The sequence below is a fragment of the Magnolia sinica genome, chromosome 13, assembly GCF_029962835.1.
Source record: "Magnolia sinica isolate HGM2019 chromosome 13, MsV1, whole genome shotgun sequence".
Classification (NCBI taxonomy): domain Eukaryota; kingdom Viridiplantae; phylum Streptophyta; class Magnoliopsida; order Magnoliales; family Magnoliaceae; genus Magnolia; species Magnolia sinica.
In genome coordinates this window covers 38,523,951-38,596,039 of record NC_080585.1, presented here as the reverse complement: position 1 = coordinate 38,596,039, position 72,089 = coordinate 38,523,951, and the positions used below count along the sequence as shown (strand labels likewise).

The 72,089-nt window shown below is 39.9% G+C and overlaps 2 protein-coding genes across 3 annotated transcripts; both read right to left on the bottom strand.

Annotated features, from left to right (window-relative positions):
* Positions 1-28,338: 28,338 nt before the first annotated feature.
* LOC131224105 (endoglucanase 12-like) lies at positions 28,339-35,642 on the bottom strand. The gene is made up of 6 exons (XM_058219659.1): positions 35,448-35,642; positions 32,917-33,330; positions 31,690-31,776; positions 31,404-31,556; positions 29,485-29,766; positions 28,339-28,809 (listed from the first exon to the last, which is right to left on the bottom strand). The coding sequence occupies exons 1-6, from the start codon at positions 35,640-35,642 to the stop codon at positions 28,492-28,494; spliced, it is 1,449 nt and encodes a 482-aa protein (XP_058075642.1). The 3' UTR covers positions 28,339-28,491.
* A 4,933-nt stretch (positions 35,643-40,575) lies between these two features.
* LOC131223620 (uncharacterized) lies at positions 40,576-62,002 on the bottom strand. 2 transcript variants are annotated; one of them, XM_058219069.1, is made up of 4 exons: positions 61,852-62,002; positions 56,480-56,716; positions 52,908-52,990; positions 40,576-40,828 (listed from the first exon to the last, which is right to left on the bottom strand). In XM_058219069.1, exons 2-3 carry the CDS (start codon positions 56,633-56,635, stop codon positions 52,934-52,936), a joined length of 213 nt encoding a protein of 70 aa, XP_058075052.1. In that variant the 5' UTR covers positions 56,636-56,716; positions 61,852-62,002; the 3' UTR covers positions 40,576-40,828; positions 52,908-52,933. The 2 variants fall into 2 exon arrangements, with proteins under 2 accessions (XP_058075052.1, XP_058075053.1); XM_058219070.1 differs by lacking the exon at positions 61,852-62,002 and adding an exon at positions 56,889-57,028.
* Positions 62,003-72,089: the final 10,087 nt, after the last annotated feature.

Sequence of the window (72,089 nt, the reverse complement as noted above, 5' to 3'; positions counted from 1 at the left end):
AGAGAGATGGGAGATGTGATGTAAAGAGAGAGAGAGAGAGAGAGAGAGGGATGGGTGAGAGAGTGATGGGTGATGGGGAGAGTTGACTTTGGGGAGGGTTGTTGTACTTGGGGATGGGGGTGAGTATGGGGGTGATGGGGTGTGTACTTGATATTTGATGGGACATTTTCTTGGGGTTTGCAACGTGCGGTGTTTTCCTCGAACTGAACGCGGGCCCACATCTCCTAGCCAAGGTATCGCCTCGGCGTGAGAGACGTGACATCGAAACCGTGGCGACGATGCGGTTGCACTGTTACAAGTCTCGGGTTGAGTCGACTCAGATATGTAAGACTTGACTTAGGATCATGCGCAAACATTGGTTACAGGTTGCAAGTTGCCGAAATTCGACCGGGAGAACTGTATGAGTATACGGAATGGTACGGTCTAAGATACGGGCCTTACAACAGCTTCTCTAAGGGTGTAAGAAGAGGAAGACTTCGGCATCCTATCTACAATAATGACATCTCAATCAGGTACGCCATGTATTTAGATTTCTAGATCTCCCCAATGCACAGAAAATCCTTTGGCTATTCCGCATTATTACATTAAACAATTGGTATTAGAGCTACTGTGCATTAGATATAGATGATGTAATCCAGTGATTGGGATTTGATTTTTAATCCCCATATATATCAGCAGCAGTTGGGGAAATTTGTGATTTTTGGATCCCCAAATTAGATCATCTGGGATTTGAATCCCAGATCCAGAATCGATTAGGGGTTAGATTCACAATATCGAATTGGGATTTCAGGAACTAATCCCCAATTCTAGACATTTATTAAGGATTTCGAAACCCAATCCCTAAATTGGGATTTTAGATCCAAGTTCCCAAATCCAAAATCAATTGGGAATTTCAATCCCAAATCAGAATTGGGTATTTCCTATTATAAACTAAAATCAGTGGGATTTTTTATTCTAATTCACAAATGAGCAGAAATTAGGGATTCTCACCAGGATCGAATGTTAGGGTCCATCTTCATCCTAGATAGTTCAGTTGAAAGCCCAAATCAATTGAATTGATAAGTTTGCCTGATATTTGTTTTTATTCATGAATTGTTTTATGTAAAATAATTTGCTAATTTGAGTATATTTTGCAACCAGTTAAAATCCTAACTCAAATGCATCAAATTCTCATCCTAAGTAGGTCTAATTATGTTCAACAGATAGAGGCCATAAAGACAGTCCTAGGATGCTTATATTTGAAGATTACTCTAGAAAATTCTAAACCGTCAAAATCCTTTAAAAACAGTTAAAATATTGATCTTGTAACCTCAGAACATGTATCTGGACATAATGAAAACAGAAAAAGAAAATATGGTTCTAACGAAGGATCCTCGAGACATCACAGTCCTTTAAGTTCTCCAGTTAAAAACCGACCTGAGAATGGATAGAGCCGTGAGGGACTAAAGGTAATAATTGCTTCTTTTGTAAGAAGTTGGGCTATCAAAAGAAAAATTACGTAAAGTATAAGTAATAGCTCATAAAGAAAGGCAATCATTCTGTTCTAATCTGTTTTGAATCTAATCTAACTGATGTATTGGTGAATTCTTAGTGAATAGATTCAGGAACTACTATTCACATATGTACTTCTATACAGGACTTACCACAAACCAAGCCACCAACTGGTGTAGGACGATCAATATACGTGGGCAATGGTGTTAAAGTCAATGTAGAGGCAATTAGAGTCTATAGGCTTAGGTTAGAGTCTAGTTAAACAGTGGATTTGGTATATACATTTTGTGTGCCTTCTATAAGGTGCAATCTTGTCTCTATTTCTCGTTTAGATAAATTAGGATATTCATTACAATTTGAGAATAAAGGATTCAGTATTTAGCTTAATTCGATTAAAGTTGGCACCGGCTCTATGGTGAACAACCTATACCAGCTAAACTTAATTGCCTCACACGTCTATAATGTTAATGGCTTGTATAGAAATAAAACAGGATCTAAACGTAAACTAGACTGAGAATTTCTCCATGTTGTAGCATAGATGATTGTGTCATATATCTCGTAAGAGATTAGACAAGCTTGTGGGAGAGGGGATTCTTCATTCTCTAGACTTTTCCTACTATAAAACGTGTATTGATTACATAAAAGGAAAACAGACCAGAACTATAAAGAAAGGTGCAACAAGGAGTGTAAAACTCTTAAAGGTGATAAAAATGGACATTCGTGGATCATTCCCTACGACATCGTAGAGTGGACACAAATATTTTATTACCTTCATAGGTGATTATTCTTATTTCGGATACCTTTATTTTATCAATGAAAAATCAGATGCCCTAGATGCTTTTAAAATTTATAAGGCCAAAATTGAAAATCAACTCGACAAAAGGATTAAACTTGTCAGATCTGACTGTGGTAGCGAATACTATGATAGATATGACGAATCAGGTCGCAATCCAGGGTCATTCACTACATACCTAAAAGATTATGGCATTGTCGCCCAATACACCATGCTTGGTACTCCAGAGCAGAATGGTGTAGTTAAAAGGCGTAATCGCACCCTTATAGATATGGTGTGAAGCATGGTTAACAAATTGACGTTACCGGAATCTCTATGGGGTGATGCGATCAAAACTGCAGTTCATATCTTTAACAAGGTCCCTAGCAAAGCAATAAATAAAACACATTTTGAGCTGTGAAATGGGAGAAAACCAAGTCTCCGATATCTACATGTTTGGGGATGTCCTACTGAGGCTAAAATTTATAACCCACATGAAAGGCAGCTCGATCGTAAAACCATAAGTTGTTTCTTTATTGGACATACAAAAAGGTCAAAAGGCTATCAATTCTACTATCCTTCTCACTCTATCAGGATTGGTGAGACTGGGAATGCCAGATTTATTGAGGACACTGAAAACAGTGGGATCACAAACATTAGAAACTTTGTATTAATTAACGAACAAATGACTATGACTTCCATCATATTCACTCAAGATCGTATGGATATAAATGTTGTAGTCAACCCTGCAATCACTGCAGAACACCACGTTAAACCTCATGTATAACTGTAACACCCCGTACTTCCCAGTACTCGAGTGTTACCATGTACTCTAATTTAATATAAATACAAGCATGGCTTAAGTGAACACTCACGTTCATTCTAGCCTAAATCCAATCGTTAAGAACAACCCCCCATCCATGTACCAAACCATCCATCCGTTGTCGTGCGAGAAGGGTCACCACATCGTTAGGAGGACTCTTAGGATTCTAATTCCATTAACAGAAAGATCTAACTGACCATCTTAGATTTAGAACCTTTGATCATCGTGATGCCTGAATATGGGCTAGGACGACCCACAATACATCAATAAGGTTTGAAATCAATCCACCTTGGGATGAGCCTTGATTTATTATAATGGGTTTGTGTCTCGTATAACTATCCAACTTTGCAATCTAAGTTAGCCATCGGGTTATAAATGTAATTGTCAAAAGTTCCCTAAACTAGTACAGGAAACATTAGGTGCGCTTAGGATCATTTGTAGAATTATCTAATCATTAGATTGACCGTCCAATTCAGGATATGTAATATATAATAATTATCTAATATACATAACCTATCACATATATATACATGTTACGTAATCTAACTATTTAATAATCATTATAATAAGTGAAATATTATGACATAAATACATACACCATGAAATGTTATTTATATACCTTGTAAAGATTTAAAATTTCATATTAAGATGACAAGTAACTATAACTCATGTTATATGTATACACTTACGATATCATTAGTATAAATTATAAAGTTTATATAATACATGAAAATAAAATATACTAGAAAATTTTATAATAAATAACATATTTCAAACAATTTAACTACTTATATTAAATTAAAACATAACACATATGTAACCCTACGAACAATGTACAAATAATATATACGTTAATATTTGCTTGCTAATATTCGTACAATTTATATGTTAACAACCTGTGATAATATAAAATATATATAAGTGATAGTAATAATAGTAATAATAATAATAATAATAAATAACATTATTAAGAGTAGTGTAACATGATATTTAGTGTTATAAATACATAACAGGTCATATATCCATAATCTAACTAGTGATTTCTAGCTTGAGTGGTCCCTTGGACCCTTTTAACCATTGACATTCAATTTCAGGAAGATCTAGCCATTAGATCGATGGAAATTTACCATCAGAACTAGAAATCAATCTGCATGGTCCACTTGGGCTTGGGATCTATCGGATCTTTGGCTAAAGTCTCTTATAAGGCCCACCAAGTGGAAGGAACAGAGTGGATGGGACAACACATCGCTATGGACCCCACAATGAACTGGCTGTGCACCACCGTGATTGTGCACTTGTAGTGCACTGAGCTGAGAAGCTCAGTCAGACTGTATTGACACGAAATTTCTCTAAAAAGAGATCTCTCCCTCTCTCTCCTTAGTTGCACCAGCAGACGGACGCACGTCGGGTTCCTTGATCGGTGGCCCACTTACACCGGCCGTTAGAATAATCTGAACCATCCATCTAAAAGGGGGTCCACATTTGAATAAACCCTAGGTGGTTTCACCTGATGGATTGCAGTTACAGGCACACAAGAACCGATGCAAACCGGCCCTATAAACACAAGTTTTTGAAAATAGAAACTGTTTGCACAACTAGCTCAACAATCTGTGTGCCCTTCTATCCTCCCATCTCAACCATCCCTTGCAGGATTATCTTCACTATCCATTCCGTTTTCAAAGGCTAGGGCTTTGGGTAGAAAGCCAGCAACCAAAAAACAGCTCTCTCTTAGCTGTTTCCTTCTTCCCTCAAACTCACCACCCAAAACTCCTTCAACCTCCAAAATCTTCTTTCCACAAGCATCATTGCATCTATCCTAAACGTCCATAATGGCCAGATTGAAGGAAAAATGTACGGGCCAGATTCCACCATTGGCGGCCATGCCGTCTTCTTCAAACCGCTGACTTGCTCGAACTCAATTAATCTAGGTCTTAAGCTTGTCAGACATGGCAAAAGGGAGAGATAAAGCTGAAGAAAGAAGATTGAGGAGCAGAGAAGACATAGAGAGTGAGGACTCAGTTAATCTAGGTCTTGAGCTTGTCAGACATGGCAAAAGGGAGAGATAGAGGTGAAGATAGAAGATTGAGGAGCAGAGAAGACAGAGAGAGTGAGGACGAAGTCCTCCTTGCTGCCCACTGTCGCACCAAGATGGAGCTCAGTTTGTCTGAGTTGGGCTCGAGTTCGGGCTAAGTCCAGCTCTATTCTAGGTAGATGGTGAGGCAAGGAAGGAGAAAGAATACAGTAGAAGAGAGTGAGGGAAAAGAAAGAGTAAAGGAGAAAGAGGAGAGGGTACGGATGTTGCACCGCACCACTCGACCCGACTCGATCGAGCTTGAGTCAGGCCAGGCCTGACATCTAATTGCTAGATGTTTAGTTGGAAGGAAAGGGAGTGGAAGGAGGAAAGAAGAAGAAAGAAACAAGAAGAATGAAGATAAGAAAGAAAGGGAAGAGAAAGAAGGAAGTTTGAGTCGAGTTTGTTGGTTGCTGAGTTAACTTGGTTGGAATTGGGTCCAGCCTAGTCAAGTTGAGTTTGGTCTGTCTAAACTCATTACTGGACATCCCAGTAGGAAAGAAAAGAAACAGAAAGGAGAAGAAGAAAGAGAGAGAAGGAAAGAGAGAATGTAGAGGAAATCCAGACTGATGCATACGAGAACTTGAGAATTTATAAAGACAGAATGAAGGTGTTTCATGACTAACACTGTAACGCCCTGAATTTCGAGGGTCGAGCAAAGCTCTACTCCCGAGATCCAGCACATCACCTATGCAACATGGATAATGATGTTCAGATTTTATCCATATTAATGAGTTAAATATGAGTAGGATTATACCAAAATAGCATATTATACTCCAGATATAATTTAATTAAGTAAGCGAAAGACTGAAATATATATATTTGAACATGTAAGTGTTTCGCAGCCTCCAGAGTATGATTATGCAACTGGGCTGAATATATACATGTGTTGTTTTGAAATAGACAAAATATCAAAATGTAAAGTGTATAACTAATCCATATGTCCCTGTAATCTCGTCGAATCAACACGAGGTCTACATAGACTTGCCTGAGAGCTGAACGTAAGAGAATTCTTTCTCCTTGTCTATGAAGTCCAACTCCACTACATAGACATCATCAATGCCTGCATCTAAACCAGAGTCTAGTTGGTATTTTAAAACACCATCCCAGGTGGGAGTGAGTGATCAACTCAGTGGTACTATAAGGCAAAGGTTAATATGTTATCAATTCAATCAAGCAGTAATGATAAAGCAGTACAACAATCATTCCCTAACTACTCTTGTTAATACAGGGATGGTATGCAATAATGATGTATGCCCTCACACAAAGCTCCCTCACAAGTGACTCCGACAACCAAATTCGCGCATGACAACCTCCCTAAAGTGCACCTTCCTCGCCAAAACACATGCAATGTGGTGCATGGTTGTGTTAGCTAAGTAATTAATTTAGGCTTATTCATACAGCAGATTTAGAAAGCTATGATACATCCCTTTATATCATTGACCTAAACCGAAGGATCCATCTAGGGTCGTCAATCCTAGTTAACCATATACGATAGACAAATTGTAGGGCATCACCATTAATGGAAAGCAGTCGATAAACAAATTCAAAAGTTTATACTCGCGGTCACTACGGGGAGGCTCGTCACCTCAACGTAAGCCGACAACTCGAACACGATGTCCCATACCACCATGCCCGGCTCACAAGTTTGAATTACTCACTGGTCACTATGGGGAGGCTCGTCACCCCAGCGTAGGCCGAGAGCTCGACCACGGTGTCCCATACCATCATGACTGGCTCATGAGTCTTAGTGGATCATGGTACCATGGTTGAAACGGGCTTTTACATTGGCAAGTGGTATCTTAGATTTAAGCAGTGATGTCCATACATGATAAACATATAATAGGCCAATCGGTTTGTTTGGCAAGTTCAATTGGTATGAGCACATATAGACTTGATTGACATGGAGCGCATAAGCACCCCTTGTGGCCTAACCACTGTCGACAATCGTCGTGCGACACGGATTCGTCTAATTACCCAATGTGGCGAGACTAATTCAGCCACCTATACATGTATTGTTACCGATTGCCTGGGCTACGTTATAGCCCCAATCTTACTCAGATGCAATAGATGGACACATGTGATAATCATATCAGCATTTAACAAACATTCTAAATAAATCTCTCATTTGGGCATTTCATCAAGCACATTGAACACGTTACCAAACATTTGCGTTTCATCCATAAATCGCGTAAACGAAATTAAGATTACATGAAGGAAACTATACATATAGATAAGGTAATTGAGGATCCTATCTCAATACCCTTATTAAATATAATTCTTTAACAATTTCTCATTCAGACATTTTACCAAACACTTAGACTACACATTACTAAATACATAGACTAGATTAGTGACGACATGAACTATTGCAATTCCTTACACAAAGAGATCGTCATACATACGACAAACATGAATCCTAAGTTTACAGTCATGACAAGTACGAATCACAATTTCATGTTCATTTAAACATTTCAACAAACACATGGAATACATCTTGTATTCAACATAGTTCACACATGCATAATATATCGAAAACGTCGTAACTAAGATCATATGATAGCAATCAAGTCAGACATAAATCATTAGCTAACATTGAAAGCATTGAAAACCATAACTTAAATGTTTATAGTCTGCACCTTCCGTCGGAATACTTGATTCGAACTCGGTTCAAACACTACATTCCCGAATACAGAACAACGGGTACCTAAACCATAAAATAGGTTAGCTAGTTTATCAATTACTGAATCAGGATTTCTAAATCAAGATTAGGGTTAGGATTTCTTACCCAAATCGTAACCGAAAATGATTGTGTAACGAAGTGGGGAGGTAAATCCGCATGTGGAGTTGTGGGAAAGAATCCCAACAACGATCTCTAAGAATCCTTCTTCCTTCTTCCCTCTTTTCTCTCTTTCTCTCTCTCTCTCTCTCTCTCTCTCTCTCCCTTAGGGTTTTTAGAAAATTCGTATGAGGGAGAGATGGAGTGGTTTAAGGGCTTTATATAGGCCCAAAACTGATGTAAATGGCCCTAGGGCCATGGTATACTTAGTTTATAACCAAAGGGAGCCTGTTTCTGACAAACAGGGCTCATCTGGAAGTCCACTACTCACTTACATCGTGGGGCAAGTTTCCTAATAATGGATCTATGCCAGGATGTGATTTCAACGTGATTGGATAAGCCGATTGGCCGAGGAGGACCCGTGTCAGATCAATGGTAGTACTTGCTCGATCGGGGCCAGCAGTATACAGATATGTACAGGAAAATTTTCTTTTCCCATGGGTGAAGTTTGATCAGAAACTAATGGCCCAAAATCTCCAATTTCGCGTGTGAGCAAATGGCCCAATTCACTTAAGTTTCATTACATTTTCTAAAGATATTCGTGTTTCTCACACACTTCACTCAGGGCTCAAGTTGTACATTTATGAACACTATCTAGGCTCGATTCCCGAGATGGTTGTCAAGCCCATACGATGGACATAATCCTATAGTTTCACAGTCATCGGACTCTCGACGTGCGGTCTAGGTCCGATACGGAGTTTCAATGTACTCCTGAGAGCGATAGGCTCTTAAAATTTTTCCTAGGTCTTTGAGTGATGTTGAGTCAATGGTATTAATGGCTTTAGGCCTTCTCATTTGTGAAAATGGTGGCCCGAGCTTAATCCATCGATTATTTAGTTTAGTACTCAACTAAATTTCGCCTAAATTATACTACAGGATGTGGTCTTCGGGTAATTCTATATTTTTTGGCACTTATAGTTAGTATATTATTTTAATTATTTTTTCAGTAGTTCATCATCAAGTCTACTTTATCTCCACTAAATTTCATTAAATTTTATGTTCTAAAAAATTTCTAAAAATTCTGGAAGTAGCAATTGTCCGAACTAATAATTTTTGGACTGTTGTCACATCATCCCAGGTTTAACTATATTAAAAAATTTATTTTATTTTTTATTTATTTTTATATGAAACTAAACTTATCAACTTCAATATAACTATTGAATCGCCTAAATCGGAGTTATATTGAGGGAGATATGACTTTTTGAAGTCGGCCTGAAAACACAGAAAATTTCAGCGAGGGTCCACCGAAATTCAGTGCACCACCCACCGGGCGGTGCCGCTGCGGCCGTCTGGTGGTCCTGGTGGTGGTTCTGCCACTCGATTTTTAAAACAAGTGTATCTTGTAAACCGGAATGAGTTATTCGACGTGCAATATATGATTTTGTGTAGGAGAAGCTAATCTATCCAAATAACCTATTTATTTTATGAGATTCCAAAAGGTTAATGGTCAAAAACTTATTTTATTTATATATTTATTATTTATAGTAAATTTTAGTTTAATTATAGTTCTTCATCCTTTGAGCTTTAGGATTTGTGTCTAATATAAAAGTACTTAGAAAAATTTAAAAAATAAGGTGGTATAAGGTCAGATTTTTGAAGAAGATGGGTTGAAAGGGGGATTTGAGACTTTGGGATTGACTTTTGAGAGCTTGAGAAGAGAATGGAGTGATGAATTGAGAGTGAAAAGGGTATAACGGACTAGAAATGGGGTATAAGTGAAGTAGAAATGGCCCTAAGTGAAGCCCCTAGGGCTTTTATGTGATTCATAAGAGCAAAGAGGGATCGCTTCTATAGTTAAACCCCAGGCTAAGACTTTAGTGTTTAAAATAGCTAGATGGCTTGATCCTAGGGTCCTTTAACGTCGCTAAGTTTGATCGCTCCCTTCTAAGTCGATAAGGTGCTATGATAAACCCATTGTCCAAGGATGTTTAACTCTAAGTTGGCAAAAATCTGGGACGTTACAAACACATTCTTCAAAAATCATTCACACCAAGTCAGAAGGTCCTTTTATACAATTCTCGATTACATTTCTTTCCAGGTAAACTCAGATATCGTTGGGGCGGCCTTTTCACTATTACTAATGTTTATCCTCATGGGGTCGTCGAGATTTGGAATCCAAATAATGGCAATAATTTCAAAGTGAATAGACACCGTTTAAAGTCATTTGTTGAAAAATTTGATTCAGATGACATGTCCATACCTCTGAATGATTATGTTTACTAGGATTGACCTCCTAGTCTGATGGAGGTGTAATTAGGTTTAATGATTTTTGCTATTTAGGATAGTTTACTTTCCGCTTTTTTAGTATAATTTGCTTATTATCTATTCAAGTCCTTTGTACTAACCCATCTTCATATTGAGATCATTGAAAAAGCCTTAAAATTCCTTCTTTAGGTACTATCTTTCCATCACTTCCATTTTTTTTTATTGTCTCTCTTACATTACATGTTTATTTCTTTTACATTGAGGACAATGTAGATTTTAGGTTGGGGTGGGGGATTAGGTTACCTAATCAGTTGTTCTCGTAGTCTTTGAGCAAAATTTGCTAAAAAAAAGGTGCAGAAAATTGAAAAAGTTTTGAAAAATAGAAGTTTATGATGCTTAATGTTGATGATTTATATCTCTTGGATTTAGTTACCTGGAGATTTCAAAGTTAAGTTTGAATTATTAATCCATGAATAGAAGTTTTAAACATTAATCGAGTCATAATTTCACATTCCACATTTAGCAGTCACATTAAAGTTTCAGTTAACATTGAATTGTTAACTTGGTGATTATTTAGCATGAAAGGAACTAACCTATTCGATGAGAAGAATTGAAAAAAAAATGCCCAGTTAAAAAAATAGTTGTTGTCGAAAAGGGTTACCTATTAAAGATCTTTAAAAAGGGTGATATAGTATGAAAGCCATCAATGGAAAAATCAAAAGCTAGAGGAATAAAAGAGGGAACTAAAAGATGAACTGTAAGGCAAGTTTCGGTTTAGGTTTTGGTTGTCCTGAATGCTCTTTTAATTATTAATGTTAACATAAAAGTGATGAATTGAACCTTTGATTGTGATAAGTTTAGACTTCATTATATACCCATGGCACTCAATGTTTGGAATTATTCTAATTGGAAGATTAATGCTTTAAACTTGATTATGAAACTTACCAGGTGCTAAAGTTTAGGAGAAGGTAATGCACAACATTGATGTATTTTAGAAATTTATTATCTGGATTATTTTTTTAAAACCACTTGAGCTTATAAAAATTATCTTGTAGTTCTCGAAATATTTTTCACATACTTTGCTCAAGATTAGAAAATTGCTGGTTGGCGATTGTGTTGAGGGTCAAATATTGCATATTATCCCCCATTTATATCTTGGTTTTATGTACATGATAGTGCTTAATATTCTATTTTACTCATGTTTATGTTGCAAGGTGAATTTAAGAGCTTGGATTAAAAGGGTGCTAAAAGCATGGATTTGATGCTCAAGAATCACCAAGGCAAGGGATAGATTTTAGGAGACCAAGATTGAAGAATTCACATGCCAAAGATCCAAGAAAACCAAGTGATGAATGAAGAGAATCAAAGATTTGAAGTGAAGAAAAGAAATCCTGAAATCGTCCTGAAAAAGTATATTCTGAAACTCTATATCATTTTGTGAAATTGGGCAGATTAAAGTCTATTTTGAAAAACTGCACAGAGTGAAGTCTATTTTAGCAAACTATATAAATTTAAGACAGTTTCTAGAGTTTTCCAACTAGGTGCGAAAGTTGAAACTCCATAACTATAAATAGGACTCCTTAGGATGTTCTTAGGCATTTTCTAGGATTTAAGGAGTTGAGAAAAAGGGTGGAGAAGCCATCGTCAAGAGTTTTTCTTCTTCTTCCTTAGTTGTTTTCATATTTTTCTTAAGAGACTTTGGTCTAATCATGTCTATGGTTGGCTAAACCTCTTAGATAGGGTTAAGAGGTGAAGCTTGTAGAGTGATGGGATCTTTTTCTTGCTTTAATTCATGTTTATGTTGACCCTTCTTTGATTTTAATTTGATTTTAAAAAAATACTTTTAGTTTTTAATGATTTATTGTGACTTAAATTACAGTAGATTTGCAATAGCTTTGAGTATCTTCTTTTCCTTACTTTGAGATTGTGGGATTGGTAAATCCTGTTGTCGATCATCGTCCCATGGGCATGGTTTGGTGATGGAATTCCTTCCAAGTATCACAATTCTCCTCATTTGAGAGTTAAATCAATGAAAGTTTAGATTTAGTTTTATTGATATATCTTCAAATTTGATAGGATAGGATTCCAATTCCAATTGTGTTACTTGAATCAAGTAAGAGGGCTCCCTGATCACTACAAGTGGATTCTTGGCACCCTAGTTCCCACCTTTAAATTCTTAGTTTTAATTACTCTATTCACAATTACTTTCTCAAATACTTTAGAATTAGTTTCACATTTTCTTCTAGTTTTACTTCTAGTTAATTTCAGAAACGTATAAGTTTCAGTCCATGTGGATTTGACCTTGGTCTTACCAAGATTATTACTACATCGCGACCTTACACTTGGGGTTGTGAACATGAGGGCATTGACTTTAAGGAGATTTTCTCACCAGTATCTAAAAAAATCTCATTCAGGATCATAATGGCTCTTGTAGTTCATATGGACTTTGAGTTACATCAGATAGATGTAAAGAAAACATTTTTCAATGGGGATCTGAATGAGAATATATATATGTTACAACCTGAAGGTTTTGTAGCTAATGGCTCAGAACATGTAGTTTGTAAACTAAAGAAATCTATCTATGGGTTGAAACAGGCATCACGACAGTGGTACCTAAAGTTTTATGAAGTAATTTCCTCATATGGCTTTGTAGAAAACACTGCAGATGAATGTATCTACATTAAAATCAGTGGGAGTAATAACAAAAATAGTCTTTTATTAATTTGATGGGGAGAGTATATAGCAAAAAAAAAAAACAGAATGTAAGACTCGACCGAAGGGGGCTGCTCGGGAGGTAAGTCCTCAGTTGAGGGAGCAGAGTCTTCGGAAGGATTAACCTCAAAGGCAATGAGGTCGAGCTCAGGATGTGCCCCTTTGATGTCTTCTAGGCACTTCTCGTACCCAAGACCATAAAGACCATCCTTGTCCTCCTCAAGCTCCTTGGAGTTCTTAAACTCCATCGTAGCTACCCGAGCTGTTTGAACAACTTGCTTAATTGCACTTCAACTCGCCCAGATCAGACTTCCACTAGTCACCCCTGTCCAGAGCTTCGACAAGGAGCTTCTTGGATGCCTCTAACTCGGTCATTGCTACCTACACCTGGGTCTTCAATGCCGTATTCGCCCCCTTCACCTGAGCCTTCATAGCGGAGTTTTCGGAGTGAAGTTGCTTGGTTTCAATGCCCTCCTGCAATAGCGTAACCTCACCCTCCTTATATTATGCTTTGCCGCGCAATATCTCGCAATGAACGTTGAGGAGAGAAGTGGTGAACAGAAACAAAACTTATGTCAAAATTTTTTTAAAAAACAATTAAGTAACCAAAGAAAATTTTAAAAGAAAACTCACCTTGAGAAGGAGCTTCGCCAACTACCCCATGAGCTCGTATGGAGGCATATCCATCATCCTGGTGAATTCGGCATCTGGAATATGTCGTTCTACCCAGGGCAGAAGACCTTCTATCGAGGCACGAATTGATCTGGGAGATGCTCGACCTTCATCAATGTAACACCCTGGTCCTCATGACCCAAGGATAGTCACTCGTATATGAGAACCCAGGTATTATGTTATGAAGTGAACTACTATTCATTTAACTAATAACAAATCTCATAACACAAGATAAGGCAACTACCATGCAATCTAAAATATCATGAGCATTATCAAGGAAAATTTATGAAAGCAAAATTAAATCCCACAGCGGGGGAGGGCTTCAACCGGTCGAAGGACCCCTTCGACCGGTCAAGCTTGACCCTCAACTGGTTGAGCGTCCCGGACATAAAAAAACTTTACTCGCTGGACTTCGAGTCAAATAGGCTTCGACTAGTCGAAGGGATCTTCGACCGGTCGAGCAGACCAAAAAACTTAAGGCAGCAATTATGACAACAATCTCTACCATGTCTTCAATATTCAAACGTGTAGCTTCTTGACCTCTTCTCTTATCTTTGCATCACATCATAGCTTCAATCAACACTTCTCGTGCACACTCCATCCTTCTTTTACGCCATCACCAAGCCTAGAGAAGTTGCACAGAATTTGAACTTTCTGTAGGAACGACCTTAGTGAGCATATCTTCTGGATTCACACTAGTGTGAATCTTCTCAAGTGTTACGCTACCTTCCCCAAGCACCTGTCGGATAAAATGGTGATGAATATTAATGTGTTTAGTACGTGAGTGATAAAGAGAATTTTTAGCCAAATTAATAGCGCTCTCACTATCACAGTTAACCGGCACAGCCTCCTGCTGAAGTCTCAACTGATTTATCATGACTCTAAGCCAAACACCTTCTTTAAATGCTTCCATCACTACCATATATTCTGCTTCAGTTGTGAAAAGAGTCACTACGGAGTGAAGATTTGACATCCAACTGATTACTCCACCTGCTAGTACAAACAAGTATCGTGAAGTAAACTTTCTAGAATCCACACTGTCAGCATAGTCAGAATCCACATACCCTACTAATTTTATTCGTCTTCTTAAAAGTTAAGACGTAGTCTTTCGTACCTCGAATGTATCGAAGTAGTCATTTCACTGCTTTCCAATGTTGCTTGCCGAGGTTTAACATGTATCTACTCACAACACCGACTGCCTATGAAATATCTGGTCTCGTATAGACCATGACATACATTAAACTGTCAACCGCATTCAAATAAGGCACATGAGACATAATCTGTTTTTTCTCATTTGATTTACGACATTGTTCTGATGAAAGCTTGAAGTGAGTCACATGAGGAACGCTCACTGACTTTACTTGTTATCCCATATTTGATCAACACATTTTTAAGGTATTCTACCTATGATAGCCAAAGCCTGCTCTTCTTCATGTCTCTATGAATATCTATGCCGAGAACCCTCTGTCACGCCCCAAACTCAAAAACCGGTCTCACAAAATTTTCGATCGCCGAATCCAGCGCCAACAGCCTCCGTAGAACCCCATTCTCGGCTCCCAGCGCCCATTCGCCAGGTTCCGATCCTGGGATGCTATAAGGAGGATTTTCAACATCAGTTTGATTCGTAATAAGCATAACGAAAGGCATAATCCACAAACAACAACCAAAAACTCCATCACATTTCCACTATGATAAAAAAACTTTGCAAGTACAATGAGCATAAAGGAAAATACAATGAAGATGAACAAAAACTCCAAAAAAGATCTGCTACGAGCTCAAGCCTCAGCGCTGCTGCGATCCAACGTCACCTGCACGCAACAGTCGTACATAAGCTTATAGAAAGCTTAGAGGGTAGTAAAAGTGTATGCTCAAGGTGGTAATGCAGTTATGCAGTATCAGAGTAATGCGGAACATGCTGATGAATGCCAAGAATACCATAGCCGTACCAAGGCCATGCGGTGCAAAGGATGATGTCGGCCATACCAAGGTCATGCAATGCGAAATGCAACTCAAGCATACAAATCCTCATCCAAGTCCACATATTGGTACAGCTCAAAATCTAAAATATCACCGGGGTCTAGTACACTCTAAGCCAGATTACCGCCCCATCACGCGCAATAAGGTGAGTGAAAAAGACCTCACTATTCGCCTGCCAAAATCGGGCTCGGTTCGTCAATAGCGGACCCATTCCTCGAGCTGGTCAGACTCAGCCTAGCATTGCCCCCTACTCTCCGGCGGGTAAGGCCGCATCCCCTTCCAACCGACCACGACACAGTGGAAAGCGCAACCGTCTGGTAATCAGCACTCAGCGCTCATGCACCCACTCGGTCTAGACATTGGAGCAACCTCTTGGTACCATAAGGGTTTAGGGACTTTCACCTAGGGATATCTATCGCACCCCATGTAGAACAGTATTTCCAATATCCAATCCTGCCAACCACGATACGTCTGTGGAGGCTACGGCCTTGATGTCGCTAGGGCGTACAGTAACCATATCACACAATGCGAATGCATGAATCATACTATCCAGTCATACAACAATCCTGCGCGTATCGTGCGCTCATGTAGGGCAACACTCCCTGTACGAGAGCCCCTAAACAATCTGCCCGAAGGCATATGCTATGATCAGTCATTTCTCATATCAAGCATACGTATGATGCATATGATCATGAATCATGGAATTAAACATGTTATATGGGATGGATGATGTTCATAATGAAGATGGGCCTAGAGGGCCTACACATTACACGTATGGGCCCAAGGGAAAGTCATAATGCGGACATTTAACCAACACTATACTTGCAATGGGGACGTCAAACCGCCATTGCTCCCAAGGTACTGCCCGTCGTAAACACCATTACATAAATCATGTTGGGATTGCACATTGCAATGGACCCTAGGTATATCCCATTGGGCCTTCAATACATCAAATGGGCCGTATCATATGGGCCTCATATTCATCAAGTGGGCCACGTCAATGGGCCGCACCAATGGGCCTTATGTGCATTGCAATGGGCCATAACCCGTGTGCCTTAGAATGCATCAAATGGGCCTAATCTTTTGGGCCTTATGTGTATCAAATGGGCCACATCAATTGGGCCCCATATGTACATCAAATGGGCCTCAACCGATAGCCCCAATACATCTTAATGGGCCATAACCCATGGGCCCCTAATACATCAATGGGCCTCGACCCATGGGCCTTACATATAAATCAAAGTGGGCCTCAACCCATGGGCCACAAGTAAACTGAGATGGGCCTTAAATACATATCAAAGTGGGCCTCGACCACGGGCCACAAGTAAATTGAGATGGGCCTCCCATCACCAGTAGATTATATATAATATAATATAATATATATATATATATATATATATAATACATACAATATTATATATAATATTATATTATATATATATATACACACACATACACACCCACACACGCACGCACAAGGACACACAAACATCATAGTGGGCTCCACCGCTCAAATACCACAGTGGGCTCCACCGTCCAGGCGGACGGTGGAAATGAAACCCATACATCCTTGTGGGCTCCATGTGGGGCCCACCATAATGTTGATATGCCATCCAACCCGTTGATAAGGCCACGTGGGCCTAGATGAAGGGTGAGAACAAATTTCACCTTGATTCAAAACTTCTGTGGACCCAAAAAGGGTTTCAAAGGTAGAGGTTCAATCCCACTGTTTCCTACGGTGTGGGCCACCTGAGTCTTGGATCAGGCTGATTTTTGGAGTGGGCCCACGTCAGGGAGTGGCCCACACATAAACATCAAGGTGGGGCCCACGGCTACAGCCGTGGGTGGCTGCCCGACCGCCCGTCCGCCCGGACGCTGGTGCGCAGGCAGCGCCTGCTGCTCTCTGACACAGCAGCGGCAGCTGCTGTGTTGCTAATATATATATTTTTTTATTTTTAGTTTTTCCCTGGTTTTCACAGGTGGGGTCCACATCTAGACAATCCATTCGTCCAACGGCCCTCCATGGCTCCAGACAAGCAAAACAAGCCCAATATTGGGCATATTTCGACGTATAAAAGGGTTAGGGAAGGTTTCAATGGTGCAAACTACCATTTGCTACGGTATGGCCCGCCAAGACCTCCGGTTGACACCATATTTTGGTTCAACGCCTAACCTGAGGTTGGGAACGGAATGGACGGCGTGGATTGAAGACATTCATCAAAGTGGGGCCCAAATTAAGTGGGCCTCCTCCATTGGCTTGGAACCAAGCCAATATTTGTTTTTTTCCAGCAAAATGTCCAGCGTCCTGGACGCTGGACTGTCTGTCCGTGTAAGGTGGGCCTGCTCAGGTGGGCCACCACTGATGGATGGTGTGGGTACTACACATATGAGTGGGTCCCACTTACTTAAACAAAATACATACTTCATAGTGGGGTCCATTCAAGTGGGCCACAGAACCTCATTATTATCACACATAAAAAAAGAAATAGAGAGGGAGAGAGATAGAGAGTGGGACCCGCGTGATGGAGGGACCCCGGCACTATGGGTCCTCCCTTGCACTAAATCATACATCAAGTGGGTCCCATTACATGTGGGTCCATGAAATCGAAATCCAACGGTGGAGATCCCTCCTCCACTAAAATAGACGGTCTAGATGACCCTAAGTATACAAGGAAAAATAAACATCATGATGGGGTCCATGGAGAATGGCCCCATCATGGAATAATCATGATCCATCAGCCACATCTTAGGGTCCCAAGTGAGATCCAAGCCATTGATCGGTTGGCCTCACTTGGCCCATCTTAAAAACATTAAAATCTACCCTACCAAAACACCCACCGTTTGATCTTCTTGCTCCCTTGGCTTCCTTAGCTCCTTGTGCTTCTCTTTGATGGAGGAAGATGAAAAATGGATGGCTAGGATGAGAGATCTAGGGATGGAAAGGTGGGCCACACTTGCATTTTCTCACCATGGGAGGGCTTGGACGTGAGGCTCTCTTGCTTGGATTGGATTTGAAAAAATGAAGGAGAGAGAGTTGTAAAGGGAAAGAGAGAGGGAGTGATGGGTGATGGAGTGATGGATGTGGTGGTGATGGGTGTAAGAAGCTTTTTGACTTTTGTGGCAAAAGTTGTAAGAGAAGGTATGGGTTGTAAGATACTTTTTGACTTTGGGGCTTGCTTGGGAAAGGGTGAAAGGTGATGTGTACTTGACATGATGGGATTGATGGGATTGATTGATTGATGTAACACCTTATAGAGATTCTCTCGAAATTTACACGCGCGGCATTTTTCTCACACCGAACACTGGCCCACATCTCCCAACCAGGGTATCGCCTCGGCGCGCCAGTTGTGGCATCGGAACCGCGGCAACGACGCGGTTGCTAAGGTACAAGTCCTGAGTTGAGTCGACTCGGGCTGACGGCATGAGAATCAGGATCGCGCGCAAATACCGATTAAGGGTCGAAGGTTGCCGGAATTCGACCGGAAAGACCGTGGAAGCCTATAGAACGGTACGGTCTAGGATACGGGGCTTACACCCTCTTTGCAATCCCCAGATCTTTCATCTCGAATTTCTAGATAACTGAGTCTTCAGTATGTTGATTTCAGACATATCATAATAGGCGATTAACATATTATCAATATACATTACTAGGATGATGAATCTGTCATCACTCAGTGTCTTGTAATAGAAACAGTGATCATATTTACTCCAAGTAAATTTCTAACTCAACATGAAAGAATCAAATTTTTTATACCACTGCCTAGGCGACTGTTTTAGGCTGTACAACGGCCTTATTAACCTGTAAACTTTTTTCGTTGCCCTTTTAACTTCATAGCCTTTTGTTTGCTTCATGTAGATCTGCTCTTCCAACTCCCCATGAAGGAATGCAGTCTTGACATCCATCTATTTCAGCTCGAGATCGTATTGGGCAACCAGCGCCAATCCGAATCTGATAGATACCTGCCTAACCACCGGTGCGAATATCTCTGTGAAGTCGATTCCTTCTCTTTGAGCATAACCCTTCGCTACCAATCTAGCTTTGCATTTATCATGTTTCCTTTTAAATAACCACTTGCATCTGATCGCTTTTCAGCCCACTAGAAGCTCCACCAGCTCCCATGTATGATTTTTATGCAACGAGTCCATCTCATCATCCATAGCTGCCTTCCACTTTCTAAATCAGGCTCACTAAGAGCCTCCTGAATAGTAGATGGATCCCCTTCATCTATAACAAGGGCATATGCAATATTAGAGTCGTCCCTGTATCTTGCCGGTAACCTGCGATCACGCTGTGGGCTCCTTCTCACAAGTGGTTGCTCCACTGATCCTGTACCTCTGTCTTCATGTCTATCTCTGCCTGAGTATCATCTGTATCAATCTGGACGTCTATAATCAAGCTTTCCAGTTCCTCTTGCTCCTCCTGATTATTCTTGCAGAATATGGAACTTTCATTGAATCTGATGTCACGGCTAGTGATGACCTTGCATGTGACCTTGTCGAATAACCTGTAACCTTTCACACCAATGCCATAGCCAACAAAGATGTACTTTTTGGCTCTATAGTCTAGCTTATCTCTCTCAACTGATGGTTCATGAGAGTAAGTCTCACAACCAAATATGCGTAGATCTGAGTAGTTGATTTTCTCACCACTCCATACTTCCTCTAAGATTTTACATTTAATTATCGTTGAAGGAGACTGGTTCACCAAATAACAAGCCATGTTAACGGCCTCTATCGATAGGTCCTTGCCCAATGCAGCATTACTTAACATACATCTGACCCTCTCTAAGAGAGTCCGATTCATTCGCTTAGCCATACCATTTTATTCGAGCATGTGGCATACTGTGTTGGGCCTGATGATCCCTTCATCCTTGCAATAATTATTAAACTCAGTGGAAGTGAATTCTCCACCATTATCAGTCCTTAAAACTTTTATTTTTCTCCCTAACTATTTTTCTACCATTACCTTCCATTGTTTGAATATGGTAAAAACTTTAGATTTACGTTTCATGAAGTAAACTTAAACTTTTCAGAATTAGTCATCAATGAATGAAACAAACTGTGACGACCCCCTAATAGAAACTTCTGGCGATAACCCCCATACGTCAGAGTGCACATAATAAAGCACTCCCCTACATACATGTTTTTTAGATTTAAAAGATAATCTAGATTGTTTACTATATATACAATGCTCGTATGTATCTAAATCAGAAATTTTTAAAAGCTAGAATCAAACAACGATCAGATAGTACCTTCATGCCCCGCTCGCTCATGTGGCCCAGACGAGCATGCCACATACATAGAGACATTGAATCTATAATAGTTTCTGCCGCTCCACCTGTTGAAGTGTTTCCGATCAACTTGTAAAGGTTTCCGTGCCTTTGCACTCTCATAACTACAAGTGCTCCTTTTGAAACTTTAAGGACACTATCAATACCGGTGAACTTGCACCCTATAGCCTCGAGTGCACCGAGAAAAATCAGACTTTTCTTCATATCAGGAATGTGCCTGACATCAGTCAAGGTACGTTCCATCTCATCAACCATCTTGATGCTCACCGTACCAATAGCCACAATATTACAGGCATTGTCATTATACATAAACACCTGTCTACCATCGCATTCTTTGTAACTGGTGAATTGTAAGCGCCGTATCCTAGAACGTACCGTTCCGTAGACTTCCGCGGTCTTCCCGGTCGAATTTCGGCAACCTTCGACCCTTAACCGATATTTGTGCACGACCCTGAGTCACACGTCGTCAACCTGAATTGACTCAAACCGATATTTGTACCCCTATGACCGCGTCGTCACATCGGTTTTGATGCCGTGTCTGGCGTGCCGATCCGATACTCTAGCCAGGAGATGTGGGCCAGCGTTCGGTGCGAGGAAAATATCACGTGTGCGAATTCCAAGAGAATCTCTATAATATGTCACACCAATCAATCCCATCATGTCAAGTACACAATCACTCTCACCCATCCCCAAGCAACCCCAAAGTCAAAAGTTTCTTACACCACCCATACCTTTCTTACACAATCTACCACAAAAGTCAAAAAGGCCTTACACACCCATCCCTCTCTCTCCCATCCATCACTCTATCACATCTCTCTCTTTACAACTCTCTCTCTCTCTCTTTTCAAACTCACTCCCAAGCAACAATCCCAAGCAAAGAGAGGTGCTCACGTCCAAGCCCTTCCCAAGAGAGCAAGTGATTTTTGTAGCCCACTTCCCACCCCAAGAACCATCATCCTATCCATTCAAACCTCATCACCCTCCATCAAAGTGATGCACAAGGAGACCGGCTTTCCAATGGACCAAGAAGATCAAACGGTGGGTGCTTCTATAGGCTAATTTTTCATGTTTTCATGATGGGCCAAGTGAGGCATACCGATCGATGGTATGGATCTTACTTTGGACCCTAAGATGTGGCCGATGGCCCACCTTGACTATCAATATCATTCCATGATGGGGCCATTCTCCATGGACCCCATCATGACATTTACTTTCTAGTTTGAAAAGGGGTCATCTAGACCTTCTATTCGGTGGAGAAAGGAATCCCCACCGTTGATCTTTGATTTGATGGGCCCACATGTATTGGGACCCACTTGATGTATGATTGATTGCAAGGGAAGGCCCATAATGTCAGGGTCCCTCCATCACGCTTGTCCCACTCTCTCTCTCTCTCTCTCTCTCTCTCTCCCTCTCTTTTTCAATTTTCTTTTCTTGTGTTAATATGGTCATGTGGCCCATCAAGATGGACCCCACCATGAGGCAGGTATTTTATCTAAGCCATTTATAAGTGGGGCCCACTTTAAATGTGTTGTAACCACACCATCCATCATTTGGTGGCCCATCTAAGCAAGGCCCACCTCAATGCATGTGTAATGCCAAACCATCCAGCGTCCCTGGGGAAAACACAAATTTTAGCTTATTTCCAAGTTTATGGGGTGGCCCACTCATATAGGCCCCACCTTGATGTATGTATTCAATCCACACCGTCCATTCCTTTCCCAAGCTCATTTTAGGTGTTGATCCGAAAGGTGGGGCCAATCCGACTTTCGGGCGGGTCATAGCATAGCAAACAACGGGTTTATCGTTAAAATATCCCCCTGTTGTTTCTATACCCTAAAATATATTGAATATTGGGCTTGTTTGGCTTGTCTTGAGATATGAGAAGCAATAGAGGGGTTGGATTCTTCTAACGCGGGCCCCACAGGTGAAATACCTCAGGAAAACAATATATATATATATATACATATATATGTATACACATATATATATATATATATGAAATGCATGCAGCAGGCGCTGCTGCTGTCAGCGTGCGCAAGCCTGCTGCACTGATGGACGGGCGGACGGGCAGGCAGACCCACGACCCCAGCCGTGGGCCCCACCGTGATGTGGGTTGGGCGATCTACACCGTGCATCTAGTGGGCCTCCTTTTGGGCAGTGGGCCCCCCAAAAATCAGCCTCATACAACTTTCAGGTGGCCCACGTCACAGTAAACAGTGGTGAATTGAACATCTGCCATTGAAACCCTTTTTGGGTGATGCAGAGGTTTTGGATCTTTATGAAATTTGTTTCCTCTTCATCAGGGTCTACATGACCACATCAACAGATTGGGTGGGCCCCACGTGGGACCAATGATGTATGTGTTTCCATCCGCACCGTCCACCCCCCTGGACGTTGAATGCTATTTAATATAATATTAATGTATTATATTATATTATATTAATATATGATACAATATATTACATATTATATTATAATTTTATATATAATTTCAGGCATGAGCTGTTGAGGGTGGGCCGTACGTGGGACCCACCTCTGCCCCTTTTTGTGCAGCAAGCTGCAAGTGCAGCAGCAAGCCCAGGCCCTACATGATGTATGTGTCTTATCTACACTGTCCACGGTTTGGATGGTGGGGCCACCATGATGCATGTGTTGCATCCATGTCATCCAACCATTTATGAGATCATTCTTTTGGCATGGGAAAATGGGTGTGATCTAAAGTTCAAGTAGCCCCCACCATTTAAATAGGTGGATAGTGACATCCACCGTTCAAACTCCTAAGGGCCACAAGTAGTTTCCAGTTAAGTTGATATTTATTTTCACTTCAACTATCTCCATGTTAACTTATGAACAGGTCGGATCTCAAATACTTAAGGGTGGGCCCGATTGATATACACTTAGACAGCCTATTTTGACTCGGCCCATTTAATCAGCCCATTTAATTCGGCCCACCTTAATATATATGAGGCCCATATGATTGGACCCATCTTGATATAGTTATGGCCCATCCATTAAAGCCCACCTGATATATATAAGGCCCATGTTATGTGGCCCATTTGTTGTATCTAAGGCCTATGGGTCGAGGCCCAATTGGATGTACACAAGTCCATTATAATGTGTGACTCTACCATGGTTTGTGTAATGATATTTATGACGGTTGTGCCTTGAGAATAATGTTGGTTTGACGTCCACATTGTAAGAATAATGTTGGTTAAATGTCCGCATTATAATTCTCCCTAAGGCCCATTGTTAGGCCCACACTTGTAGGCCGTCTAGGCCCATCTTCGTTATGAACAGCATCTATCACCATATTACATGTTTAGTATAGTTCCATGATTCATGACCATACGTATCATTTGTATGCTTGATATGAGAAGTGACTGATTATAGCATATGCATTCGGGCAGAGTTTTTAAGGCTCCCGGTTAGGCGGTGTTGCCCTACATGAGCACACGATATGCGCAGGATTGCTACATGACAGATAGTGTGATTCATGCATTTCGCATTGTTTGACATGGTTACTGTACACCCTAGTGACATCAGGGTCGTAGCCTCCACAGGCGTACCATGGTTGGTGAGATTGGATACCGAAAATCTTAATCTATATGGGATGCTATAGATATCCCTGGGTGAAAGTCCCTAAATCCTTATGGTACAAGGAGGTTGCTCTAACGTCTAGACTGAGTGGGTGCGGGAGCGCCAAGTGTCGATTACCAGAAGGCGGCACTTTCCACTGTGTTATGGTCGGTTGGAAGGGATGCGGCCTTACCCGCTCGAGTGAAGGGGGCAAAGCTAGGTTGAGTTTGACCAGCTCGAGGAATGGGTCGGCTATCAATGAGCCGAGCCCGATATTGGCAAGCGGATGTGCGGTCTCTTCCACTCACCTTATTGCGCGTGATGGGGCGGCAATCTGGTTGGAGTATACTAGACCCCGGTGATATTCTAGAGTTAAGCTGTATTAATATGTGGACTTAGATGAGAATTCGCATGCTTGAGTTGCATTTCGCACCGCATGGTCCTAGTATGGCCGACATCATTCATGCCTTGCACCATATGGCCTTAGTACGGCTAATAGCATTCATGGATTCATCAGCATATTCTGCAATACTCTGATACTGCATAATTATAATACTACCTTACGCACACACTTACACCACCCTCTAAGCTTTCTATAAGCTTATGCACGACCGTTGTGTGCAGGTGACGTTGGACCATAGTAGCACTGAGGAAGGAGTGCATAGCAGATCATCTTGGAGCTTTTTGTCCATTATCATTGTATTTCCCTTTATGCTCATTGTACTTGTAAAGTTTTTTATCATAGTAGAAATGTGATGTAGTTTTTGGTTGTTGTTTGTGGGTTATGCCTTTGGTTATGCTCATTACGAATCAAACTGATGTTAAAAATTCTCCTCATAATATCCCAGGATTGGAACCTAGCGAATGGGCGCTGGGAGCCGAGAATGGGGTACTACGGAGGCTGTCGGCGATCGAAAATTTTGTGAGCTCGGTTTCCGAGTTTGGGGTGTGACATGAACCAACTCCGATGAGGAGTCATGTGATATGACACTCCTATGTCTAGGATCCATTCATCTACATGATTGTCGTGCACATGTCCGATCATGGATACATAAAGAACTTCACCACCACTTGTCTCTTCATCAGATGTGACAATATTGGCCTCATTGAAAGAAGCCGTTGAATTTTCTTTCTTTGCTTTAAGATTGGTACAATCCTTCTTCATGTGTCCAAACATCCCACAGTTCCAGTACTTTAGTTTTCCTTTGTTCTTGCCCTTGGATTTGGATCTAGATCTTGAAGATTATGTATCTCACTCAAAATTCATGTTTCTCGTAATTAGTGCATTAGAAGATGTCCCTATATCACCGTTTAGCTTTCTCATGGCCTTCCCTTGAAGGGCTGAGATAGCAGCATCGATACTCAGGGTTTTATTTATGGTGTACATTGTGTCCTTAAATGACTCATACAATGCCGGAAGCAAATTCAGTAACATACATGCTTGTTTCTCATCTTTGATCACTTCCTCCATATCTAGCAATTTGTAAACTAATTTATTAAAGTTACTGATGTGGGCTTTCAGATCGCCACCCTTTGCCATCTTAAAGTTATACTACTGTCGCTTCAATTGTAGGCAATTTTCAGATGATTTTTTCATATAGATATCATCTAACTTCGTCCATAAGCTACTTGCAGTTTTCTTCCTCAAAACATTATAGAAAACTTCATCCATGAGATATAAACGGATTGAGGATAAGGCCTGTCATACTAGACATTCTTGCCTTAAGAGCATCATCCTCGCCTTGCTTGATTAAGGAACTGATCATCTTGATCTTCCATAACTCAAAATTATTTTTCTTTGAGTACTTCTCAATATCATACCTAGTACTTCTCATTATTATTAATCCTACAGATTCAGATCTTTGCCCTAACAATAGCTTTGATACCACTTGTTGGGATTTGTGTTGGGGAATCACACAAATTTAGATCTAGGATAGCAATCCAAGAGCACCAAGCAATCACAAGAGAACACAAAGATTTAACATGAAAAACCCTTTTGGGAAAAAACTACAACAAAAAGCGACAGATCTTCACTATGAAAATAGAAATTACAAAGAGAGAGGACTTACCCGATTCGAACAACCTCGAATCTTACACTTGCTACACCCTTTGATAACCTAGAACCCTTTTAAAAACCCTTGGAATACTTTTAAGAAGCCTTAGAATACCCTAAAATAGCCCTAGGGACCTCTATTTATAGTTTAGGAAACTCCACTTACGCTAAAGAGGTGCGTAAGTGGAGTTTCGTAGACTATAAATAGAGGTCCCTAGGGCTATTCTAGAGTATTCTAAGGCTTCCTAAATGTATTCCAATGGTTTCTATAAGGGTTCTAGGGTTATTAAGGGGTATAGCAAGGGTAAGATTCAAGGTTGTTCAAATTGGGTAAGTCATCTCCCTTTGTAATTTCTATTTTCATAGTGAAGATCTATTACTTTGTGTCGTAGTTTTTTTCCGAAAGGATTTTCCATATTAAATTTTGGTGCTCTTGGATTGCTATCGTGATCTCGATCTTGTGATTCTGCAGCACAAATCCCAACAAAATCTGACTTGTGCATTAAATGAGCGCATTCTCAAGATGGCCTGATGCAAAATTCTGGCAGGTCAGCTCATTGTAGATCCATTGGATGTGGACCAATAGGAAGTCCTTTTAAACCGTCCATCATTTTCGTAAAGTGTTGGATGGTCTAACGAGCGAACCTGGGTGATTTTTACATAAGGTGATCTACAAGATGAGACCCACCTTATGCATGAGCCAGATACCACACACATGCGTCAGGTTTGTATGTGCGCTTCATAAATGTGTGCCCAAGCTGGTTCTGTAATTTGTGAGGGTTTGTTTTCTCTGCTTCCTATTGGTACTATTTTTGTGCTTTAGTTGTTCTTCATAAAATCTTCATTTTTCAAAAAAAAAAAAAAAAATGCCCAGCCGCGGATGCTTAGAACCATCTGATAGCTGTGAGTTTTGCCCAGCAGCACAAGAAAGGGGACCGAGACTAATGGACGGTTCAGGCACGTGATGTGAATGCCATCAAGCCCAAATGCAACCATGCGCATGAGAAGGTTTCCCTATAGTTGACCTACTGGAACATTACTTAGATATATTCCATGTACTTAGATATGTTCATTAACATCATACATTACAAACCATTTTCTCACACATGTGCTAGTTTGCCATGTGTGTAGTGTAGGACTGGCAATAGACATGACTTGAGTTGTCTTGGGTTGGATTTTGAGTAGGGCTGTCAGGGGCTGGGCTAGGCCATTGGCCTTTTGGGTGTACCCCTCAAGCAAGGCTTAGCCAAGTAGAACTATCTGAGACGGGCTTGGATAAAGCTTAGCCCTAAACCAGCATGTTGACACCCAGTTGGTAGGGCCCCTTTGGGTCGCCCTATGCATTTTTGAGTTTATGGAGAATGAGCCCAGGTCCACCCCCATCTACGTACGACCTTTCTTTTTGTGGAAAGGTGCATGAGAAAAGAGTGCATACAAGGTAAACGGGGTGCAAATACACAAACATTCATTGGTGGGCCCCACCCATTAGTCCAAACATTGACTCAGACCATTTATCAAGTGGCTACAAATCTACAAGGAATCAATGATCAGGATGAAAAGTAGCCAAGTATACACATCCAATACTCGTGTGTTCACCTGATGAATGGGGCCGGGCAGATTTTAGGACTTGGGAAATGTAGTGAGGGGGCCGTTGTTTAATGAACTTCTCACATCCAACGTACATGTACTACATAAGCTAATGTGGGGCATTTGTGTTTGGCCTCTTAACAATTTCACCCATCGATTTACTATTCCTCAGGGGGGTTTAATGGTGTAGATTTAAGAGAATCTGCAAGTGAATCCAAGTGGGCCTCTAGTGTGATTTGTTCACTATTCAATTTACCTATGCATCCAATCTCAACAAAGAAAAACAAAAATACTGACTATGTCTTCTCTTTTTTCCTCCTCTTTCTTAATTTCTTATTCAATCCAAATGACAGGTACATTGATGTCAATGGCTAACAATAAGCTAAAACAAGAAAAAGAAAATCTAATCACATTGACAAAACTCAGGCGAGCCGAGCTAGTACACCGACAAAGGGTGCGGTGGTGACGGTGGCGGGCTCAGCCTGTTGAAAATTAGACCTCGAGTCGATGTAGGCATCGTTAGCATCCGGACCACCAACGATTGCACCATCCAACACATTTGGATTGGGCGCATTTTTGTTGAACCAGTTTTTGAAACCATCTTGGCATGACACAGGGGTGCGGTCCTTCTTTATGGACACGATCGACGCAGCCCTATGATGGACTTGCAAGGGATAAGCGAGCCCAAACCCTACCATGTAACTAATTCGTCTCGGGTTTGCTCCCAGAATATAATCCACCTGCACACACCAAAAGTTGTAAATTGACATTTAGTAGATTAGTTAGTGCACTTATTACATGAGTTGTTAGTTGGTTATTTATTTATTATTTATTATTATTATTGTTAGAGTAGATTTTGGTAACTATCTTAGATTAAAATATTTTCTTATTTATTAAGACAAATATCTATTGATATCTCTTCACGTATCTACAAATAAGCTTAACATTTAGTTCATGAAACATCTAAACAGGGTACCATAATTTGGACAGCTTAATTTCACCACTTATATGCTACGTGTGTGATTTCTAAGTAACTTAAATAGCATGTGTATCAACCATCACACTCTACCAGAGTATCAAAGTTTTTCTCTTAGGATATCCATGTGAGATTTATGGTTAATTATGGAGGGGATTGAGGCATAGTATCAAAAGAAAAATCTTCTAGAAAAGTGACTAGAAAACTTTTGGGTGACGCATTGTATACACATATTGTATATATGATCATTATGTGTGGCTGTCACGATGTATATGCATACGACATTGCATTTTTTTTTAATTAGACTGATCAATAATTAAATATCATGATATTCGGTGCAACCAAATGAACCGTTCATATAAGGTGTGGAAACTATTATTTTTTTCTTTTTTCTTTGTTTTTAACTTTTGCGTACATGTATAATAGTAGATTCAATCACCTGTGATTGGACGAATGTGATCATCTCCAAGGGCTGGACGAGACCAGCTTGGCACTGGAGACCGGAACGGGTTGCGGTTAGATAGTTAGAATACGCGGTGATGACGAGAAGAGCGGAGGTTGTGTATTGAAGATCATTCCATGGATGCCAATAAAGTAGGCCGCCCGGCGTTTTCCTAACGTTGCTGCTCCCTTTCTGAATGCATGAGCAAATGAACTGCTCGGCGCTATTTTTGTACTGTGCCCACACTCCATCTTTTACTACCTTTCCCTCCAAGACCAGCTGCAATCACACAAACACATATATAAATAGATTATACATATACATATACATACATACATACATCATTGTTTATCTTGTCCCAGCTATTTGGGTGCGCACATAAATATATCATCATTATCTAAGCTTTATTCTAATTAATTGTAGTTGGCTACATAAATTCTCTCTTCTCATTTAGTTCGGCTATAGGTTATCAAGTCTTTTTTTTACTAGCTCTGCTGTTACGGGTGTCACTGGGCTGGGCTCGGAAATACCCAATGACGTAGCCTGAAACAGTTCAAAATCTGGGATGAGACCTACCCAAGCCTGGCCTGTTAACAGCCCTAACTATTAGATTTGGGCCTCCACAGACATGTGTGAATTAATGTCCACTCACACACCTTAGGTGGTAAAATAAAATACAGCCGTGGCTTCTAGCATGATGAATTGATTTTGAGCAATGTTAAAAATATTTTGATTTAGGAAATAAATTGATGAATTTTCCTCTTAAAAAGAGAAATAGAATAATTTTGTTGAAATTTTCTTTTTCTTTGTTTTTTCTTTTTCTTTAAAGAGAAAAGCTTCAGTGCTCTTATAGTGCTCCTAGTGGCATTGGGACACTTGGACACTTCAATTAATTGATCTAGACCACACATTTCATGTGTTACTCTGGAAATAACTCACCAATCTGACAATAGCCTTTAATTTGGACGGCCAAGATTATTTACACAAAAATTGGTCCAACAAAAACTTAAATCCATCTATTTGTTTGGGACCATCAAAGATTGCTAATGATTTTAAAGAATTAATTCTGTTAGACCTACAAATCCCATCCTTGGTTTTGAAAAATGATGGTTAAAATATAAGGCCAAATCAAGGATGGATGATCGTAAAATCAGTGTGATTTTTGAATGGGGGCCCATGAAATGTGTTATGCACTTAGTGGATGTTTTAGATTAATGGATTGGATTCTCCAAGTGGACAGTTTACAAGTACTGATTGGACTCTATAAGTGACCTGATGCAACTAGAAGCACTATAACTTACAGTGGTCCAACAAGCACCGAATCACTTTTCTTTAAATAATCAAAGGTTTGTTTTTTTTCTGAAAATTCATGAATATTCTTTCAGCAAAAGTATAAAAAGTGGCTTGAGTAGTTTTGACTTAGTCAAATGCGCTGACCAATAGACTAAGTTTTAGTCAAAGGCGTTGACTAACTGAAGCAGCACTCCACTCTTATCCAGACCGTTCATCTATTAGAAAGAAAGGTCCAGCAAAGAAATTTCTAATATATTAAGCCTTTGTCTATGGACCGTGAGGACCTTCATTTAGTGAGTGGGCCAGACACCATGGCACCTTCTAGATGAAGGGTCCAGATTAAAGCTGTTCAAGCTTCCAATGGGCAATCCTTTCTAGCATTCCTCCTCCTCCTATATTCATTCAGTTTTTTAAAGAACAAAAATGGATCCATCTAAGCAACTACTTGAGTTATACAGACCGTTTATCACCCTCGAAACAAATAATGTGTGGCCCACTAACTCAGCAGGAAGTGATCTCCAAATTTGGAGACTGTCGAATCAAAGATCAAGCAGTGTTAATTGTCATTTTTCAATCTAAAATGGACGTAAATTGTCAGTGTCCGTTCAAATTATGGCCCACACCTTCGCAACGAGTGTCTGAGCTCCTACGAACTTGTCATCCCAGGAGAATTCCGATCGGGTGCCGCCGGTGTTACCAGCTTTAGCTAAGTAATCTAAGTAAGCTGGATCATTTGTTGCCCGGTGGAGCCATGCAGCTGCCCACAACAATTCATCCTGTTACAGAAAAATCATTCATAATTTCAGTTTTCGTCCGAAAAAAACATTCCGTTCAGTTATTTAAAGATCATTGTAAGCAGATCAAGCAGTGAAAAGACTGAGTGGCAACAAAAATACATGTTTTTCTTACGTCGAAACCGCTACTAGAATAGAACTTAGACGCAGTTGGGATGCTGTTCTGGTAAAGTCCGGCATGATTGCGACCGAAATTGAACAGCTGTAATCGAAAGTTAGAAGAACATAACCATAATTAGAGCTTCACAAAAGCCAATCTGGGATTAAAATTCTTGATCTATGATTTGGCGTACGGATGTCAATGTGATTATCAGCGTAGTTCTCAAACTCAGTAACTGGGTGTACTCAAAACATCGAGTCAACTCAACTCGGCCTGAAATTCAGCTGAGTCACTTTGAAACTTGCTGGGCTTTCAGTTCATACAAGTGGGACCCTTTTTCCAGTAATCTATACTGTTGATCTGATCAGGTAGCTCACTCTGGATTGCTCATGCACCAAAATTCCTCAGGGGTGGTAGAATCTAGCTACAAAATATTGTCTACTTTAGGTTGAAAATTGATGTAGAGCGGGTCAGGGACAATTTCATGGCCACGATGGACCACAGTAGGCTCCATTGGAGGTGAAAGTGATCCGGACCATCAGAATTTTAAAACAGGCATATCTGGCAAAACAGAATGAGTTATTTGATATACTATATATGATTTTGGGGTAGGAGAAGCAACTTTAGCCAACCAACCCACTATGCCGAGTTGCCCGCGCTGAATTTACGAGATTCCATCATATTGACTATTGAAAATCCATTTTATTTCCCTTTTTACTATTTATAGTAAGTTTTATTTCGATCATAACATTTAATCCATTGAGTTTTAAGAGTCGTGTCAAACACGAAAAGGGCTTAGAAAAATTAAAGGAATAACCTTGTTAGGCCAAATTGGACACTTATTATTTTTGGCTGAAAACCATGAAGCCTAGTGAAAATCATGACTGCCTATAAATAATAAGTTTACCATTTATAGTAAGTCACGATTTTAGAGAGTTTGAGTTGAGGAAGACAGTGCTCGACCTCATCACATCAATCCCTGCGTAAAAAATCAATCATAGATGTATTTTATTTTTCCTTTTCCCATCTATTCAGTGCATGAGCCATCCACATTGCAGCTCATTGAATCGATGGTCTGTAGGATCTCATCGGTGGACCCCATACGATCATATCATTAGATTATTGTAATTGAGCATACTAGTGGGCCCCATTATAACTGTGAACTTTGCAGATTGGTCTGAAAGAGTGGACCATACCCCAGCTGTAGAGACATTAGGGTGGTGCATTGTGTAAGTTAAAAACCTGCTTTGCATGAGTCAAAAGAGTGGCTGCATAGGTTGGGTTGGAACTATGGAATGCTATGGAGGCTGCAGCCAATGCAGCTGCAGTTTCTCCAGCGAGGTCGGCGCCCGGTTTGGTGTCATCGATCCTGTAAGACGTCCTGGGTGTGGTCATGTCCTCAGGCCTCTCCCAGCAATTATGATCAGAGTCACCATCACCAACTTCACCATACAAGACGTCGGGTGCCGGATGAGCGTTGATCAAGTAATCCGTGCCCCATTTGATGGCGTCCAACGTATGGTACAGCTCATTCTTCGCAGCTAGCTGCTTACCGAACTCGACAGCACTCCATGAAAGCAGTGTCATGGTGAAGGCCATCGGAAACCCGAACTTGACGTTGTCGCCGGCGTCATAGTAACCACCCACCAGATTCACCTGTGCCACAACACACAAAATAAGTTCAAAATAATAATTTTATGATTTCTATTCTATTGATTTTTAATGAGTCTGGGTCCATTTTTTTGAACCATTAAAAATCAAGTCAGGTCTGGGTCCACCAGTTTGTTCCAAATACAAAATTGGCTTGGTCTGTTTCCTGTGGTCAGGTCCAAAATCTTCTACCCATTTAAAGTTGGATCTGACAAGGTACCATTAAAGTTACTAATGATATTAGTATATATAAATTATTCTAGTGAGAGAATGAAATTTTCTAAGCCACAGGCACTTCAAATGGTAAGAAAGCCCATCTAAACAGCATGCATGTATTAACCTGCCACACGTGTGTAGTTTTAATCCATCAGTTGGGTGGGCCTTAGTTTACTGGACCCGAGCCTCACTTGAACCTGACACAAACCAAGGCCCAGATATCCAATGGGCAGCCGAAGAGTACCCGAATCCAATTAAATCTGGGTCTATGTATTCAAAAAAAAGACCACGACCCGGCAAGACCCGGACGAATTCAGCTTGGTTATGGGAACTCCAGGATCCGTCCTAAGCGGCTGCAGTAAATGAAAACGGCTCACCGTAATTGATGGGTTTTATCCATGCTGTCCATACATTTTCTCAGTTTATTTTACTTCATTAATCCAAAAATGAGACAGATCCAAGAATCAAGGGGACCACACAATGGGGATTGACCGGCCAACATTAAAAACTTGTTTGGAGACACAGAAGTTTCGGATCAAGTTGACATTTATGTTTTTCCTTTATTCAAGTCCATATGACCTTATGAACGGGTTGGATGGAAAAAAAATATTACGGTGGCCCATAGGAAGGTTTCATCTGTGGTTGTGATTATCACCACTGCTTCCTCTAGTGTGGTCCACTTGAATTTTGAATCTGCGTCATTTTTCTGATCATATTCTAAAATAATCTGAAAAAGATAATGGACGCCATAGATAAGACCCATACATCACGGTGGGGCCAACAGAGCCGCCCGTCTGGACGGATTATGTCCAAGCGCGGGACAGCACGAAATCCGCTTCCGTATCAGTCCTTCAACTCAACCTGCATCCCGCTTTTACAGGCATCGCGTTCTTGAAATAGGAAGTGGACGGTGGCACCGACTGCAGGGATATCCATGTGGCACGCCGTGGCCCAAGATCTGTGGGGCTCACTGTGATCGATGATTTTATTTGATCCACACTGTCCATCTGTATTTCCATCACATTTTAGGGCATTTGCCCAAAAATGATGCAGATCCAAAGCTTAAGTCGACCACACCACAGAAAACAGTGGGAATTGAATGGCTACTGTTGAAAACAAGTTTTGGATTAAGATTATATTTATGTTTTCCTTATCAAGTCAGTGTGACCTTATGAACAAGTTGGACGGCAAATAAACATTACGCTGAGCCCCAAAGAGTTTTTAATGGTGGGGATTGAATCACCAATGTTTTCGTATATATGTGGGTCCACCCATGATCTAGAAAATTTGTAACTAGAAAAGACTTGGACCATAAATAATGGTACTGGTGCTTATATGTGATTAGTTCTCTTGAGAAAAGAGCACACAAATATACAAATGCATTTTTGTGCCCTGGTCGTGTGACAACATCAAGAAGACATTCCATTCCCATTAACCTAGTCTTTACAAATGAGGGTTTTACACGGTAGTTTCCATAGGATGGTACCTATATATAGATGAAGCGGTTTCTATGCATAGCTCAAGAGGTAGGTGTTCTATGTTCCAACATTGAAGTCCTCGTTTCGAGTGCCCATGTGGTTGTGTGCCAGGATGTGTCAAAAAAGTAAATAATAATAATAATAATAATAATAGGAGAGAGAGAGAGAGAGAGAGAGAGACTGTGGATGAAGTAAAAATGTAATAAAAGAGATGCAATGAGTGGACAACCTGATGCATATAACTAGCAAATGTTAGCATTATATCAACTTATACAGTTGATGCATTACATGCATATTAGAGGTAATATCTTGAAATTATGCTTCTCATTCTGCTCTAATTACCTTTCAATATTTTATATATATATATATATATATATATATATATAAAGCTAAGTAGTTTTCTAGTTGTCCTTGTATGGCTTAGCTTACATGGCCATCACCTCCATCCGCAAGAGCCGAATCGGCCCGCCATTGCACTCTCTGGTTGGGTGGCAATCTTCCTGACCTTTGAGCTTCAAAATATAATAAGGACTTTGTAAGTGCATCTCCATAGTTAAAGGCAGCAAAGCTCTGTTGCAAGAGCAGCAATAAAAGCAACCCCAAACACAAGAAATTGGAAGCCATGAAGAAAAAGAAGGAGAAAATCTATATTTCAATAAAAAAAAAAAAGGAGCCTCTTTGTTCAAGGGCCTGTTGTATCCTCTACGTGGTGTTTGGACTTTGAAATGCTATGTATTTATAACTGCATTTTGAAGCCACAAATGGTATATAATATTTCATGCATGGACAGCTATACACTGCTCTCATTTCCTTCTCTCTCTTTTATTTTTTTTGGGTCAGTTGGTATTTACTGTATGCTAATTGCATCAGCCCCCACATGCACTTTTACACGTGGCACATGTGCCAACCTTCCGTATGTATGTAAAATCTAACCCGTGGATAAAATGGGCACATTCTCAAGATGACCTGATGCAAAATTCAGGCAGGTCAATTCATTGTAGACCCATTGGATTTGGACCGTTGGGAAGTCCTTTTAAACCATCCATCATTTTCGTAAAGTGTTGGATTGTCCAATGAGCTGACCCGGGTAATTTTTACATAAGGTGATCTACAAGATGAGATCCACCTTATGCATGGGCTAGATGCCATACACATGCGCCAGATTAGTGCGTGTGCTTCATAGATGTGTGCCCAAGCTTGTATATAAGTATACACCATACAGAATCCGTGAAGTTTACTAAGCCCACAAGCAGTTCACATGCCAATAGAGCACACGTGCTGGAGATCCATCAGATAAGCTACATTTTTAGATCTTCTAGCCTATAAATGTGGGCTCTCCCCTCTGCAGGTGGGCCACAATGTACGAAGTACCCAAAAAAAAAACGTATGGATGGCTGCCGAAGAAGTTTTTGACATCTGCTTTTTTTTACGTACGGAGAGTGCAATGGTATCATTTTCAGGCCAGAAGTTTGAAACAGGGTGGGCCCAACTGATGAAAGGCTCGGATCTCGCACACATGTACCATACTGTCATCCTGCTTGTGTGTAGATGGACAATACTCCACACGTGCGTGCCCTTTCTTTTTCTTTTTCCTTCCTTTTTTTTTTTTAATCCATTTTAGGATATGTAATTTTTGTATTGTAATTAGGCATTTTTACGGCAAATTTTCCGAGGAATCTGTGTTGCCTTCAAACTTAGAAATTACTTAGAAGGGCTTTTAAATGGATAAAATTACAAAAATACCCTTATATTTTTTTCCTTATAAAAATAATGAAATTCAAGACTTGTGAGGCCCACATGGCATGCGTGTACCATCTAACCCATTAAACATATGCACCACACCATGTTGATAAATTAACAGACAAAATGTCATAGATCATGAGATGGGCTACACTTGAATTCGAATATTTTGAATAGTGTACATTATTTTTAACAGATTATCCCACTTTATAATTAGATCAGAAGTATTTTTTACTCATCCAGTAATAATGTTAGTATGCATTTATTGGATGGGTTGGATGTGAGACACATATCAATTGAGCCTCCCAAGTATCAATTTTCCACTTTATTGTAGAGAAAGGGAAGAGAAGGTGATGATGTGATTTCACTTTTTTTAAGACTACTACAGTCAAATATCAAATACTGCAGGCTCTGTTTGGTAAAATCCAATTACTTGAGCATCATCTATCTGGACCGTTCACTAGTGGAGACCCACCAAATGGACGGCGTGCATGTCCATCACACATCATGGTGGAGCCCACTGAGTTTCACCACATTGTACCATTTCCCCTATGATTACCCAACTTAGATATGTACATTAAATATCAGAGATTACATAATACCAAAATGAAAAATAAATGAACTAGTGGACAACGTGGATGGATACCTCTCCATTCACCTAGTTGCATGTTGATTTATGGGTGTCCATATCACCTATCCGGACCGTCCATTAGGTCCATTCTACTCTTGATAGGCTTACTTAAAAAGTTTTTAGGATAAAATGATCTGAACCGTTCAAGTAGCATCACACAAGAATAGTCAAACAAGGTCCCGTCACTGATGATTAGGACCAATCGATTGCTATTATTTTTTAAAATTAGTTGTAGAATAGTGGACTGAACCTAATGGACGGTTCAGATAAGTGATGGGAATGCCAGTTAGTCCCCATACTAATAGATGATGCATGTGAGAGTTTCCAAGCACAGCGCACTGGCTGTAGGAACAATGGAAGGCTAGGCAAGGCATTCATGCATCTAATCAAAGATCACTAGATCTTGAAGGTTACTAATTTCACACGCCTATTCATAAGCAGGAACACGTGTGTTTGATCTGAGCTTTCCATCTTGTTGGAAGTAATGCTTATATCGTCTACCTCAGAATCAGGCTGTTTCACTCCTCAGATTCGCCACATGTACAAAGAAAACTGACCGTTAAAACAACTCATTCTAGCCGTCTTTTTTTACTGCATGATGTGGCCCACTACTAGGTGTGAATGGCCTGATTTTCAGGAAAGAAGATCTATAGAGTGTATCCCACTTGATGGAAGGTCAAGATTCCGTTCAAGTTCTCCATATTGGCACGTGTACGTGGATGGGCAGGGCTCCCTCTCGCCTATGGGATTTTTCTCATCTTTCGATGATAGAACGTAATAATAACATAATCTGCCGAAGAAGGTAAAAATTAAAAAATAATAGTAATAAATAAATAATAAAAAGAAGAAATCTAATGAGCTTCTTTTTTATCTAATATCAGCCATGGTCACAAATCTCGTTCTCGGCAATTTCTCCGGATATTTTTCAGATTTTGAGTTTTTCCTGTGATATCACTTGGAAAATCTTGCCAAATTTTATTTTTTAAAAAAATTATTCTAAATTAGTAAATAAAATTACAATTTTAGCATATATTCAATAGCAAGTTCCTTAATGTTTTTACTGTTATCAAGTTAGTATCGTGATAATATCTTGATAAAAATATTATATTTAAAATTTTAGTATTTTTACTCCAAAACTCCTAAGGAATTGATACTTTACCAAATAATGCCTGCTTTTTAGAGAATGGAATTATAAAAATATTCTGATTTATTTTTTTTCTTTTAAAAAATATTAAAACTAAAGGTGGCAGAGCCAATGTGGCATGTGTATAACATCCAACCGCAATACATATGCACTACACCATTATAGTAACATTAATAAAACATCGGGCAAATCAGACCATAGATTAGGTGTACTTGAATTGGGATATTTAAGCGGTGCACATTATTTTTTATGGATTGGTCCACCTTATGATTGCATGCACTGGTCCCATCACCTACTCAAACAATCCATTAGATTCAATCCACTCTTTATTCACTACCGTGCAAAAACCATAACAATCTGATGGTCCTCAACGTCTGTGACTTCACCTATCTTCGAAGAATGATCTTGGCCATCCATTTTTGTGTGCCATTGACTGTACGGTTTGGATCATTCAGTCAGTATGATATTTTAAAGGAAGCCCACAGAGTGGAATGGATCCTTATCGATATACCCGATAGATGATGCCTTAGCCAATAAGTCCAAATACAACTAGGTAGATGAAAAGGTTTCCATACATTTCACCCACTGAATCATTTCTCTTTGATGGGATTGATGTCGTGACGAGCTTATTTCATGCAGGTGGAACCCACATTGATAAGGATCGTTGATCCTATGGGCCCACAACTGATGAGGTGAATTCTAGATCGAAAGATCACATCTTTATTTATTTATTTCTGTACAATCGCTTTGTTTTTTTTTTTTTTTTTGGTTGGTCATTGATCAAAAGGTGAAAAGCCTCTAATACGGAATTATTTTTTTTTTTTAATCAAGCCACCGTCCAAACCACAATGGAATGTTTTGGATGATGGTACAATTAGGTAGTGGGCACCCAATAAATGGTCCAGATCTAATTGCCCACATGGTGGGCCCGTTCTCACAGTCACGTGCCATATTTACACTCACCTACCGCAAATCTTTTTATCCAAACTGATTAAGCATTCCATGGTAAAAGAAATCAATTTCCTCTTCCACCATGTAAGAAGTGTCCTGAATTCCCTATTCCTGGAATACAGCATAGTTATTGCAATCCAAATGTAGGAGGATTGTAATCATCACTGGTGATTTGATCTACCACAAATCTCTTATCTAAACTTGTTCTAGAAAGAAAGAATCATCTGTTGATAGGTGTGGGTATGGCCCATTACAGACCACATAATACCTTTGATGGACCAGAAATCATACACCAAAACCCACAATCCTAAACATTCCATTTGAGGACTCTGATGTGGAAAGAAAATAGATGGTCATGAGAAAAGTAATCAAAGTTCCCTTAACCATCACGTTTTCGTTTTAAAAGCATCTGGTTCAAAAGCAAGAATGTCCCAATCTATGTGAATTTTGAGATATGGTCCAATCCAATGACCTGACCTACCTGATGATTTATTCATTTCTCTCACACATTTCTGGATTTGTAGTGTGTAAGGAGAGAGCCAGCGCTGCAATTTTACTAATTTAATTATTAAAAAAAAAACTAATTTGATCATTTTTCACTCATAATCCTTCCAAGAGCTGCACTCCTATAAAATGAGAAGGTTCAGCGACCATTCGGAATTTACTTTGGGAAAAATACTTTGATATAAAAACCCCACAAACGGTGGCCATCATCACGGCTACATCACATTTGGGTTGTCTTCTGTTGGATAGGAGGGAATCACAGGGAGAATTATGTAGCTGGGACCCACATAAATGAAACAACTATTATGAATATACATGTGCTTAGCCAACCCATGCTGCTCAAACCATGAGATCAATGGTCACAGTACACCCAAAAACCGCAATGATCAGCTGCTCTGGACCATCTGATATAGGTCATTGGATTTTCACGGATGGGCATTTTGCTTCAACAGTTCATTGAAAGAAACAACTGGACGGTTAGACTTGCATAACCAGTGAAATTTCATGGCTATGCACCAACAACCGCCGGGCAGACAATTTGAGCAAACATGGGTTAAGCTACAAATAATGATAGATGCAATTATAACTGATTAGAAGCAAAGAAAACCATAAATGGATGCAGTTCTCACTTAACAAGAAAACCAAAAATCTGTCCCCACAAGGGTTTTAGTTTGAAGATGCTACCGCTAAAGTCTATATGTACAAGGTACGTCCAAATAGGCAAACACAGAAGCTTGTGTGTATTCACGAGTGATAGGTGCGGGAACACCAGAATATCCACACATGCTTGTGTCATTCTCATGTAATGATCGGATAGAAATGGAAACTGCACCGCATGTTCTGCACAGAAGTTCATTCACTGAATTATATGTGATATGAAAGGACTCCAAAGGCAAAACTGATCAAATGCTTATCAACAAGGAGGAGAAATTTCTGTTCACAAATCACTAATTGAGCAATAAGTGAAAAGTGCTAAACATTTCAGTGATCAATAATGCTTGTGATTGTCTAGACAAACTGTAGAGGTTCCACTTTGTATGTGTGGTCTAGATCATTTGTTCCAGTTGACCCCTAGTAAATGGATGGCCTTGCTTTTTATTTTTGAAAACCTAGGATGTTTTATCCTAAGCTGGCTACCCATTAATGACAAAGTGAAAGGTTTTGAAAATACAAAACGTCAAAGGGTAATGTTTAGAAAATGCTGAATTTTCTACCTAAGCTGGCTAAATGGTAATGTCAAAGGGAAATGTTTTAAAAATCTAGAATGTTTTACCCTGAGTTGACTAACCAGTAATGTTAAAGGGAGAGGATTTTCATGAAAATATGAAATGTTTTACCCCAGGTTGGCTACCAATGAAGGAATTAAATTCACCTAGGATTAGGAGCATCTCCTGAACACAATTTGCAACCAAAAATGTAGAATATCCTCCAAAGACCTTGAAAACATATCCAGAAAAGACCCAAGAGATGTTGCATGCACATCTCATAAGCCCAAATTTTGAAGCCCACACCCATCTTTTTATTGTCAACGACTCTTAAGGTGCAGAAATTGGCTTTCCACATTCTGGATAGTGGGCTTTCAGAGTCTCTGGGACAGGAAAATCCCATTTTCATGCCCTAGAGAACCCTTGTTTTCCACACTTCCACTTTGAGCCTCGAAATCTCCTACTACCACTAACTATTTTCAAGAAGCCCTTTTGCCCTGTAACCCATAGGGTTAGCTGCAAATCAAGCCCATAAGCAACCCAATCCAATCCCCAAGCACAGATGTAATCAAATTACCAAATTGTGCACGAAAACAATTTAGACTTAGATTTCAGAAAAATGAAAGCCCATGTCTTCTTAACCCTTCAAATTCTGATACCAAACCAAAACCATTGGTGAGGCTATCAAGGAGGCTTTCCAACAAGCCCAAAGGCCCATTTGGATGCACCCACAAAAGGGGCTTTTGATGCCGAACACAAACACCACTTTGAGCGTGGAAATAGGTGCTAAAAAGCCCACCAGCCGAGAATCAGTCCCATTTGTTTTCAGCAGGTAGACCAACAAAGCAGGCAGGAAAGCCCTTTTCATAGAAGCCCCCTTTTGTAGTTGTGTAACTCACATCCAAAGGGGCCCCAAGATCACCCAAAACTGAGACTTGAGTAATGAGATCTTTAGGAAAAAAAAACTAAAGGGTTTGCGAGGAGAAAATCAGGCAACCTTCGTGCAGGAGAGTTGATTCATAGTAACATTTATGCCCTTGCGTGAAAATCCAAAGCCCAAAACCCATTTTAGTTGACTTCTTTGACCAAATTTCAACCAAAATACCCCTTAAACACCTACTAATTATGACGCACCCTTCCAACTTTTCACCAAACAACTCCCAACCAATCCTTGGTGTGTGATGGCAGTCCTAAGTTCAAGGAATCATAGGATTTGGAAGCTTGGCCCATTCTCATACAATTCTCTTTAGCTACCAACCTACCACACATTAACTCTATGAATAGATACCCCTCTTCCCCAAGGGAGGGATCTTTGCCCAGATCGAAGGTCGTTCTGGTATGCTGTACAGGAATAGGTGCGTTGTACACTGGTTCCTCCAATACATGGTAAGCTAGGGGTAGGATCATGACTATCACTGAAGTAATATATACAATACATTATTATATACAAACAGATAATGCAATTTATATCTGTAATGTATTATTATCATAGATCACAAATGATCATATAGCACATGTATCAAAGTGAAAGAAGTTTTGAGAAAGATGAAAAAGAAAGGCCATCATACTAGATGATATATCAATAGAGATATGGAAATGCATGGGAGATATTGATTATTGTGGTTGAGAAAGTTGTTTAACAAGATTTACAGGTCTAAGAAAATGCATGATGAATGGAAGAAAAATAACCGGTTATAAGAATAAAGGAAAAATACAAAGTTGCACTAACTATTCTGGGATCAAACTCATGAATCATATGAAACTATGGGAGAAAGTGACTAAGCAAAAACTGAGGAATGAGACGAATACATTAAATATATACAACACATCATTATTTACGAATTGATTATGTAATTTATATATGTAACAGTGAATGTTATTATTATAGATCCCACATAGATAGTATTATATGATATGTTACAATTCAAATATATATATATAGTGAAAGAAGCTTTGAGAAAGATGAAAACAGGAAAGGCCTTCAAACTAAATGGTATAACATTAGAAGTTTGGAAATGCATGGGAAATACTAGGCTATTTTGGTTGACAAAGTGGTTCAAACGTAGAAGAAAATGCCAAACGAATAGAGGTAAAGTACCATGGTGCCTATTTATAAGAATGAAGGAGACATACGAACTATTTTGGGATGAGTCATCCTATAAAACTATGAGAGAGGGTGATTAAGCAAAGACCAAGGCATGAGACTAATAAATTAAAAAATCAGTTTGGTTTCATGTCAACGAGATCAACCACGGAAGCTATTTTCCTACTTGAACAATGGATGGAGATACAGAGGGAAAGGACGATCTCCACATGAACTTTATTAACTTGAAAGCATACAATAGGGTCACTAGAGAGTGGAACCTGGTTGGTGTTAGAAAAAAAAAGGAGTTTCAAAAGTGATGAGTGAGACATGATTAAGGATGTGAATGAGGTAGTGGTAACAAATGTGAGGACCACTAGTAGAGAGATTAGTTCCCAATTATTATAGGCTTGTACCAAGTATCGGCAATGAGCTTGTATCTTTTCACCTTGTTTATGGACGAGTTAACAACAAAGTGTTCCATAACAGTAACGGTGACCATAACGGTTGTTATGGTCTTACAAAAAATTCAAATTTAAAAAAAAAAAAAAAAAAAAAAAATTTAAAAAGAAGAAGAAGAAGAAGTAGTAGTAGTAGTTTTGGGGACCATTTTGGGGCCGCTACATGTCATTTTTTCTATAACAGCCATTATGGCCGTTTCGGCCCCGTAACGTGAAACGTTTATGACCGGATTCATTACTGGACGGCCGTTACGTAACCGTTTTGGCATACCATGGTTAACGAGGCATTCATAGGAAGAGAACCCATAGTGTATTTTGTTTTCAAATGACATAGTTTGATTGACAAGGCGAGAGGGGGCGTAAACATATAAGGAGGGTGCTTTAAAATTAGTCAAACTAAAACAAAGTATATGGAGTGCAATTTTGGTAAGAATAAGAGTGGTAATGAGGAATTGGTTAGGACTGCTAACAAAGAACTTTTTGAAAATGATAACTTTCAATATATTGGCTCAATAATTCATAGAGTGTAGAGAGAAGGATGTTGCCCATAGAGTTCAAGGTGGATGGAAGAAATTGAAATGCGCCTTGGGAGTTTTATGCGATCGTTGTGTGCCACTCAAAATAAGGATTTTTTTTTTCTTTCTTTGTAGAATAAGCTATAAGACCAACCATGCTTTATAGGACAGAATGTAAGCCCCGTATCTTAGACCATACCGTTCCGTAGGCTTCCGCGATCTTCCCAGTTGAATTTTAGCAACCTTCGACCTTTATCCGACGTTTGCATGTGATCCTAAGCCGAGTCCTGTCAATCCGAGTCGGATCAACCCGAGACTTGTACCCTAGTGACCGCGCCGTCACCGCGGTTCCAACGCCGCGACTCGCGCACCGAACCGATACCCAGGCTAGAAGATGTCAATCTACGTTTATTCCGAAGAAACGTCGCGCGTTGCGAATTATGAGGGAATCTCTACCACATGTCTCATCAATCAATCAATCAAGTACACTCCATACCTCAAGTACAAGTCAAGTACATGCAACTCATCTCTCTCTTTTCCATAAGTCAACTCTCTCTCTCCCTACCCATCCCTCTTTTACCAATTTTCAAACCAAACCATACCTCCCATCACCTCTCCTTACATCACCCATCACTCCATCACCTCTTATCACCCATCACTTCTCAAATATCTCAATCAACAAAAAAATTTCACACGTCCAACCCCTCTCTCCCAAACCACAAGTGTGGTCCACCTTCTCGTCTTCCATCTACACCCTCTCATCTTTCATCTACACAATCAATCTCCCATCAACCTCCATCAAAAGGCAAGCTAAGAAGCATTGGAGTCTAAGGGACCAAGAAGAAGGAAGATAAGGTGGGTGATTTACCATTATTTTCGATTTTAGGGCCCACTTGTTGGCGGGACCCATTTTGATGTATGTAATTTAAGCAAGATGGGCCCATAGTGGCAGGGTCCCTCTATCTCACCGTATATTTCTCTCTCTCTCTCTCTCTCTCTCTCTCTCTCTCTCTCTCTCATTGTGATGGTGTGGATCCCACCAATATGTGTTATATCTACCCCGTCTATCTACATCAGACGGTGTGGCCCACCCTATTGCAGGTGATGATCCACACCATCCATTGTTTGGATGGGCCCAATACATCCTTCTTTCTATATGTTATATTTTATATAATATATAATATATATATAATATAATATGTATTGTATATATATAATATAAGATATATATTATATGTATATATGTTGGTGGGCCACGTCCACATGGGACCCACCACAATGATGTGTTTATGTATGTCGTCCAGCGTCCTTGGACGCTGGACGTTGGCGAATAGTGAAGTGTAAACTGACATGGGAGTGTAGTAACGAGCTAGCCAAAAGAGAAGGGAGTGGTGGGCCACTTATGCAGGCTCCATCTTGATGTTTTTATATAATCCAAGCCGACCATCCTATTTCCCAGATCATTTTAGGCGTTGAGCCGAAAAATGATCTCAATCCAAATTTATGATGGGCCGTAGCATAGCAAACAAGTTTCCTACCATTAAAATACCTCCCTGATGCTCCTGTATAGCAAAAACCATCCAATAATGGACTCGATGGGATTGTATCGAGCCACAGGGACCAATGGCTGGGATGGATTCGTCTGTGGTGGGCCCCATCTATCAAAAACCATCAGATCTTTGGTTTTTCAAAAAAAAAAAATGGAATAGAAGGCAGCAGCATCTGCTACTGCCACTGTCAGTGGGCGGGCGGACGGACGAGCTGGGCCTCACAGCCCCAGCTATGGGCCCCACTGTGATGCATTTCGAACATTCACACCATGCACTTGTTGGGTCCACTCAGACCAGGTGTCCACCCCAAAAATCAGCCTTATACGGAACTCAGGTAGGCCACATCATTTAAAATCATGCGAAGACATGCTAAAACATATAAAATCACTTGGTGGGGCCTACCTGAGTTTTGGATGTTGCTGAAACTTGGTCTGGACCGTCAGCCAGGTGCGACTCACATAATGAGTGGGCTGGATTTGTGAACCACGTTTCGGTGGGCCCCACCCCCACGCCCAGGTCCAAGTAACCTTATAAACAGGTTGGACGGCATATAAATATCACGGTGGTCTCCTGCCCACGTGACCAATCAACAGATTGGTGGCAAATAAATATTTCAGTGGGCCCTACCCCCCTGGTCCACGTGGCCTTGTGAACAGGTTGGATGTAAATAAACGTTACAGTGGGCCCAAGGTCCACGTGACCTTATGAATAGATTGGATTGCAAATAAATATTACAGTGGGCCCTAGGCCCATGTGACCCTATGACCAGTTTGGATGGAAAATAAACATCATGTTGGCCCCAGTTTGGATGGACAGTATGTTGGGCCCTAGGTTGGGTGGAAATTAAACATTTTGGTGGGTCTTACTTAAGACCCATTTATGCATGTGTTGTGTCCACAATTGTGGACCTCCATCACGAAATATGTGACTTATCTATACCTTCCATCCCTATGGGACCCACCATGATGCATGTGTTTCATCCAACCGTCCAACCATTTTTGGAAAATGATTTTTAGGTTTAGGACGAAAATAAGACAGATTTATTTATCAAGTGGACCATAGTGCGCGGTGAGGATTGAACGGCTATCTTTGAAATCCTTGAGATCTTATGATTAGATTGGATGGGAAATAAATGTTATGGCAGGCCTTGGAAATTTTAGGAGTGGAAATCATTATCACCACTTATATTTGAGTGTGACTCATTTAATATACACGTGGCCATGTGGTGTGGCCCACTTACCATATTTATGGCCCATTGTTAAGGCCCACCTTGTTATATATGAGATCCCTGTAATGCGGCCCATTAGATGTATTTGGGGCCCATGGGTCGAGGCCCAATATGATGTATATAAGGCCCCTTTCAATGTGTGATTCCGCCATGATAAATGTATTGTATATCCACACTGTCTACCCGTCTTGATGGCGCAGGGCCCACTTGCTACATGTGTTGGGCCTGCCTACACTGTACAGGCCCACCATCCTGTGTGTACTTCACCCACACCGTCCACTTGTGCGGCCCACCTAGATGTACGTATTTTGTATCCACACCGTCCATAATGTTGGGATAGTGCTGGACAATGTTTGGTTGGCGCCGATTTACATGGATATGTTTGTACAAGTGCTGATCATCATGCGTGGGCCATTAGGTGTAGTGATACCCATGTTATACCTACAACTATTGGAATGATTTTTGGTGCGGCCCATATAATGAAGCCCACCTTGATGTATTAGTACAGCCCATTGTGACGTATGTGGCCCATTATGATGTGTTTGGCCCATGTGCGGGCCATCTGTTTGTTAGGTCCATGAGACGTGGCCCACTGTGATAGATCCGAGGCCAATGGGCAAGGCCCATTAGTGTAGCACATATGATGCAACCCACTTGATGTGTATGAGGCCCATTGATGTGGCCCACTTATTGTATTTGAGGCCCACGGGTTGCGGCCCATTATGATGTAATGGGGCCCATGGGTCATGACCCATTGAGATGTATACTCGGCCAATACGTTGTGGCCCATTGAGATGTGTTTCCGACCCATTTAGTGAGGCCATTGTGATATATTCCTGCTCATATGATGAGGACCATTGAGATGTATTTCCGGCCCATGTGAGGCGGCCCATAGCGATGTGCATTAGGCCCATGTGATACGACCCGCTTGATTTATGAGATCATTGTGTGAGGCCATGGGCCCACTATATGTTTGGCCTTATGTGGGTCACTCGTTGGGAGCAATGTCGGTTAGATGTCCACATTGTGACCTTCTCTTAGGCCTTGTTAGGCTCATTCTCTTCGTGGCTTAACCCAAATAAGTGGGGCCCATTCGCCGTAGACGGATGGCTTCGTGCTTTCGGATTTGATATAACCACGGCCGAGTACCGATCTTTATACTATGGTTGATCGGCTGATCATTTATAGACCCCGCTTTGTTTATCTGTTGGTTATCAGTGCCATTGTCATGACCGATTTGCCGATTCCGATTATTGACCGATTCCAATTGTCGTGGTCGATTGCTGAATATCGATCGAGGCTGATTATCGATCGAGGCCGATTACCGATTCTAATCTATCTTAGCCGATTGCCGAATATCGATCGAGGCTGATTATCAATCAAGGCCGATTACCGATTCTGATTGCCGAGGCCGATTTTGATTGCCGAGGCCGATTGTCGAGACCTATATGATGTATATGCGATCCATAGTTAAGGCCCATTGTGATGCATTGGAGGGTCAGGCGATGGAGTCTATTGTGATGTATGTTAGGCCCATGTGAAAGGTCCATCGTGGTGTGTATTACGCTATTGAGAGGGACCCATGGTGTTGTATGTTTGGCCCTAGTGTGAGGCCATGGGTCCACCATTCCTTGGGGGACAATGTTTTGGTTAAATGTCCACATTGTTGTGATTGATGGTCGATGCCGGTTATTGATACCGATTATGAGTATGTGACAGCATAACATTATGATACATGCCCATACGCATCATCTGTATGTTGGTTATGAGATGTGATTGATCATTGCATATGTCATTGAGCATGTTGTTATGAGACTCACTGATAGGCGGAGGTTATCTCACTTGAGCACGCGGTATGCGCAAGATTGATGCATGACTGGATTGTATGACTCATGCATCTCACATTATGATTACTGTACGCCCTAGCGACATCAGGGCCGTAGCCTCCACAGGCATATCTTGGATGACCAAATGGAACATCGGAAATGTTTGGTTCTAGCATATGGGCGCCATAGATGTCTCTGGGTGAAAATCCCTAAACCTCTGTGGTCAGGAGACGCCCCAACGTCGAGATCGAGTGGATATATGAGCGCATGAGGGCCGTATACCAGTAGGCCGCGTCTCCCACTGTCTCGTGGTCGGTTGGGAAGGGGTGTGACCTTACCCGTCTGAATGAGGGGGCAATGTCTAGGTTGAGTTTGACCAGCTTGAAGAATGGGTCCGCTATTGACGAGCCAGGCCCAATATTGGCAGGCAGATAGTGAGGTCTCTTCCACTTACCCAGTTGTGCGCTTGGATAGGGACGGCAAGCTGGCGTAGAGTGTAATAGACCCGGGTGATGATCCCAGAGAGGAACCGTACTGATTTGTGGACTTATTGAGTAGGAATTGCATACTTATACATTCATTTTATTCACTATCCACTTGGGCTAGTGGTGCGCAACTAATTGTTGTGTACCTTCGCATGGCCAGGATTTCGGTTGGGCGCGCGACTAACCTGAGATCAGGAGTTTACCACACTGAGTCTGACTATCCAAATTTAGGTATGGGACTAGTTTGGATAGAAGTCCCTTGTGGTGGACTCCGCAGCCTGCGATACTACGTACTATCATCCCGACTCCACACTCCAGCATGGTCATTCCATTCGCACCGCATATTACATTGCATCTGCAGTACTTAGCATTTTGGGTTACCTGTGTTCTGCATTTATATGGTTTAGATACGGCATCTGATATTTGACTCTTTATGACTCCTCATTGGTATAGTTGATCTGTATTGCGTATTCTGAAATTGCTTGACTCATGGGCTTGTCAGTATTTTCTCTTACTCTGATACCATATGATTCATGACCTTACGCCTATTTCGATATTGTATGATTATGACATTGCGTTGAATACTTAGCACTTACCTTGTGCACACACCTACACCACCCTCTAAGCTTTCTATAAGCTTATGCACGATAGATGCGTGCAGGTGAGGTTAGATTGCAGAAGTGTTGAGCTTGGAGCGTGCAGCGGTCTTCTGGAGCTTGATTTTTGATTTTTTTGTATTTCCCTTTCAGCATTGTACTCAAATGATTATATTAGTGGATATGTAATGTTGATGTTGCTTTTGTGAATTGGGTAATCTTGTGGTTGTGCTTATTACGAGTTAAATGTACAAAAAAAAAAATCCTCCTTGTAGGATCCCAGGATCGAAATCTGGCGTATGAACGCTAGGAGCCAAGAATGGGGTACTACGAAGGCTGTCAGCACCGGATTCGGCAATCAGGATTCCTGTGAATCCAATTTCCAGGTTCGGGGCGTGACACAGAATGTCGGGCAGTTGAGGAACCACATCATAGGATGAGTGTAGCTGAAATGAGAATGTTGAGATGGATGAGTTGCAAGACGAGGAAGGACAGAATTAGAAATGAAGGCACCCAAGGGAACTTAGAATCAGCACCACTAGGTAATAAGATGAGGGAATGCAGACTTTAAATGGTTTGGTCATGTGCAATGGAGACCAAGAATTGCGCTGGATTGGAGTTGGTGCAACTGCAAGTTGAAAGCTTTAAAGGTCAAGAGGAAAGCCCAAAAGGACATGGGCAGAGGTGACCTATAGTCCAACTGATGTTTGGCCGTTGATATAGTGGAACAGCAAGAGTACAAATCATGTGGTCGACCCCAATTAGTAGGGATAAGCATTAGATGATGATGCTAACGATGATGAAAACATAAACATCTATTCTCCAAATTAAATTTATATTACATCTTAATCAACACTAACATAACAGAACAAAAAATTTCAGGTCCGTAAACATAGCATTCCGGATTGCAAATGACCTGTAAATCGGAACGCAAAACCTAGGGGGATTGGCAATTTAGGTAACATTGGTCTTTATCTTGAGTTCTCTAAGCCTTAGGTATAGAAGCCTAGGCTATACCATGGCTAAAATTACTGCAAAATTCACGAAAGAAATGAAAAGACCACACAGTATATGGCTCTAGAGTTTAAAGTCGTGGGAATGTCTCAATCCTAAAAGGTTAAGGAGTGTGGATCAACCCCCGGGTTTCGAGCACCAGCTTTGGTGAACTCATGAGGAGAAGAATTCTCTTGCTCTATCTTCTACCCAATTCCTAGACTAATTCAACAAAGACATTGGGGGAGGACAAGACCCTCCAATCACAAAGAAAGCTTAAAGATCGTGAACCGGAATTCCCAGCAGCCAATCCGCCGCAAAAACAACTCTCGTACCAAATTCTCTTTTATTCATTTGCAAATTCATTTTTTAGCAATTAAAGTTCCATTTTGAAAATTCCATCCAAGGAATTATGCTTCCAACAAAAAGTAGAGACCATGCATTTGCGCACATGGGGAAGGGTAACTACAACCTTCCCCATCAGCACAGCCTTCTGCAGAATCTCTAGTTCTAGAGTCATTTTCTATAAAATTCAGAAGTGCTTTGAATGACTGAAACCATAGACTTTCTACCCATCCTTGGGTTTTCTCAGCATTTGTTAGTGTCAACTCCATAATTTTCCACTACAACATCCAGTTGGAATTTTCATACTGTTCATAAAATTTTAACAGCAGTCGAATTTTTTCCCAGATATGATCTTGAGAATAAGAGTTTAGGGCTCAACATCATCATTAAGAAGCAAAATGATTGACAAATGAGAATGGGCTCACCATGCTGGTGCTTCAAATGTGCCAAAGTGGCACCTGTGTGAGATCCAAGCTGCTCATTAGCAGGGCCCATCGCTAAAGATGCCCTAGGACAAGAAATAAGCCAATCTGCTCATCTTGCAAGCCACATACATATGTTGGATTCAGTCCATCGATTAATTTCTTCTAAAGTCTGTTTCTTTTGCACATATATGGTCCACCTAGCAAACAGAATGGCATAGTTTTGCACCAGAGCATCTGAATGGCAGGGCCACCCAATGTGCAGTTTGGATCTCACAAACGTCTTCCAAATTGGCACCTGTTAGCTATTTGTATTTTGGAATGGAAGTAGCAAGAGTCCTGTTTGCATGGCTCAAAGGGATGTAAGAATTTAAGCTTGTCAGTATGGTGTCAATAGATCCACGAGCATTGGCAATAAATATACACATCATTTCCACTTTTAGGTATGCAGTAGATTGTATATGCGATTGTGAACAGGTGGGCGTATTTTTCAGTTAGAATGGTTGTATAAAGCATTGGCTGTTAATTGCAAAATTCAAGCTTTGCTAACCCCACATGCATGTGCAATAAAGCTCATGTATGCGCCACACAAGTGCCAGCATGACATGATAGGTCTGAGATTCAATCCATCAGTTAGACCGGCAGGCATCACTATATCAATGCCCTAGCCCAAGAATCAAGTTGATCCACTGGTCAGGTGGGCCAAAATTTGTAAATCAAACGTATGGCTCTGAAAAAGTTGGCTAAAGTTTTCTAACCCATCCACCTGTTCCCAACATTGATGCCCAAATGCTGAGCAAACCAGATCTATTTTTGGGAAAACATGTACAAGGTTGACCAACCTGATGGATGGATTGGATCTTGGACATATGTGCCATGCTGACATGTGTGGCATGTACTCAGGGTATTCCATAACAGTAACAGTGGCTTCAATGGCCACCGCCATTACTGTTACAACACGAACCATAACCTCTCTTTTTCTTTTTTCGAAAAATCTGCTTCAGCCCTCTTACGGGCCTTTTTTCCTGTAACAACTGTTTCGGCCCCATAACACAAACAGTAGTAACCATTACCATTACATAACCATTTTGGCATACCATGCATGTACTTGAGCTTTGTTGCAGACACGTGAGCACTTAGCAAAGCTCACAAAAATCATACAACTAGAAGCGAAATCAGATTTAGCAAGATATTTCTAGAAAAAACTGACCAGTTTTATACAGGTTACTTCAGTTTTCACAAAGAAAGGCCAGAAAAAAGCAGCTCCAGCTCCTCATCCTGTGAGGAACTCCTCTGCCAAATATTAAAAAGAAAAGTGAGAACGCACGAAAAGTAACATCAGATGAACACGCTGAAATCTTTAACTTGGGAATTTCATAAACTTGTACAGACAGAGATGACATATGACAGTAACTGAAACTTCATAAAATATACTGATGCAAGCAATTTGAGCCAATTTAAACAACTAGAAAGTGCACATTTCTAAGGGAAAATTCTTAGATGCTCTCTTTTCCGTCCATCCCTTCACTTAAATTGTTAGAGAGGAATAAAAAAAATTGTGCTCAAGGATGCAAAGTTACATTCTTATTCAGCAGCCAGAATATCAAATGAAGGAAATCAAATTTAAGCATACAAAGGTTGAATCTAATACTACCCTCGAGTTGAAGCAATCTTCAAGACTGATAAGTTATTTTAATCCAGTGCGCATAAGGTTCCAACTTATTTGTAATAAGTAGACCAAAATCTTAATTTTTGTACATTATGTGCATCTTGATTAACTTCAAATAATTAAGGGATCATTTTGCATAACATGCATAATTGGTGACGAAGCAGTAAAAGGGCAATACTACTATATCTCAACTCAAGGGCTGATCATTCAATTCAGATTATGAAATTTCACAAATACTAGGAAATGGTGTGAATCGTGTGACACTTGCATGGAAGCTGCAGCAAACTTTCATGTTTGTATAGCCCAATCATGTATAATGACTTGGAAAGCACATTTGTAAAGCCCCATCAACCACTTAAATTGTAATCCGCCCAATCTTCGTGGTATCATAGGGACCTTGCACAGTGATGAGAGACAATCAATGGCCCCATCGTGGAAGATCCACAAAGCAGAAGTGGCACCAAACGGCTGATCCTAACAGTCCAAAATAGATTAATTAAGCAGAGGACTTTCTTTATATTGCTTGCCCATGATTCTCGATAATCACTTTTACTGAACGATGTTTTCACCATTCGACCAATGGAGTCAGATTGATCACAATTGAAAAGGTGACCATCCATCATGGGATTCACGCATTTGATTACCAATCCCCTTGAATATTCACTCTGATTGGTTGATCCTAACCACCCAATCATGGCTAGGAAATGAATGGTATATACTGAACTATACTAAAAAAGCTCCAGACACTGATGTAGATCATTCTTCATGTGCGGCCCACTTTTGATTACCCATGCCTCTCAATTATCGCTTTGATCAAATTATCGTAACCATCTGACCAATGGCAAAAAGGAAAAAACGATTGTACAGACCAAATTACACTATAAAAGGTTTGGCATGATCAGGTTGACATGTGAATGGTGTTTGGTGAACGTGTATCAGCATGGTCCCTGCTATTATTTAAAGCCAACTACTTAGGCTTGCCCTTTCCACTTTTGGTCCAATGTGGGTGCATGTACCTGCCTCGGTGACAACTTGTGTGCCTATGTTTAAAAACCAACTCCAAAGTTCTTGGAGAAAGGGCAAAATGATAACATACGGATCATCCATATATGCACCCACATTTGGTAGCCTATGCCTGTAAAAAATTTCTTTTGACTGGATAAATATAATTAGTCGACAACATGAGGTTCTTACCGCACTTTTAAAGTTGCAATTCTAGTTTCTACTAGGAATAGAAAATAACAAATGGTGTCTAAGGGCCCTAAATGGGATTTCAAGCCAATACAATTGAAATAAATTCAATTTCTCAAACATCATTGAGGTTAAATCATTTAGCCAACTTGCATCTGAATTGCAATTTAAGGCATGTCTGAATGCACTCTAACTTGCTGCCAATCAATTTTTCAATGAATGTGTAGCAAGATGGAACCCAAAAATCATATTACAATCTACTTGAATTACAAGTAGGGCTATCATTACAATCTACTTCAATTACAAGTAGGGCTGTCAATGGGCCAGGCCTGGGTTTGTTTTCAGCCTAGATTTTGAACTGATGTGGACCTGACAGGCCAGTCAGCTTAAATTTTGAGTATGCTGGCCCATTGACAGCATTAATTATGACAAACCAATCAAATGGTATTATCCCTTTATGATTTTCTGTTTCCTTTCGGATACAGTAAAACATGATCACAACAATTTACTTGTGTGGGGTCAATAAACCCAGGGGAAATGTTCCTATAAGGTTGACCTCTGTGAGCCTCACAGTCACCATGAGGTGTGTTGGACATCCATACCATTATAAGGCCTAGAGCCCAACATCCAAACCAATCCATAACTACGATGAGGCACAACAGGCTGAGAGTGGATGCCACTCATTAAAACCCTCCTGATTTTTTATAGGCCCCAGAAAGATGTGGTTCAGACATCTCACCCATCCATTATGTGCGTCCCACCTGGATGAGGGGTTCCACCAAATTTCAGGCCATTCCAAAACTCTGGTGTGCCCCCACGAAGTGATTTTAGATGTTTGAGGCAAATTTTACACTATTCTAGATGGTGTCGCCCACCTGAGTTGCAGTCCGGAAACGGCTGGTGTTTGGAGCATCCCATGTTTAGGAGGGGAATCACCAGATGCATGGTTTAATGCCCAACATACATCACAATGGGGCCCACAGCTCGACCTTACCATAACTTACAGTAAGATCGACCTTATAGAAACTTTTCCCAAAGTATGGAGATAAAAATCATGGGTGCAGTTTTGAGGCATGAAGCATTCGCCTTGTAGTTTTGAGGCACATGCCTCGCAGGCATCAACCCTTGAGGGGAGTGTTTCAAGCTGTTGAGGTTGTGTTGTAACTTGTGCGTCACCTTGCACCAGTGTTTTAAATAGCGGTAGCGTGATGCGTAGCGCTCAGCCCTTTATAGCATGTAGCGTAAATACGTAGATGTAGCGTAAGCTACATGATACTTCTATTTTTTAATTTAAAAATATGACAAATATAATAAATAGTGAAAAAAAAAAAGGGAAAAAAATATAAAAATGCCTAAAAGATTATTCATTTTATCAATTATAAGCATGTTCAAAAAAGTTATTAGTTATCGTTTATCAAAAGCCAATCCACATATATAAGCCAAATCAAATAATTATCACATCAACAACTTTCTAAGAAAACCACTTTAATTAATAATGTCTAATTGAAATCACAAGTCACAATTATGAAAAGAAATAAAAATCCCATAGGTAAAAAGTATCAAGTACAATACAAGTGTCACATTCCTTGACATTAGAAACAAAGAAAATGTGAAAAAATAGTAAAAAATTAAAATAAAATAAAATAATACATTGTAGCTTACGCTATGGATGCTACGCGCTACGTAGCTGTAGTGTACGCTACGACCCCTGTAGTGTACGCTACAAGGGATTTATGCTATTTGGGATGCTACGTAGCGCTACGACCACGCTACGCTACGGACACTATTTGAAACACTGCCTTGCACACCTTTTGAACATTGGCATCAACATCCGAGATTTAATTATAATGCAAGTAATACTACTAAAGTAATCAAATGCATATTGGATATCATTTGAATGTGAGATTCCAGATCCTCCTCACCTGAATGGAAATTAGGTGCAGAATTTTGTTGAGTACACGCATGCGATGTGTTGCATAGTTACTGTGTGCAGGAAGTTTGGTCATTCTATCCATTTCTGCTTGAACCACTGCCGTCTTCTCATCACACCTCTTTTGACTCCATTGGCCAGTTGCCATAGAACTGTCTCTACCATCTTTAGTTAGGTCATGGGCACTACTGCCCTTTACACAATTGAGTGGATCCAGTTTTATGATGCCCTGCACAAAAGAAACAAGAATAAGGACTGAGCTCTTTGCATAACAAGCAAGGTATAAAATCTCTTCCAATGAGTTTTTATCAACTGAAATATCAATGTTTCAAACAAAATTACAATGTCAAAATGCATGTGTTGCTTACACTACACAAATCAAGGAAAACACGGGAGATTACTTATCATTCATCATGTATACTATTGATGTAGTTTTCTGGTCATCCCTTCTAGACTGTCACCTACTTACAAAACCAAACCACAACGAGGACCCTGGCTGCTGCAGGGGACCCTCCGATGCCAAAGTTAGAACAGGCACTCTGGGTCTAGTAGAACTAGGGTTTTTGTGCATACCTTCTACTGTGCGTAGGGTTTGTATTTATAGTCCTTTGTTGCTAGTTACGTATATGGCAATGAATCTGCCATACAGTCGTGTATCATACACGGAATTGTTCTCGAGATCCAAGGCATTATTCTCGTCATGATTCTCGGCAAAGATCTTAAGGAGTAACCATCCTCATGTAGAAAGTAGATCTCCCAGTGGTCGACTTTCAAGGACGGCATGGTCGACTGTCAATACCAACCTCTAAGTTGGTTTGGCTAAAGTCCTACAGAGCCGAACTGTTGGTTATGATCAGAGCCTATTCTCGAGGCCGAGTCGGTACTCATAGTCGTTCGTTGGTCGTGATAATGAGATGTCAGCTAGAGCCGAGGTCACTGCTTGTGGTTAGTGCTCGAACTAATCATGGAGGTCATGCTCAGCTATCCAGACCGAGGTCTTTACCCGACCTCTGTTTCCGAGCAACTTGCCTTGCATCTTCTATCCCATTCTTGTTGCCTGGTTAGTCCGATTTTACCCATAACATTAGCCCCCCTACTTCCAAGCGCTTTTAAGAAGCTCGGGAAGTAAAAGGATTCAGACTAATGCTTGAGTGCGAGGACGAGGACTCACGTGTGGGAGCTCGATAGGTCAAAAGCACTTGTCATTATGGTGGAAGAGGGAAAGGTGGCAAGTGTGGGAATCGAGGCAAATCCACTAATGATCATGATGAGTCGTACGAGGAGACATGCGCTGAAACGATGCCTCTTCGTCTTTCGGTGTATAAGGCGAGGACACGTGGTCCTTCCTCGATAGTCGGGTCAATTAGCGTACCAGGAATAGCGACGTGGAGGGAGGCACGAGTTGTAATGCCTCTTCAGACTGTGGGCATTCAATGCCACAACCAAGGAGCTTATAAATAGGGGAGGGGGATGCCATGACCTATTTCATTTGATCTTCTTCATTTTGCTGCTTTTTGTGCCTACCAGAGCAAGCAATTTCCGGTAAGTCAGAAATCCTTCTCTCTCCTTCCTCTGGCCAGTTCCTTCCTTCTTCAGCCTTTTATGCTTTCTTCTTTCTTTTCTGCCTTTCTTTTCTTGGTTGGAATGTCGGATATCTCTAACAGAGTGTTGGAGTTCGAAGCGTTCCACGGGGAGTCTATCCCGGAGAGCCTGGACTCCCAGTTGGGCATCCCCTCTAGTCCTCCATCCCCGGTGATAAGTGGCCATGAGGAGGAGGTCGTGTCTGCTCCGATGAGGCAAGAAGCTCAGCCTGCAACAGAGCGGCCTCTGGACATCAACACCTTTGGGTCGAGGCTGCAAGATACTGACTTGGTTTGAATTAGAGCAGAGTACCAAATTCCAGAGTCTGTGGTGCTTCGAGCTCCCGAACTCGGTGAAGTCCAAGGCCACCCTTGCGCACGCGAGGTGGCTATATATTTGGTCATCCTTCAGTGAGGTCTTCGCCATTCACTTAATTTTACAGGAGATTACTAACCACCTGAGGTTAGCTCCTGGTCGGATCATCCCAAATGCTTGGAGAGCCTTGCTCGGAACCTACATTTTATGGCATCAGCTCGGAGGATAGCTCCTTTTTTCTTCTTCATCTTCTTCTTCTTCTTCTTCTTTTTTTTCTTTTTTCTTTTTTTTTCTTTTTTTTTTTTTTTTCTTTTTGCTTTGGAAGCTATCTCAATGCCCTTTAAATGAAATCTTTTGTTATTTTAAAAAATCAAAGGCAAGACCCACGTGATGGGCAAACTAGACCATTAATCAGAGCATTTTTAATATAATCAATATGGACCATCCATTTCCCTTGGAGATTGATTGGAAGGTAGGATCAACTAGACAAACTATTTTTTCATAGGGATGGACAATCAAAGTGGGACCTACATGATGGATGATCTAGATCAATGATTAAACCGTTTGTAGTATAATCAATATAGACTGTCTATTTCCTTATAGATGGTTAGGATCATCCAATCAAAGAGATATTTTGAGAGAGATTGGAAATGAAATGCAGGAACCACATGGTGGATGGTCTAGATCCATGATCAAACGCTTTTAGGTATAAACAATATGAACCATCCATTCCCCCTCACCAATGAATGGACGATCATCCAATCAAAGTGATTTTTTTTTTTTACACGCACACACACTCCACACACTCATGCCGTAACGGGATTTCACCACCTACGGATACTCGAACCCATGACCGGGTGTTGAAACTCCCAATCAAAGTGATTTTTGATAAAGGGGAAAGCACGAGTGGGACCCAGATAACAAATGGCCTCAAACAATGATCAGAGCTTTACCATAGTTCAAATAATACCATGTGGCCAACTGTTGAGATTTTATCTCATTTGGGATTGGTTAAATAAAATAATAGAAATGTTAGAATTCTCGCACATGCACCTTTTCTCTATCTCTATTTGAAAGTGTTTGAATTCCATTTTTCCCTCCAAAACTTCATTTGAAAAGGTGGAATTCTTTGAAAATCTTTAGTCTCACATTGCTTGGAGAGAAAAAGCTAGAGGGGTTTGTAAGCTTTGAGTTCTCTAATATCCTTACTTCGATATTGTAGAGAGAAGTAAACTAGTTTGCGTGTTCCAATGCGGAGCATTGGAATGCAGCGCGCGGCGTGGGCAATGAGACTGTAGAGGATGTAAAGGCACTAGTGGCGCAGTGAGGCTGCAAAGGCACTAGTCGCACACTTTGCACTTCGCACTACGCATCGTGTCGCGAGTGGCGCATCCATGCGACCTACCATGATCTAGTGCGACTAGGCTAAGTCGTTGCAGAATCGATCTTAACGAGCAAGATTGGCCATTTTAATGATCGACCAATAGAAATTGGCCAATGTGAAAATCGGCTGGTAAAAAATAGTTGTTGCACTAATCGATCAAGAGAAATTAACCGTCACAAAGCTTTGGCCGACAAAATTCAACCGTTACGAAGTTTCGACCAACAGAATCCAATCGTTGTGTCATTCGGACATGAGAAACGGTTGATTCGCCCGATTTGAGTTAAGTTGCATCTCTTCATTAATAGACATGACCGTTTTGAAAAGTTACAAAAATAATTGTTCAAAAATGCCTCTTTGTGAAAACACACAGCCTTTCGTTCTCTATAAAACCTAGTGTAAATAGATGATTAATCAGATCTTCCATTGCTCTTTCCAAAGACCTTCCAATTATATTCTCTATTATTCTCTTTGTACACACATGAAATGGGTTATCTATTTTCACAAAAGCAGCTTACCAAAATTGCAAGCCTGTGTACCAAAGTTCCTATCATGGTTTCTTCGTGATTGCTACACGCAAAACCATTAAGGATTGTCATATCTTGGAAGTAGATGAATAGTGTAGATGAGGCCACATGGCACAGATGTGATCTCTGTGTCATGGGCGAGATACTGATACGATAACTCATTACTGAGCTAATCTCCAAAAGGGCGTATCAAGCACGTGATTTCGAGATTACACCAAAAGTCCTATAAATAGAAAAGGAGGGCATGAAGATGCCTCCCTGAATACAATCAACAAAACAATAACCTATCAATTAACCAGCATCAAACTATTTATCCTTAGTCTCTATGAGTAGATTGGTTCCTTAGCTTTAGCTTTAGCTATAATTCTCTTCCATCTGATGCCTGTGTGCCGGACTTGAAGGAAGATCTTAGTTCTAGGAATCGTCCACCTATGCTTATACGTTGGCCCAATGGTAGCTTGTAATCTTCAGTATTGATCAATCGTCACTCATTAGCGCACTGCTCCACGAAGCACTCCGTTGCTCTCAGCCAGGTCGATGCTTCCGACTTTAGTGGTAAGTTCTCATCTTTTCACATCCATTTTCGACTTCCACATTCATTTCCAACTTTCACGTCCATTTCCGACCTATTTCCGCTCAACCACGTAGTTGTTGCACCTTTGAAAGTCATTGGTTTCTCGAGGCAAAAAGGGACTCATTAGAGGAATATCCCCAACATCCACAAATTGCCTGATATCACACTTGACAGTTGGCTCAACAGACGGTATGCTGTGTTCTCGACTAAGCACAGCTCTATTTCGACACCGAGGGTTAGTAGTTTTGGTTTGAACAGGAGCCAATCGGTTCTGGCACACCCGCATCTTACCACGTGCATCACGTGGCCAAATTCCAGACGAACAGCAATCTCATTCCAAGAAGGGTTGAATAACACTTTTTAAGGAAAACGTATCCAATATGTGCTTTGAGCCTAGTTTGAAGTTTGATCTTTCTGTTTTGTTTTATTTCGGTTTCCACCACATGTTCCCAACACCCACTTGGTGAAACCATCAGATTTTTCACACATCTGATATACCGGCATGCATGTAGACGGCAGGGTTCCAATGCATGTGGGCTAGTGCAGTTGATAAATTCTGATTTCACAGGCGTCTCTCTAGCTGTATAATAATCTGTAAATAAACGTACGAGGTTGAATTCAATTCCTGAAACAAGTTCTAGGGCATCCAAAAAAAAAAAAAAAAACTAAGATTCTGCAAACAGAATAACCGCAATTACAAGAACTGGAACCTATACACGACCGTTGGATCTGTATCCGGCAACGAAACAAAATACATAAATAAAAAACTAATGGTGCGTTTGGTTGCAACAAATTTCATGATTAATCAGTCTCATTAGGTGCAAAATATGAAGAAATTTCATGATTAATCAGTCTCATTAGGTGCAAAATATCAAGAAATTTCATGAAACTTGGTGAAACCAAACGCACGCTAAACAATTTCAGATCTTCATGGAAAAGAGGCAAAATTCTAGAAATAAAATAGAGAAAAATGAAAGACAACCGACCTTTCTCTTTCTTGAAACCCAACGCGAGTTTTCTTCGGTATCTGTTTCCGAGGAAGAAAATCAGCAGGTCCTCCATTTTAGAGAGAAGCTTCTGGAAGGGAGTTATTTGATACTCCGGCTGCTCATGACGCTTGATATGCAGGCACTTAGAAAATGTAGACGTGGCATACGTTAACTCAAGTTAAACCGATTAAGTTATGGGAATTACTTCCTTTCAGTTGCAGTAAAAATATCAGATAGCTTGAACCATCCTAACCTGCTAATGATGGACTCTTGTTTGGTGGGATATAACCGTTGGATTTTTCATTTTTAACCGTCCAATAAATGACTCTCAATCGGTTAATAAACTAATCGAATAAGTGTAAATTTTAGTTTGTGGTACATCTAAAATGGGACCCACAATTTATACAGGCTTATTTGAGTTACTTTATACTCCTCATGTAATTTCTAATTAGTTTACAAGTGCATGTGTATCATCTATCACACTCTGGCAGAGCAACACAGTTTTTTTTCTTTTTGAAGCACGTTCCCCCACCTCGGAAACGGATTGGCTACCCCTGCCACCAGCCAATCGGTGGTGGTCGGTGCTCTGTGGACCCTACCATGATGTATGTGTTTCATCCATGCCGTCCATATATTTTTATAGATCATTTTATGATATGATACCAAAAATTAGGTATATCCCAATATCAAGTGGACCACATTACATTACCGGAAACAGTGTTGAATGAAGGTCGACCATTAAAAAAAATTTGGGGGCCATAAAAGTTTTGGATCATGATGATATTTGTTTTTTCACTTCATCTGGGTCTGTATGACCTAATCAACAGATTGGATGTCAAATAAACAGTACAGTGGGCCTTAATAGGATTTTAGTTGTGGATATCCAATCATAATTTTTTTTCCTGTGGTGTGTCCACTGGAGATTTATATCTCTCTCAGTTTTTGTATCTAGCCCTAAAATGATCTGTAAAAATGTATGAACGGTATGAATGAAAAACATACATCATGTTGGGGCATGTTGGGGTTGACAGAGGACCAACCATCAGCCACCGGGCTGGTGGCAGGGGGAGTAGCCAATCCGTTTCCCCTTTGGCTGGTGTGTTGACCTCATGCGTGGTGAATGTCGAGGGGAAGCGGATTGGCTGGTGTACCCAACTCCTTCCACGCTGGCAGCAATTTCTCGAAAGTAGAGTGGTGTTCGATACGTGGCTCCGATCTTGGCTACGCAGCAAACAGGTCCACGTAAAACAGGGTGTGATTTGCGCTCAAGGACTTGCGTAAAGATTTCGCAGGCCCTCCCTACAGCTATAAAAGAGAATCATCTGAGGAAGAAAAGGGAGCAGGAACATGGGAGAGAGAGAAGACGGACCATTCTTAGTCGGATGCACTAGCAGAGGTGACAGTGTGGAGAGCCATCATATAGAATTTTTTTCTTCTTTAGTTATATTTTATGCTTTTTTAAAAGATCCTAGTCAATCATGTCTATGATCGGCTAAACCTTTTAGCTAGGGCTAAGAGGTGAAACTTGTAGCATGATGGGTTATTTTTTATTGTTTTGATTCATGTTGTTGAACTCTTTTTAATTTTAGTTTGATTTTAAGGAATACTTTTAGTTTTTAATGATATGATGTGACTTAAATTACAATGGATCTGCGATATCTTTGAGTAGATTCTTTTCATTATTGAGATTGTGATTTTAGAAAATCTTGTTGTTCACCATCATCTCCTGGGCATGATTGGATGATGGAATCCTCCCTAACTCTCACAATTCTCTCAGATTGGTTGTGGATTGGTAAATTTTGTTGTTTGTTTTATCTCATGGGCATGGTTTTGTGATGGAATCACTTTTAGTTTTAATAGCTCTCATCTATTGAGAACTAGATCAAAGGAAGTTCAGATTTGATTTTTGATAAGATATCCTACAATTGGATGAAGATGGGACTCTGATTCCAGTTGTGTTTGTGAATCAAGCATAGATCTCTCTGATCTTTACAAGTGGATCCTTAGAAACCCTAGTTTCCCACTTTTGAATTTCATTACTTTTTCATTAAGTTATTCACAATTGTTCTCTCATATATTCTAGATTAAGTTTTTCATATTCTTCTAATTCTAGTTCTAGTTCCTCTTAGAAAACACACGAGATTAGTCCCTGTGGATTCGACATCGGTCTTATCGAGATTATTACTACATCACGACCCTACAGTTGGGGTTGTGAACATTAGTCATTGCTACTCTTCTCTTTTATTAAGTTAGTCATTGCTACTCTTCTCTTTTGTTGAATTAGTCATTACTACTCTCTTCTTTATTTGAGTTAGCCTATCATTACTCTTCTCTTTTATTGAGTTAGCTTATTACTACTCTTCTCATTTATTATGTTAGTCTTGTGCTACCTCCCTATAAGGCTTGGGCATGTGTCTTAGAAATCCACAGCTCCCATGATTCAATTTATATTCCTCTTTGGTACAAGTATTATGTTGAAAATCCTACTTCTAGCAATCAAATAAATATTATGGACGTAATGCGGTTTGGGTAGCGGCCTCCTTGGTCGACAAGTAATTTCATGAATTTTGGATAGTGGTGCATAAATCGATTTAAGTAATTCAAAATGTGTGTTATATCACTTTTGGGATTGGATGTCGCAAATAGTTGCTCCATGAACAAATCTTTTCACGTAATTCATCCGATCCATATATTCTACTTCTTTGGGATGTTTGTGTAAATCCACATTATCGTTGGACATACTAACGAATCTCCATAGTATGGGATGCAAGGCGAGTCGGATAGCTCTAAATTATTTTCTACATTGTGATGATCGCTAAGTGTGATGCACCGCATATACTTTGCTAGACATGCATCTCATGTAGGTTGTTTTGCGCATACCGATACCCCTTGTAGTAGTGGAATATGAGACGTATCAGAACCCTTATGTTACTCTTATGAATCTCTTAAATTATTATTAATCTTAAAGGATAACCATCACTATGAGTAGGGCATTGCCCCTTTCCAACCATATAGATGATACAAGTGATATACAGATTGAAGACCCAGAGAACCATCCCTTCATGGAAGATTACACTGAATGAATAAGAAGATAGTTTTATAACTTAATTTTATTTATATTTCCGCTACGAATTCAATAATGTAATAAGCTCCCATTTGAGAGGCTATTAGAAAGTTCATCTCTTTTCACTCTAATGAAATAATAAATACAGCCGATTTCATTCTCGTGAATGGCTACCTTTCTGAATGTAATTGGGTGTGATCTAAATGGAAAAAAATAAAATATAGGGTGCAATTTTTAAAGCATCTAATTTATACATTATTAACACCCAGAATTCTCAAGTACGAGTATGCAGTCAGGCCACAAAAATTCAGGATGTTACAGTTAGGGCCCATTTGTTAAATCTGAAATCTGAAGTCTGAATCTAACGTCTAAATCTGAAATCTAAATTTGAAGTCAGAAACTAATAATGAATCAAGAATAACTTGTTTGTTAACTAACGTCTAGAATCTTTGAAACATATTAATTTGACACACCTACCCATATGAAACAATTATGATTGAATCCCTCCCTACCTTTAAAAACTCCATGAATTTCATTAAAATGTTTATTTGTCATCCAACTTATTGAAAAGGTCACAAACAGCTAGATGAAGGGATGACATAAATATCAACATGATCCAAAGCTTTTGTGGCCCAAAAGAATTTTTAAATGGTCAATCACCACTATTTCCTGTACAAAGGTCCATCTAAGATTTGAAGCTAATTTATTTTTTAGATCATACCCTAAAATAAGCTTTCAATATAGATGGATGGTATTGATGTAGTCACATATATCACATTAGGCCCCAGGTGTGAGCCAGATTTCATGGAAAAGCCTTTCCTAGGAAGTCTACCATTGAAAATCTAGGTGGGGCCCACCGTGATGTTTGTGTGAAATCCACCCTGTCCATCCATTTTGTGAGATCATTTTAGGACCTAATGTTAAAAATGAGCCATATCCAATACTCAAATGGGCTGAAAATGTGAGGATTGGATGCCTATAATTAAAATATTCGTAAGGCCACGGAAGTTTTCAATCATGATAATATTTGTGGTTTGAGTTCATCTCACTAGGAATGCCATTATGAACCGTATTGGTGACATGTAAACATCATTGTTGACCTCGAGGAGGTTTCAATGATAGGAATTTTCCTACCCACCTTTTCCTTTAGTGCGGCCCACTTAAGCCTTGTATCCTCCTCATTTTTTGTCTCAAGTCTTAAAATGATCTCAAAACACGAATGGACATATTAGATTTCTCACAAACATAATGGTAGGCTCCACCTAAGATTCCAACGCGCAGGAACTTCCTGTGAAAGGCATTTGCATATAATTTGCACCTCAAATCTAAAAGGGGATTGCATACTACCCCACAAAGATTTACCTAAATATGGACAATTAAGGGCTTTCTGGGTCATACCATGATATATATGTTTTATCCATATTGTTCATTCATTTTTTTCATATTATTTTAGAAATTAAGACAAAAAATAAGGCAAATATAATGTTTAAGCGGGCCACACTACAAGAAACTGTGGGAATTGGGTGCCTATCATTTAAAACTTTTAGAGGCCACATAAGGTTCTGATCAAGCTGATTTTTTTGTTTTTCCTTCATCCAGGTCTGTGTGACCTTATAAAGATATTTGATGGCAAATAAGCTTCATGGTAGACATCAGGAAGGTTTTAACGGTAGTCATTCTTGTCCCACTACTTTATGTGGTGTGGTTGACTTGAGCTTTGAATGTGAACCTTTTTTCGGATCATGCTTTAGAATGATATAAAAAAGTTGATAGATGGAGTGGTTCTAATACATAAATCATGGTGGGCTCAGAGAAGTGCCCCATGTTAAAAGTTGGTATGTGTATAACGCAAGGGAGAAAATCTTTGTCGCAGAGGACAATTTTGGATTAAAAAAAATAAAAAAATCATGGACCGCATTCTTGATTCCCCATTAAGCTAGACTACTATTACGAAAAAAATTCAACATAAAATGGTGGAGTGCTTTCATTCTTCCGCGTTAACAAACACCACTAAACATGGAATATTTTCCAAAATCCGTGTTAAGTGTAAAAATTCAACGTTAACAAACAGGCCCTTAGACTCCAAGATTTAAGATGTATGGTTCAACTAAGTTGCATAAGCACGGGTTAAATGTCCATCACGATCGGATTTTCAAAAATGGATTTTCTAAGGATTAATGTTGGGTGAGTACATATACATTGTAGAAAACTCTAGATGATTAGTGAGGTGCTTGTAGCTATCAGAATTAGACTTTAACATTGTAGAATGCTCATCAATCTATCAGGATCATGGTGAAAGGTTTAGAATCATTCATGATCAAATCTAAATAGCCTAGAAGTGTCCTTTGTTTATTTCAAGTTAATGTAATAGTCCAATTTAAAAATCAATGGTTAGGTAGCTTATTTTATCCATGAAGACTATTCTTAATAGTTTGGATTGGTGATAGATTAGTTGTATTATGATATGTAAGCTTGGGATGTATACATGTGTGTGAATATACATTTATTCGGGAGTGGGGTTATTAGATCATGTTCTAACAGTAGGTCAGGCTTATACATGGATAACGGGTAACATGAATGGGTTATAATCTTAGATGGTTACATTTATATATAGATGAATGTGATGATCCCAAGGCCGATTCTCTACGATTGTGTGGTCCAAGTGTGAAGCGGATGATCAGATATTTTAGTTTGGTGATAACAAGCTCTTTTAAGGGTTGATTAGATGAATAGTAAAAAAATACTAGGATATATAATGTTTGAAGCTTATTATAGTGTGTATCTGTGGGTAAGTGTCAGTACATGCGCAAGTATATATGAGTGTTTTCTCCGAATAAGAATTTACACTAAAATATACATGTGGGCGAGCACTTGTGTACTTATGCTCGAAATTTTTTGTGTTATTACACGTTGTTAGGTCACAACATTCTTGAGGTTGAAAAGCATTACTCTGTGGCTAAAGATGACAATCAGAGTATGGAAGGTCATGGCCTCCTCATTCTTTTAAGGTAATTTGGATCTAATTATATTCAAAATAGCTATCCATGAAGGATGTGAAAGACTATCCAATGGTGTTGTTGATTAGAAGTTCTACGATCAACATGGAAACTCGTCATTGGGACAAGCTTTTTTGAGGTCGTGGAAGTCTACACATTAACCTTATTTGTTTGTTCTTTTTCTTAAAGGGAATAATGATGGAGATCCATTGAGGGTATTTGACCTTTTGAATGAATCATGCAAAGATGAGCTTCTTGACGTCTTCCTTGATCTATGAGGTCAACTTGGGGTGGGAGTGCCATTATGAATGTTTAACAGGCTTCTTCTCTTTAAAGATATTAAACTTGTGGATGACCACCTTGGGGTCTAGGCCAAAGATTTTTTTAATATGGCTAGGAAAGATATATTTGAATTCCTTTAAGAGATCATGCACTTATCAACCTCAACTAATGGAATATTACCGTTGATGTACATCGGGCAAGGCTCTTCTTGAGAGCCAAGATTCACATATTTCAGATCATCGACAATATGCTAGCCACCATATTTTATCTTGACCAGTGTAGAGGTTGGCTTGGCCACTTCAGTGTCTGCCCCCGATTCAACGATCAATTAGCGTTCAAAGGTTAGTAATACAGATGCTTAACTTTGCCCTCGATGTAACATCTTGAATTTTCATGGCTCAAGTAAATACTCGTGCCTGAGAATTTCGGGTGTTAATAATTAAAGATTTGGATGCTTCAAAATCTTACCTTGATTTTCTTTCCATTTTGATCACATCCAGTTACATTCACGAAGATAACCATTCACAAGAGTAAAATCAACCGTATTTATTATTCCATTAGATTAAAAGAACTCAACAAATTATCAAATGCCCTCTCAATGGGAGCTTATTACATTATTAAAGCTTGTAGTAGAAATAAACAAAACTAAATATAAGTTTTCTCTTTATTTATCTAAAATAATCTTCCATAGGAGGATTGTCATCCATGTCTTCAATCTGCACATCACCTGCATCATCTGTACGGTTGGGGAGGGTCAATGCCTTACTCATAGTGATGGTTATCCTTTAAGATTAACAATAATTCAAGAGATTGATAAAAGTAATGTCAAGGTTTCGATACGTCTCGTACTCTACTACTATGAGCGGTATCAGTATGCGCAACCAATATATATATATGAATGTATGCCTAGCAAAGTATGTGTGGTCTATCATACGTAGTGATCATCACAATGTGGAATATAATTCATAGAAAACTCAGCTCGCCCTGCATTCTTACACTACGGAGATTTGTTGGCATGTCCAACACTACCATTGATTTACATGAACACTTTGAGGTGGCACAACAGATGAATCCGATGAATTATGTGACATGATTTGTTCATAGAGCGACTATTTGTGACATCCAATCTCGGAAGTGATATAACACGCATTGCGAATTACTTACATCAATTTTTACACCACTATCTAATATTCATGGAATTACGTGTCGACCAAGAAGGTCACTACCCAGAGCGCACTAGTCCATGATAAAATATTTAAATCATTAGTTATGAGACCTTTAACATATCACTTGCACCAAAGGGAAAATAAATTGAACCATAGGAGTTTTGAAATTTTAAGACACATGCCCAAGCCATAAAGGGAGGTAGCATAGGGCTAACCTAATAAAGGAGAAAAGTAGCATTAAACTATCTTAATAGAAGAGAAGAGTATCAAATAGGTTAACTCAACAAAATAAGGGGAGGGGAGCAAAAGCTAACTCAATATAGGGTGGAAGCACGCGTCATTCTCAAATTTGACAAAGGGCAAGGCTTGTATCCATCACTCCACATGAATTCATAAAGATCACGCATAATTAAAATCATATCTTAACCATAATTCTCAAAGGATAAATAATTGATAATGGTAAATCAATCAATTGCATGGAGAATTCACATAATATGTAAGCATATAAAAATAAGATAAATCATTTCAACTCAAATTAATGTAAGTTTAAAGGAATCCCTCACCTTAGCTTTAGATCTAAACCGTAGGTAGATCTTGAAGTAGGAAAGCATTTACATAAACCATGACATTGCTTGAGCAAGAGGGAGACACCATCTGCATGGAGAAGGAAAAGGATGATGGCGTCTAGAATTCTTCTTCCTCTTTCTCTCTCTTTCTCTTTCTCTCTTTCTATATCTCTCTCTCTCTCTTTCTCTCTCTCTCTCTCTCTCTCTCTCTCTCTTCCTTGGGCATTGGGAAAGTTGGACGTGTGGGTGGTGAAGGGACACACACCCCTTTTTATAAAGAGTGGGCGTGTGAGAGGATGTGTTTCACATCCCACTTGGATTGGATTTATCAAATTTGATCTTTTCTAGCGATCTTTCTTTAAATCTAATTCGTCGAGTGTGTCAAGGTCGTCAAATAGAGATGGGGTATATAATTTCTTAGCAATCTAAAATTTAAATTGGCCTATCGTGAAAATTTTTCTCATGGGTGCCAAAATGAACTTGATCTCAATTAACGGTCCACACTTAATGATCAAGGCCCAATTTTGAAAAAAAATATGTAGTCAGGATAGGCAAAAGATTGAACAAAATTTGGTAGTTGATCAATGGTGGAAAATGCCCAAGTCTGAAATTTCACCTTTTGCACTAAAAGGAATGAACTGGCTTCAACATTCAATGATGTAAGATTATAAATCGGGGTCTAAATTTTATATAACCTTTTAGTCATATGAGATCAAAGTGTGATCCAAATTTAAGCTGCGACAAAAGGCAAGAAGTGGTTAAATCGGAATATCCAAATTTATAAGGGGTAAATAGGCCTCGAAAGGATAACTTTGCACATAAGAAAAAGATTACCCAAGTGGGGTCTTCATATTTCACACTTGGTCCATATTATGGGCAATCCAAGTCGTTCATATGAAGGAAAATATCCTACTACGACTGCTTACGAGGTTTCTTTACTCGATGGACACCAAAATCAACAGTTAAGGAGCTGATTTGTCAATTAGGTTGAGAGCAGAAATTTAACATGTATGGTTAATTTATGATACATAAGCATAATATAAAATTTCACATCAAACGGATTGTGGAACATGTGATCTAGAATTCAAGGGTCTAAGTTAATGGCATTTTCATTATTATTGATATGAGAGTTTTGGAAAATCTAATGGTTTACGTTTCTAAGTAATTCTTACAAAAGAACTTATGTGTAAATCATTATGAATAAATAATTATTCACCAAATTAACTAAGGGATTGTACATATATCAACTAACATAATGGATAGTCATGTGACATATTAAAAATAGAAAAACTTGATAGTTAGTACTCTGATTATGTATGTGAGTGGGTGTACGGTCAATTTTGTAAATGGATGATCATAAGTAGGTTTTTAGAGTGATCAAGAGGCAGAACATGTATACTATTAGATTCAAGTGACTTGTTCACATATGTTAGCTTCTCAGATTGTAGTTTTGATGGTGGGGTAATCATATTCTTAGGTAATGAACAAGATAAACAGACCAAAATCTCAATTTGATATGTGTATGAGCAGATACAGATATCAAGTAGTTAGTTTCTTATGATCGGGTGGTCCAAACTCAAAGTGTACGGTTAGATATCTTTACCTATCGATGGATAGTTGATTGAACGGTTGATTATGATAGTGTAACACCTAGGCCAAACATTATGGTGTCCTAGGGTGTCCACTAGCGGATCTGTCGCAGGACCACATTAGACAGTCACATTGTGCACACGTATGAGACCCCGAATGTCTAGGGATAAGTGACGTCGAGAACTACTGTCATTAAGATAGGATAAATCAAGTCACGAATGCAAACAAGCTTGAGCGTGTTCAGGTTGGGAATGTGAAAAGGTTGAGCTAAACATCCTAGAGGGGGGTGAATAGGACTATGCCAAATTAAAAATAAATATGGAACAGAAAGATAGATAACACAATCAAACAATAAAAAAGATAGCATAATCAAATAATAAAATAACACAAGTAAGTAGTAACATCATATGCACTAGTCTTGAGAGATTGATACAAACTTAGTTCTAAGGACAACCTAACACAAAAAACCAAAGGCCTATGGTAGGACAACTTTACTAGAACGTTTGTAAGTATCAAAAATCCAAACCAATAAAGAGGCAAAGAAAATAAACTAAGTTATTACAACATTCAC

Bases quoted from the DNA above. Each gene is read 5' to 3' on its own strand.
- LOC131224105 (XM_058219659.1), bottom strand. From the start codon at position 35,642: ATGGCTTCCAATTTCTTGTGTTTGGGGTTGCTTTTATTGCTGCTCTTG. The intron at 31,557-31,689 runs GTAAGAAAAACA...TTTCTGTAACAG, and splicing joins ATTCTAGTAGCGGTTTCGAC to GATGAATTGTTGTGGGCAGC. The intron at 28,810-29,484 runs GTGATTGAATCT...TGGTGTGTGCAG, and splicing joins TCACATTCGTCCAATCACAG to GTGGATTATATTCTGGGAGC.
- LOC131223620 (XM_058219069.1), bottom strand. From the start codon at position 56,635: ATGGCAACTGGCCAATGGAGTCAAAAGAGGTGTGATGAGAAGACGGCA. The intron at 52,991-56,479 runs GTGAGGAGGATC...AATATTTGGCAG, and splicing joins TGCACCTAATTTCCATTCAG to AGGAGTTCCTCACAGGATGA.